The 71853-nt window shown below is 33.6% G+C and overlaps 5 protein-coding genes across 10 annotated transcripts; 1 reads left to right on the top strand and 4 right to left on the bottom strand.

Annotated features, from left to right (window-relative positions):
• Positions 1 to 12963: 12963 nt before the first annotated feature.
• Positions 12964 to 18144, bottom strand: LOC112027620 (calcium-dependent protein kinase 8). Of its 3 annotated transcripts, none has more exons than XM_024060277.2 (9): positions 17820 to 18144; positions 16915 to 17530; positions 15921 to 16044; positions 15639 to 15782; positions 15247 to 15399; positions 15039 to 15154; positions 14729 to 14896; positions 14150 to 14380; positions 12964 to 13454 (listed from the first exon to the last, which is right to left on the bottom strand). In XM_024060277.2, exons 2-9 carry the CDS (start codon positions 17422 to 17424, stop codon positions 13299 to 13301), a joined length of 1602 nt encoding a protein of 533 aa, XP_023916045.1. In that variant the 5' UTR covers positions 17425 to 17530; positions 17820 to 18144; the 3' UTR covers positions 12964 to 13298. The 3 variants fall into 3 exon arrangements, with proteins under 3 accessions (XP_023916045.1, XP_023916044.1, XP_065618116.1); XM_024060276.2 differs by having other exon boundaries at positions 16915 to 17554; XM_065762044.1 differs by having other exon boundaries at positions 16915 to 17615.
• A 5541-nt stretch (positions 18145 to 23685) lies between these two features.
• Positions 23686 to 29451, bottom strand: LOC112027640 (uncharacterized). Its single transcript, XM_065762033.1, has 3 exons — positions 29030 to 29451; positions 26235 to 26569; positions 23686 to 24092 (listed from the first exon to the last, which is right to left on the bottom strand). The coding sequence occupies exons 1-3, from the start codon at positions 29368 to 29370 to the stop codon at positions 23875 to 23877; spliced, it is 894 nt and encodes a 297-aa protein (XP_065618105.1). The 5' UTR covers positions 29371 to 29451; the 3' UTR covers positions 23686 to 23874.
• Positions 29452 to 40228: 10777 nt separating this feature from the next.
• On the top strand, positions 40229 to 46892 carry LOC112033814 (uncharacterized). Its single transcript, XM_024066587.2, has 5 exons — positions 40229 to 40429; positions 42256 to 42570; positions 44235 to 44436; positions 46100 to 46328; positions 46429 to 46892. The coding sequence occupies exons 1-5, from the start codon at positions 40331 to 40333 to the stop codon at positions 46691 to 46693; spliced, it is 1110 nt and encodes a 369-aa protein (XP_023922355.1). The 5' UTR covers positions 40229 to 40330; the 3' UTR covers positions 46694 to 46892.
• Positions 46893 to 47923: 1031 nt separating this feature from the next.
• Positions 47924 to 53730, bottom strand: LOC112033832 (nuclear transcription factor Y subunit A-1). 2 transcript variants are annotated; one of them, XM_024066598.2, is made up of 6 exons: positions 53490 to 53730; positions 51502 to 51805; positions 51228 to 51343; positions 50957 to 51028; positions 49254 to 49418; positions 47924 to 48666 (listed from the first exon to the last, which is right to left on the bottom strand). In XM_024066598.2, exons 2-6 carry the CDS (start codon positions 51746 to 51748, stop codon positions 48253 to 48255), a joined length of 1014 nt encoding a protein of 337 aa, XP_023922366.1. In that variant the 5' UTR covers positions 51749 to 51805; positions 53490 to 53730; the 3' UTR covers positions 47924 to 48252. The 2 variants fall into 2 exon arrangements, with proteins under 2 accessions (XP_023922366.1, XP_065618099.1); XM_065762027.1 differs by lacking the exon at positions 53490 to 53730 and adding an exon at positions 52781 to 52902.
• A 1908-nt stretch (positions 53731 to 55638) lies between these two features.
• Positions 55639 to 59472, bottom strand: LOC136061383 (nuclear transcription factor Y subunit A-1-like). 3 transcript variants are annotated; one of them, XM_065762029.1, is made up of 4 exons: positions 58518 to 58645; positions 57239 to 57542; positions 56965 to 57080; positions 55639 to 56766 (listed from the first exon to the last, which is right to left on the bottom strand). In XM_065762029.1, the coding sequence occupies exons 2-4, from the start codon at positions 57483 to 57485 to the stop codon at positions 56665 to 56667; spliced, it is 465 nt and encodes a 154-aa protein (XP_065618101.1). In that variant the 5' UTR covers positions 57486 to 57542; positions 58518 to 58645; the 3' UTR covers positions 55639 to 56664. The 3 variants fall into 3 exon arrangements, with proteins under 3 accessions (XP_065618101.1, XP_065618100.1, XP_065618102.1); XM_065762028.1 differs by lacking the exon at positions 58518 to 58645 and adding an exon at positions 59226 to 59470 and having other exon boundaries at positions 55640 to 56766; XM_065762030.1 differs by lacking the exon at positions 58518 to 58645 and adding an exon at positions 59226 to 59472 and having other exon boundaries at positions 56708 to 56830.
• Positions 59473 to 71853: the final 12381 nt, after the last annotated feature.

A 71853-nucleotide genomic window follows, 5' to 3' on the forward strand; every position in this document is an offset into this window, starting at 1 on the left:
ACTTTTGACTACACATACTAAAATTATATCCTTAAAACATTTGTTAACTGTTTCTGTTATTTAAAGGTGACTCTAAAATGCAAGTTAACATTTTCAAATTAAACACCTAATGGTGAATATCTTGAGACTTGAAGAATCCTACAATGGTGTTTGGATGGCAGAATTTAAACTTAGGTAATTAAAATCCAAATACCTTATTTTGATCATTTACAAATGATCAATAATTTGAATTTAACAAAACGGTCAAGAATTTTAAATCTTAAAATTGGTGAATTTGAAATAACTTCTAAATTTATAAAAATTTAAAAATTCATCTAACATTTAAATATTTATGAATTTTGAATTAAAGTATTTTAAATTAATCACTTTAAAATTTAAAAATCCAAATTCAAAGTGCAATATTGGGGTTTCATATTTTGCGTATGAGAACTAAAATCGAACAACAAAAAAGTAAAAACACACATTTTGTGTACCACGTATAATAAAGGTCGTGATAGCAACACGAAGAGACACTACTTTTTGCATTGGTGAGTGGTCCTGGTGGCTCTTTGTTTTGGGCGTTTCAAGACTAAAAGTCCCTCTGTTTCCCTGCAAACAAGTCACATCATTGGGTTCTGAATCTCTGATCCATTAACTACCACAACCTCTTGCTAAAAAAACTACCACAACCAACGTCAATATTCATTGAAAATATATAATATAATATATCAGATTATTATTAAACGTGACCAAGTTAAATTTAGAAGCACATGCACTAGCCCCATAGTTTAATTTTAAAATATTATTTGGATAGACATTCTAAGAGCGTCCGAGAATCGCAGCAGTAGAACTAAAAAGCTATAATGCTATTTAGTTCCACCAATATATCTAAAAACCTTGCAGCAATGGAGACAAAGTTATAATTTTTGGCTGATTTGCTACAGTGCACATCTATCTATAGATGTGCACGTGTAGGCTAGCAACATCTAAAAAAAAAAGTTTTTATTCAATCCCCGATTAAAATAATGCAACTTACTTTTTTTTTTTTTCATTTCTTGTATTCTATCTTACCGTGCTCTCTCTCATCATCACTCTCAGGTTCTCAGTCCATCTCTCATCTCCCAGCCCACACCATCCAGCCCACGCTGTGGATCTCCCCTCCCATTCCACCAACAAACCCATCTCGTCGATTAGACCCAAGCTCTGAGATTTATGGGTTTCATTGTCGATCAAGCTCTGGGTTTCATCATTGAACCGACCGCTTTCTTCCTTGCCCATTGCCTTGGTTTTCCGTCAATCCAAGCTTTGGGTTTTTTTTTTTTTTTTTTTTTTTTTTTTTTGCATGAATTTGATTGCCGTGGTGTGGTGTTGCCTGGTGGGTCGGGTGGGTGTGGGCTTGATTGATTGTTTGTGGTGCTGTGTTGGCGTGGTTGTGCCGTGTTTTGTGGTGCTTGGGTTTTTTATTTTTATTTTTTTTTTATTTTCCTGCTGTGGATTGGTGGTGGTGTTGTGGTTGTGGCTGTGGCTGATGGTAGAGTGTTGTGGGTTGATTGTTTTGTGGTACTGTGGTGGCTTGTGTTGTGCCGTGTTTTGTGGTGCTGTGGGTTTTTTTTTTTTTTTTTTCCTGCTGTGGACTGGTGGTGGCGGCGGCGGCGGCGGCAACGACGGTGACAGTGGCTGTGGCTGATGGTAAAGTGGTTATGGTTGGTGCTTTTTTTGATAGTAGGATATATTATTTTATTGTAATTGTTATATTATTTTATTGTGATGTAAATATTATTTTATTGCGTTGAAAGCTAAAATAGATCCACTGCTGCAGCATATGTGTAGGTAAAATAGATAAAGTGACTTTTTGTGTAGCTAAATAGCTAAAATTTTGCCACCACTGCTGCGAATGCTCTAAAATTGACTACATTAAAGTATGAACAGTAGTCCCTCACTATATTATTTTATTGTAATTGTTATATTATTTTATTGTGATGTGTATATTATTTTATTGCGTTGAAAACTAAAATAGATCCACTACTGCAGCATATGTGTAGGTAAAATAGATAAAGTGACTTTTTGTGTAGCTAAATAGCTAAAATTTTGCCACCACTACTGCGAATGTTCTAAAATTGACTACATTAAAGTATGAACAGTAGTCCCTCACTACTTTTTCATGCAAAGATTTGGTTTTTAGTTTACAGGAAAGTGAAAAAATAATACAATTATCCCATCCAAAAAAAAAAATATACAATTAGGGTGTCTTTGATACCACTTATTTTGCTGAAAATTGAAAACACCGTAATAATTTTTTTTTTTAAATATATGAATAGTGTTGTAGAATCTATTTTTAATGAAAATTTTGGTGAAAAAATAGGTTTGTGGGTTTCGTGAACAGTGCACAGGACCCATTGAAAAAGACAGAAACACACTTCTAAAAGAAAACACTCCAAAACGCAACACAGTACTCTCCAAATAATCACTTAATTCGTTTCAGATTTGCTTATTTTGTTGAAATCGAAAACTTTTTACTAAAAGTACCGTAATTAAATGTAAAAGTTAACAAAAATAATATAGTGAAATTCATAAATAATACAAAAAAATACAATGAGACCTATCAATAATAACAAAAATAAACTAGATAATAAAATAAGTTAATTTACGAAACAAACCATAACATCCTTTAAAAGATTGATTTTCACACTGGGAACATTTCCCCATTATGCATAATACAATACAATAAAATCATTTTTTATAAGAAAGAGAGAAAGGTTAATTGTACATACCATACCCAAAGAGCCACGTTTCACATCTTCAAGGAACTTCTTTTTCTTCTTTCTTTTCCTTCTCATCAAGTTTGGATTGAATGCTATGAGCTGTAAAATCCTCTGTTCTTGTTCCTCACGTTTCTTCATATCCAAGTAGCTCCAATTGAGGGTTTTTTAAATTTATATATATATATATATATATACCCTAATACGATGTGCAACTCTAATTCTTGTCCCATTTTTTTTCTAGGTAGACAGTGGGAGGTAAAAATGAGGTTCAAATCACTGAAAATGATATCATATTATTACTCAACTATTCAAATCACCGAATTTTTTTCTCTCTATATGAAAATACACAACTCATAATAATACTGTCTTCTTTTAAAAAAAAAATTATATAATTACCGAACTCACCTCAGGGAGTGCATAGAACTACTAATTCCCATCTAGGCCTTTGAGACATTGATTTCTCAATGATTAGAGAAGCTTGTATGGTTATGTTCAAGTAGGGTACACACAGCTTAATGTCCCCTTCACTCTTTTTTATTGGACAAAAAAAAAAAAAGGTACACAACTTATGCCTTAATGGATTATATGATATTGGGATTTCTAAATCACCAAATTGTAAAACATGTGTGTGATCAATTATGTTAATTTAAATATTACACTACCTCAAAAAAAAATGTGTGCTCGATTCTTTTAAGCTAATTGCTACACCACTTTGAATAATTTTTTTTGTGATTTCAAAATCAAATCCTTCATTATGAGGAGCTTATTCTTTAGATATAAAATTGGGCAAAAGTATATGCAAAAATCAAAAGAAGGCGTTTTGGGAAAAAAAAAATCAAGAGTGGGGATTTTCAATTGTCATAAATCAAAACAATGGATCAACTTGATTTCCAATAAAACTATAGAATTTTAAATTAAAAGAGACAAAATTATTGATATATTACCATTAGAATTTTTTTTTTTTTTTTTTTNAAAGTACCGTAATTAAATGTAAAAGTTAACAAAAATAATATAGTGAAATTCATAAATAATACAAAAAAATACAATGAGACCTATCAATAATAACAAAAATAAACTAGATAATAAAATAAGTTAATTTACGAAACAAACCATAACATCCTTTAAAAGATTGATTTTCACACTGGGAACATTTCCCCATTATGCATAATACAATACAATAAAATCATTTTTTATAAGAAAGAGAGAAAGGTTAATTGTACATACCATACCCAAAGAGCCACGTTTCACATCTTCAAGGAACTTCTTTTTCTTCTTTCTTTTCCTTCTCATCAAGTTTGGATTGAATGCTATGAGCTGTAAAATCCTCTGTTCTTGTTCCTCACGTTTCTTCATATCCAAGTAGCTCCAATTGAGGGTTTTTTAAATTTATATATATATATATATATATACCCTAATACGATGTGCAACTCTAATTCTTGTCCCATTTTTTTTCTAGGTAGACAGTGGGAGGTAAAAATGAGGTTCAAATCACTGAAAATGATATCATATTATTACTCAACTATTCAAATCACCGAATTTTTTTCTCTCTATATGAAAATACACAACTCATAATAATACTGTCTTCTTTTAAAAAAAAAATTATATAATTACCGAACTCACCTCAGGGAGTGCATAGAACTACTAATTCCCATCTAGGCCTTTGAGGCATTGATTTCTCAATGATTAGAGAAGCTTGTATGGTTATGTTCAAGTAGGGTACACACAGCTTAATGTCCCCTTCACTCTTTTTTATTGGACAAAAAAAAAAAAGGTACACAACTTATGCCTTAATGGATTATATGATATTGGGATTTCTAAATCACCAAATTGTAAAACATGTGTGTGATCAATTATGTTAATTTAAATATTACACTACTTCAAAAAAAAAAGTGTGCTCGATTCTTTTAAGCTAATTGCTACACCACTTTGAATAATTTTTTTTGTGATTTCAAAATCAAATCCTTCATTATGAGGAGCTTATTCTTTAGATATAAAATTGGGCAAAAGTATATGCAAAAATCAAAAGAAGGCGTTTTGGGAAAAAAAAAATCAAGAGTGGGGATTTTCAATTGTCATAAATCAAAACAATGGATCAACTTGATTTCCAATAAAACTAGAGAATTTTAAATTAAAAGAGACAAAATTATTGATATATTACCATTAGAAATTTTTTTTTTTTTGCCTAATTAGATCTAATCGATAGATCAAAATAATTATGTTTAACATGTACAAAAGAAAAAATATTTTATTGTGACCATGATAATTTGATCAATCATTCACTGAAATCAATGTCTTGCAAAAGGAAAGGAAAATTGAAAAATTATTATTAAAAAAAAAAAAAAACACTACGACAATTATAATGAAGATATTAAATATTGATCTTTAAAATTTCACCATGATTAATTCATACTCAAGATGAAAAAAAAAAAAAAAAAAAAAAAAAAAAAAAAAAAAAAAAAAAAAAAAAAAAAAAAGAGCATAATAATGGAGAATAATAATGATGAACATATCATATCGGAGGAGAGAGAGAGAGAGAGAGAGAGAGAGACTGCTAAATTACTAAATATAAAGGATAACAAATTAAATGAGAGGAGAGAAATTATTCAACAAGAGGACTACATCTACAATGTCTAATGGCTTTTCCATCCAATAATATTAAGCCATTTGTCTTTACCAATTAAGTTGGATTTTTTTTTTTTAAATGTGTCCACACCATTATGTATAACTTTTGTATGCAACATCTCTCATATGAGGGTGTATCCCACACTTGTAAGGGTCTAAACCCATATGAAATGATGTTACATGAGTACATGTAATATGTTACACAAAATGATAAATCTCACCACCACCATCGTTGCCACTACTATTACTACCAATCTACCATCACCCGTTGTCATCAATATTACTACCTCCATTCATATTTGTCAGTATCGTACAATACGCGATACGTATCGTATCGTGTGTAAAAAGTTCTGTATCATATTAGTGTATCATAAGTGCTCATGAATCGTATGATACAATGTACATATCATATGAATCAAATCGTATCGTATCGTACGATACATAGACAAATGCTTTAAAATGAGATTTTTTGTTAAAATTTGTACGTTTATTTGAATCTAACAAGTTGTTAGATATGTTTTTAACACAAAATTATTAGGTTACTTAATTTGGCCTAATAAAATAACATATTCATAAGTTTTTTTTCCTCTTTCTTTCTCCTATAAAATTTGGACTACACAATACACACTTACACTTCACTTTAATATTTGCAAATTTATTTTCTATACTATGAATAAGATATTAATGACAATATAATTATTTTTTATTTTTGTCATTATTGTTATAAGTCCAAGAAACTAGAATGCCAAGAAGAAATATATATATATATATATATTTAATTATTAATATAAGGACCAGATTTGAGTCCTTAGCTCAAAAGATAAATGGACTCAAGCCCAAGAAGCCCAAAACAATGAATTTGTAAAGAGTGAGTTGGAAAAACTAGGCTTTTGTGAATCAAACAACAGATAAGGTAGATTTTAATGATAAAAGAATGAAGATAAACAAGTTTAAACTAAAGAAAATCGTCCTTGGCAATGTCCAAGGAGATTGGTTCTTATATATTTCTTTCAAGTTTGATTACAAAGTCAATTCTTGTTGCTACAGTATTTTTCTCTTAGTTTTCCAATCTCATATTCCTCAGGGATTTCTTACATCATATATCCCCCATTGATCGATCTTGGCCCTCCATTTGTTGATCATTCAGACTATTACTTGAGTGCTTGTCCCATTGGACACCTTCTCTAGCCCTCTATGAGTTGGGATAACTAAGGCATGTTGACACCTCATTTTGCAACCCGCAATTAACCTCACATGGAGGGTAAAAGGATAATTTTTCTTTGGAAATATGCATCTTGATTTTGGCCATTAAATCCCTAGACTCATTTCACCAAAATAATCTTGATGTTGTAACGATTAAATCGACTAATCATAAGCCCTAATCGGACAACTAGATTGAAAGTTATTATCAAATCAAGTTTTAATAGCTAAGATGTACTATTGCAAATTGAGTCCGACTATATGTGATTATGAACAATTGATTTCAATTGGTTATAAGTATAATTAATTTGAGATCAATAATGTGTCATAATTTGATTGGTTAGGACTACATTTTATGGTGATGTTGCATACACCTAATTAATTAGATAGTTAAACATTAATTATTCAATGAGTAATTTGTACAATTATATTTTAATTAGAGTAAATTTGGAACTAATTAAGTCTGAAATGAGAGTGATTGGAGCCATTTAATGTTAATTGGGTGCTAATTTGGGACCTATTAATGTTAATTATGCTAAAACCATTTTCTAACAAATGACCTCTACTCACCATTTCATCGATATCTCTCATAATATTTTGAATCTGTAAATGAGGTTAATTTTCCCAGAAACTAGATATCTAAGGCTTCAATTTAAGCACAAGAATGAGGCGATTCCAATCAGAATTGAGTCAGATATGATTTTTCGAAATTAGCTCTACAGGCTGTTATAGCAGCTATGAGAAAACCGAATTTCAGCTTGCTCTTCACTCCCATCAATCTCTCAATTTAATGCACCAGATTTTCTCCAAGACTAAAATGAGGTCTAGGTTCATGATTCTTTGTCAACCCTCATTAAATGGCATTCCATTCATATTTCCTCCACTACTACTATATAAACCATCCATCTCCTTCATTCCAAAGTACACAAAAAAACCCCTCTCTCTTCTCCTTTCTTGAGTTCTCGTAAAGTTGAGTAGTCTTGTCATATCTTAGTCTTCTTGAGACTTAAGGTATTGAGTGAGACTCACTCTCTCTCTCCTAGCTATTCTTTTCCTCCTCCCTTAGGATCTCCCTCAAAAGTCTCCTCCTCCACCATATGGATCTTGCATGAAGGTATAATCTCTTTCTCTAACTTGTTTTTTGTGTTGTCGTGATGAGAGTTTAAGATTAAAGTATGATAGTAACTATTTAAATTCCCTCGAATATGTTTGAATGTTCTTAATTGTTCTTATATGTTCTTCACATATTCTTGGTTGTTCATCACATGTTCATATATATCACTAGTTTTAATCTTAAATTCACATCAAAAATATGAAAAACAAGTTTGTTTAATAATTCTTTCAAATCCTTGAATCAAAGTTATCACCATCCACACACATTCACTAAAATTTATTTTTCAATCCAAATGCAATGCTTAATAAATTGAATTAGGGTTTATCACATGCACACACATTAAATTCAACATGCAAATTGATTGACATATAAGATGATATGATATGAATGTTGGCCACTATAGTTTAGAAGACCGGTTTCTCTGGGCAAGGTGGGTGCCTAACATCTTCCCACCTTGTAATATAGCCTCTAAACTTAGATCAAGGATTAGTAAATCAAATGTTTATTCTTGTAATTTTCAATTTTTAGATTGTAACTAGGAAATAAACTCATGTACTTTATCTTAGATTGTATTTATGACCAAAGCCATGTAACTTTCCTATGATTAATGTAAATTTAATTTCAAATTAATAAAATGAGGAATTTTTCAATCTTGGTTTTCTTATTTATCCCAATAATTAAATAAGTAGCGACTCCATTATAAAACCCTTAATCTAAAGGGGAAAATATAACTAATCGAACCTCTATTTTGAGAGGCAATAACACAACTCCACCCATTTACGTGGGTTTGGCCTAACATCCTACAAAGGGGGCTGAGGGGGCGCTCTCTCATAAGGCAGTACTGTTCAGGAGTCTTTTTCACATAAATGTGGCCAAAAAAGTTAACTACAGAGTATTCAATGTGGTGGTAGCAGCTTTTCCTTAGATATCTCTGAGCTTTCATCCCTCTTGTACGTTCATAATGCACGTCCCTGTCAGTGGAACTTCCCGGAAGGTCACTTTGAACAATAGAATATACATTTGGTCTGTGCTTCATTTATTCGAGGAGATACTCCTCCTTGGACCACTTCCCCTAACCCTTCCATTTTGCAACATACTCACAGGACTCTAAGATTAACACCCTCACTACAGTTTATTCGTTCTTGGACCAACCAATGTCCTCGGCCAAGGCTCAAGGCCCAATATATAATTTTGGGCCCTTATCCTTACAATTAAAATAATAAGAACAAGAAGGAATAGTAAATGTTAATGAAAATGAAGAAAATTTTAATGAAGAAATAAGTTTGCAAAATAATAAATATGATGATAGCATTGACTTAGATGGGGTTTATTAGGCAATATGATGAATATAAATTATTATTTTTTGGTCATTTGTAATAGATTATCACTTTTGAATTTAAGCAATTTGAATGTGTTGTTATAAACACATACTAGTTTGATTTATTTAGTTAGCTTGTTAAATATTATTACATAAGTGATGAATAAATTAGTGATTAGTTGAATATATTTAAAATTTATAATGAATATACCATTTATATATGTATATCTATAATTTTTTTTATAAATTTTATTAAGTGTTTGTGTATCTTACGAAATACGGTACGATACGATTCATGATACGAAAAAATAAAAAATTGATTCACGTTTTGACAACTATACCTCCATCAACCACCATTGATACTAGTGTAGGGTATAATGCATGATAGTTTACTTTTAATGAATCTGTGAACAAGAACAACAAACAAAATAAAGCCTATTAAATGCATAATAATGACTAATATTAATATACTCACAGACCAAATGAATGCAAAGTCAATACAAAATTTATCAAGGCTAGTGTTTGACACTATCTTCTTAAAACATATTTCACCCCTTACTCTATCTCCTTAGTGACGTTTGCATCCTAGAATACAATGATCAACCACACACAAAAGAAGCACAAACAATCTCTCTACACATCAACCAAAATTGTGTGTCTCTCTTTGAATGACTTCATGAATTAATGCAAAAATATGACAAAATAAAATGAGTGACTCAATTTATAAACACACTTGCACTAATTCATAAATCATAAATAATTCATAAAAGGTGCAGCAATGAACAACCATAATATTCTATTGCGTTATTCTCGCAGTAAACTTTTAATAAAGCTTAATAGTTGTGGTTAGATTTGAACATTGAAAACATCAAAAGATACCATTAGAGCTGCAAGGATCTCAGATGCTTCTTGAAACTTAAAATTACTAATTTTCTTCTTACACTAATTATACGTAATCGGGTTGGGCCACAAGTTTTGATTTGCTATTAACAATACAAGGCCTAGAGGCCATTTTAAAGGGAGTCTGCTGATCTGGACTTTTATAAAAAAGTTGATAAGGTGAACAAAAGAATGCTTATTTCCCAACAAAACTAAAGTTTTTTGGACACAGACCAAGTAATGGTTTAACTTGAATTTAATAAACCCAAACCTAATAAATTTTATAGGAGAGGTCCAATTCCTTATAAAAATATAGTTCAATACATTTACAACAACAACTAAAAAAATAAAAAACTTTTACAACAAAAAACTCTTCTAAGGAAAAATAAATTTATTTTTTGTGGTCCAAATAACAATCAACACAAATTAACTTCATGCTTCACATAATAAAATTCTTGCCCGCATTTGTTGTAAATATTATTATCATGTCATTTTTATTGATTCATAAATCATTATATATGGCCTACTTTTTAGGCCACAATGCCACAAAAATAAAGATTTCTACTTGTTTGAGTTGTTGTAGTAAATTTATATAATAATTTTATGTTCATTAAATATTCAATCACACATCAATTTTTTCTTACCAATAATTACTCTCAACACTTGTAGGTGTTTCATGCCTTCCAGCAACGCAACTTAACTTTCGAACTTGTCCATAGTGAAACTTGAACCATTTCACCCTATTCATAGAGCTAAATAATATCCACACAAAAAAAAAAAAAAAACCCTAAAAAATATATTAAATTAAGTGACGGCTTCTTAGTTTTCCAAAACAACTAATTTCCAAATAAAATCCAAATCCTCTCTTTCACTAAACCTCGAAGGTGTCATGTGACGATGCCAGGTTTTTTATTTTAAGTGGTGGAAACATGTTTTAAAAACACTATTAAAAAAACGCCACAATTTCCTCTCTCTCTCTCTCTCTCTCTCTCTCTCTCTCTCTCTCTGTATATATATAAATAATTTTTAGAAAAGTGCTTCAACATGTTAAAGTTAAGTTTTATGATTTAAAATGTTTATATTTTAGGACAAAACTTAGGTACAGCATTTAGGTGTTGTTTCTTAGATTCTCTCTTAAAACTCAGTCATGTGACCGTACTTAATTAAAAGTTCACTTTCATTTTTATGAGAAAAAAAACTATATTGCTGAATTTTAAAATGAAGAGGGAAACACAAAGAACAACACCTAAGTATTGTACCTAAGTTTTGTCCTATATTTTATATATATATATATATAAAACTACAAGGCGTGCCAAATGGCTTAAAAATTTAAGAAAAACTAGAGAGTGAAATATTGAGTTTTGATTTCATCTCTCCAACTCATACATTTTTACATATTAGATACAATTGAGTTAAAGTAAAAATATAAAATCTTCACTTGAGAAGATTGACATGTCAAAATCATTATGGAGTGGACAGCCAAATACTATAGAATGAAATTTTATTGTATATCTATATCATAATAATAAAAAATTAATAGACCAATACAAGGAAGGCCAGTTTATATCCTCCAACTGATTATTAATACTATATAAGTTATTTATTTTTATTTATTATTTTTTTTACTAAGGGTCAGGGCCATGAGGTGCACTTTTTTTTTTTTTTTTTTTGAGGGGCAATGGGGTGCACTTAATTAACAAAGATTGTTCCCTGTCACGGTTAGCTAAGCTAAGCTTTTGCGTTAGAAAAATTTCATTCCAGTACTTTACTGAAAGTTATAGCTGCGCAACAAAATGAAACCCCCATTGAATTAAGACTGTGCTATAGCTTATTTTTTGTTGCATAAAAAATAGGGGAGAGATAAGTGGAGATAAAATTGATTTTATAGGCTTTTTTTTTTTTTTTTTTGAAGAGATAAAATTGATTTTATAGGTGTTTAGTTGGAGAGAATGGAGGATGAAAAATTGGTGGAGCCAAGTGTTTTTTCCTAGCTCACCAAAATTCTCACTCCCTAATTTGGGAAGAAAATAAAGGGGAGATGAATAATCCTCCTCTTACATGAACTTGTTTTTTTACCTTTTTTTTTTTTGGCTTTCCTAGGCGTGGACTCTTCACTGTATTTTTGGGGTGAGGTTTTGTTCTTCTCTATTTATTTATTTATTATTTTTTTTGGGTTTAAAAAAAATTAGTGGGAATGATTTTTTTTATAATAAATTTGGCTCATTGTCTTTTTTTTTTTTTAATCGGGTATCATTTTTTAACAAGGACATATGAGTAAATTTATACACTCATTTTTTTATCTCTTCACTTTTCCATCCTAACCAAACATAAACGAGAGAAATTGAAATTTCTTCTATTTTTCTACTTTTTTATTTCTCTAACCAAATAGACTTAGAGCTAAACAATTTCACCATACATTTCCTAAATCTTTGACCATCTTTTTTAAATAAACATTCTTTATCACCATTTTTACATTTATATAAGGAAAAATCTTGTTACGCACTTGTTATTGTACACTTCATACACACTTATTTTGAAATTGTGTTTTCAAAATACGATCTCATGTGACTGCGTATATATGATAAGTGTATCATTTATCATTACACTTCATATAAATTATTAATGATGCAATGAATATCGATTCACTTATTTCAAAATAAATAGATAAGACCTATATAAATTACAAATTATTAATGATGATGTGATATAAATCATTTTCGAAATAGAAATAAATGGATGGATAAGAGCTGTTAGAAACTATGTGGTGAAATAATAAAACCCAGGATATATTAAGCGTATGGTGCAACAAATCACAGGTTTATTTAGGACAAGATGATACCATTTATAGTAACATAAAAAATGATGATTTAGAGCATGTTTAGTTTGCGTACCACCAAACAAAAAAGTCCACAGCTAAATTAACGGGGTGGTGCAATTGGTGTAAATATCTAAGTAATAATTAAAGCAACTCTAGCTAAAAACCAAACCTTTCTAAATCACCATGAGGAAAAAGCAAAATCCAGAGATTCCTCCAATGTAAGAATTAGGGGATAATAAATTGTGTCATCGACAACAATACATGGGAAGCATTTAAACAACAAATTGGAAATTATATCTCTAATGAAAAGGGCCTACAGGCCTCGTCAACATATTTACAACCACAGATTTCACAAGAACAACTTAACCAAATTTTGCCTAACACTAGAACTTTCTTCTTTCTCCTGCATCTACCTCCAACCAAACAAATCCTAAAGATGGCTATTTCAAAAGCCATTTAAGACCCCTCTTCTTGCTGATCTACCTATCCCAAGGTCTCATGAGGAAATAAAATGAAAAAATGACAATGATTGCATAAACCCAAGAAAAAAAATACTTTTTTTTTCCCTGTTTCATGAGCATCGGTTGTTCTCTAATGATTGTTGGTTCATCTACCCTCATTGGGTTGCTGTAATGACCCATCCCTCATCAACTTCAAGCTGAGGTTGTTGAATCTTTCCCTTGAATACTGCCTAGATGCTTTTCTCCAATCTGTACCAGCCTTCATCATTGCAGCAAACTCCTCATAGCTTATGCGCCCATCCTGCCAGATTAAACGAGAAATTCACAAGGTTTAAATATACGGCTAAATAAGATTTTTATCTAAGAAGTGTTAAGTTATAATGAAAAGTAATGGCCTGGTGGTACACAAAATCTTCGGCCAATAACTGCACAAGAGGAATCATATCTGTAACACTGCCCAATTTTCTATTGCACAGGAGGACAGGGAATAAAAGTGAAGTAAAATATGATACTATCAAAATAGCTCAAGGGGATGGGCAATTCTAGAGTGTTAAGAAATTGGTGATTTTTATGCACAGCTAAATGGAGATTTCTTGAGAAATTATACATGAAAAGGTCATGCTTCACATAAAGGAACGTGCAGGGAATAAAAAATATAAAAATAAAAAGCAAATGAGCAGTTCAAGTAAAACTCAAACATAACAATTCCAGAAAATCAATATGTAGCATCAACAGGTGGTAAGGCATGGAATGTCCTAACATGATATGGTCATTCACAAAAGTAACATGACTGATACCAGCAAATAGCAATACATTTGTAATTTTGAAGCCTTAGAATAGCCACAAGAAAGAAAAGGCGATTTAAGCTAGTGGAAGCATATGATGATTTTTAGTAAATCATACAGTAAGTTTATTCCTGTGAAGTTTTTCTCAAGTAAAAATGCCATATTTACTGAACACGATTTTTTAAGTCTACATTTAGACTTCAATACTAACCTTGTCTGTGTCCACATCATGCATAATGGCATTTATAACTTCCTCACTGTTGGTGTCTGATTCATCACTTAAAGCATCCCGCAGCTCTTCAATCTCTATGTAATTACTTTGGTTTTTATCAAAGAATGCAAAAGCTCTATGTATATGCTCATCATTGCCCATCTTTTTAAGGTGAACTGAAACCGCAACAAACTCCCCATAATTTAGAGCTCCATCACCGTCAACATCAGCCTGTAGGAAACAAGTTTCAATTATTCACTTAAAACATACTTTTTATTTATTTTATTTATAAATAATTCACTTAAACATACTTTCATCATATTTAGGAGACAGATCATGTTAATCTCTTTTTTTTTGTTTCCCTTTTGGGAAGGGGTTGCAGGAGTAGAGAAGAAAGTAGATAACCCTACACAGCTTCTAAAAAAATATCCCTACAAACTAGGTGCTCAATATTTCCAGATTCTCACATTATTATTTGGAGCTAAATTGTCAGTGAATATACACCTCAAATGTGGGAAAGGACGGGTGCAGGGATTATGGAGGATTAGTACTTGATAAGAAACAAAATATGATGCTTACAGCGTCCATTAGGATTTGCAGATCTGCTTCAGGAATATGTTGGCCAACCTTTTGCAACCCAGCCCGAAGCTCCTCAATGTTTATTTTGCCTCTTTTGCCAGTGTCCATCATATCAAAGGCATCCTTTATGCCAGCCACTTCCTCCACTGACAAATGCTCAGCAATCACCTATTGATAAAAAATCAAAGTTCAAACATCAAATAATGAAGTCATAAATATTACACAGACAATGTTCTAGAAAGAACACAAGTGAACCTTAGACTCTTGCATAAGAAGTGTACAATATATATCAAGAAATCCAGATAATTACCCTTAGAGCTCTTTTTTTGAGCTTGTTCATCACCGAAAATTGTTTGAGCCTTGCTCTCACAGTCTCACCCAGGTTAACATTTGGAGCCTTCTTGGCATTTTGTAGCCAAGGATGATCTGCAAGTGACCGCATTCGGATAATTGTTTAATATTTATGAATAAATCTCAGCACATATGAAACACATTAAGCTTATGAAGCAGAACATTACCAAGCACTTCCTGAGCTGTAAGCCGCCGTCTAGGATCAGGGTCAAGCATTTTCTTCACAAGGTCCTTTGCATTATCAGAGACTTTAGGCCAAGGGTCCCTCTTAAAATCAATGACAGAGCGAATAATTGCCTGTGCTACCCCTTGTTCAGTTTCTGATTGAAAAAACAAAATGTACTTCATGAGGATACAACCCAAGAAACAAAGTAAGAAGCTAACCTCTTGAGCACACGTGATGTGATATCAACCAATAGTAGAAAATTTGAAACAATTTAATAGGGTCATTTTACACTCACCCTTAACTTTACACATAGGCACTCAAACCTAACATGTACATACATACATATATACATACAAACATAAAAAAATAGAACAGTCAATAATAGAAACAAACCTGCCCAGAATGGTGGAACACCACAGAGTAAAATATACAAAATAACTCCAGCACTCCAGACATCAACCTCAGGGCCATAATTGCGTTTCAGAACCTCCGGAGCCATGTAATAGGGACTTCCTACAATCTCATTAAATCGCTCACCTGAAGAAAATAAAATCCTTCACGTTCAGTAGTATATAACATAAAAAGATACAGAGATGATAATAATACTTAAATATGGAAGTCATAAAGGAGGGGAGGGGGAATTCACAAGCTGATTGACTATATAAAGTGCAATACCAGGTTTGAAGAATACTGACAACCCAAAATCAATTGCCTTCAAGGGAGAAGTTTCCTTCTTGTTTGCAAATAGAAAGTTCTCTGGTTTGAGATCACGATGCATCACTCCATGCTTGTGACACATCTACAAAGAAAATGCATATAAAGATACCAGATTACTAAACATGAAGTAGAACTAAAACAGGAGAATACTTATCCAACAACAGCAAGTACATAGAAATCTTTAAAAGCAGTACAGCCTGAGCCAGAAAATAATTTGGTCCACAATAGGCATATAGAGGGAAACACAAACACACACACACAGTCACACACAAACACAAAGGCGGGGAGAGGGACAGTAGATGGCAAGGAAAATATATGCAAAATCAGAAAATCTAAGATTCATAAAGTAAAAGCCAATTCATTGCATATTCAACCAATCAGCCTGCAGCACTAAAATGCACCAGTTCATAAAGAAGTTAGAAACCACATACACTTTAGAAGACAATGAAACAGTTAAGAAATGTTTTCTGGCAAGAGGAATAATGTTTTAAGGACAAATGTGAGAGGAATTATGGACAAAATGACGGAATGGTAATTAAACTTGTAACCTGGTTTTAGCCATATAATCATATAACTCTCGAGAAAATTACTCAAAATGATCAATTAAGAAAGACAGACATGTGGCACTGCCTAGACTTGAAAATAGAAAGGGGGGATTTCTAGAAAACAGGGAAAACAATCAATTAGACAAACTATTTCTTTCAAAACTTTGAAATCAAAAGACTAAATGAACAAGAATATGCAGACATATCAAGTTCAAAATCAACAGCAGGATGAAAACCATATATGTTATAACACTAGCACATTGTAAAACTGATTCAGGTCAGGTGGTACCCTACAAGCAAAGCCCAAAATTTAACATGCTACTAAAAGTCAGTGCAATATCATAAGCATCAAAATCCATGACAATTTCTAACCAAACAAACACAACAAAAAATTATTTAAATTCAACCTGAACAACTTCAACAATGGTCTTCATAACAGCTGCAGCTGCACGTTCAGTGTAATGCCCCCTCGCCACAATCCGGTCGAAAAGTTCGCCACCTTCACACAATTCCATCACAATGTGAACAGCCTGGTCATCCTCATAGCTATCCTTCAAGGTCACAATATTGGGGTGCTTAGGCAAATGCCTCATAATCTGCACCTCCCTCCTCACATCCTCAATATCCACAGCAGTCCTAAGCTTCTTCTTGGATATGGATTTGCAGGCATACTTTTCACCATTGGACTCATCAGTACACAAGTAAGTGACCCCAAATTCGCCTCGGCCTAGCTCACGGCCAAGTTCGTAATCAGCTGAGATATCACGGCCTGTTGGATCTTTCAGGACCCAGAGCTTGTTCCCACCTCCAGTTCCATTGATCGCAGCATAGTCAGCAGAAAATGGATTGGGTTTGTTTTTTTGCTTCCCATTTTGCTTCTGGGAAGTAGTACTAGGGGTTGCACAGCAATTTCCCATGGATCAAAAGCTTCTCAAACTTTCAAATACTCCTCAAGTTTAATTTTTGTTCTTTTATGAGATTTCAAGGAGACCCAATAGAGCATAAAGGCATAGCAACCAGAATCTGAGCAGGAAAGTAAAAGAGAATCTGAAAATCATACAAATCATATGGTAAATTTACAAATCACAATCTCAGCACCATCTTCTGCCTAAAAAAAAAAAAAAAAGTAAACTCTCCAAATATTTAGGAAACTATTTTCAAATTTACTAGAAAACCCATGAATCTTTGATTCTCAGAACATCCACATAATTAAAAAAAAAAATTTACAAGAGATTCCCCAAATCTATTGAAGATACTAGAATTTCTAAAAAAAGATTTTTTTTTTTTCTTATTCAAAAAGAAAGAGAGTTACCTGTAACAAAGTGCAAGAAACAATTTTTGCTTCCAATAATCTACAAGGCCCAGATGAAGATTAGGCCAGGATATTAGAGAAGCAAAATCCAGCAAGAAACCATGTGAGATTTTTAAGGTCAAGAGAAGAACAAGATAGATGTTTTCTGAAGCTTTTAAGGCCAAGGAGACTGACTTTGAATAAAAAAAAACAAGAAGAGGAAGAAAAATGAAAAGGGTTTGGTAAAGAGCAGAATGGGAAAGGATCAATTTCAAGGGGTGTATGAATATGAGAGAGAAGAGAGAGTCAAAGGCTCAAAGCTCTGTTTTTTTTTTTTTTTGGCTCAGACTTTCTCTCTCTAAAACCCCTTTTTTTTTCTTTTTCTCTCTCTCTCTAAAACCCCTTTTTTTTTTCTTTTTTTTTTTCTCTCTCTCTCTCTCTCTCTTCCTGATCTAAATTATAAATTTTCTTTCTTTTCTTTTGGATTCAACAATTAAATGAGACAGACAGAAGAACCCTTTTCTCTCTTATTAGTCTCTTTCCTTTTCCTTTTCTTTTTCTACTTCCCAAAAAATATGCAAGAGCAATCCAGGGCTTTCTTTATTTTGCTTTGCTTTTTTATATGTGTTCACTTTTTTTTCTCATTTTCCTATTTATTTTTATTTAAAAAAATATTTTTTTAGGTGTGTTTTTGTTTTTCTTTGACAGCAAGAAAGAAAGTTCATGTAAATTTTGTTTTCTGAAATTAGAAAAAAAGAAACTATATTTTGGTTATTTGCTAGATCATTTCTAAGGTGATTTTTCGGTTAGTAGTTAAAATTTACAATCATTGCAATCTCAAAATTAGAATTAAAAAAAAAAAAAACTAATTCTAGAATGCTTAAATATCATGTGCCTGTTTTTTTATAATGAATTTTTTATAATTATTTTTAGTATCTAGTCTTGTAGTGCTTAAATTCAAACTCTATTCCTTGACTTTTAAACATAAATAATATATTGTGGGTGAAAATAATAATAAAAAAAGAGGTTGCTTACGCATCCCATCCCATCCCATCCCATCACCAACCCACATAAATTGGGTGGTTCGTAGCTAAAGATAATTAAGTTCATGCATATATAGATCTACCACAATTTCAACCTTTTTTTTACCTATAAGTAGTTGGAGATTAATCCGAACCAAAAAGTGTATAGGCTCATTTTTTCCTTTATTGCTAGTTTGTCAAATTTGCTTTTCAGTTTATTCAATTTAATTGTTGTTCATAGTTGAATTCTATATTGATTTTATTCATGAAAAAATATACATAATGTTTTTATTTATTATTTGTTCTTTTACTTTTAAAAAAATTGTGGGGTTTAGTTTGTTCACCTTTATTATGTGATTTTTAACCATTTAAATTCATGCATTTGTTTATTGTAATTTGTAACTGACTTTTCTATTGAAGGCACAAAATCAATTTTTCTTTCATTTATTGTACACTATATTGTCCTCATAATCAATCATCTGTTATGGTTCAAGAAAAAACCAATACCATGAATCTAGGTTTGAAACAAGATCTATAATATTTAAATCGAAATCCAGGTCTAAGATTCTCATGGATTTTTATAATTTTAAATATACTAAAAATACAAATTTCATGCTAATCTTGGGTTGGATGGCACATAATTTGTCATTGCTTCCATGCTTTGCTGGTCTTTCTTATAAGATTCATGATATTGTGAAAGTAAGACCTGGAGAAAATGTTAATCAAATAATTCCCTGTGCAGTTTCTAGTGGTAAATCTCATGGATATTATAAATAGCCATCTTTCTATATAAAAACAAATAAAAATGCCAAGTCTTTTATAAATTTTTTTTAAAAAAAAACACTTTTCCTTTTATATATATATATATATAAATAAGGAGCTTAAGTAAAAACTAAGTGTAATATCACTTTCACATCACAAATTGTTGATCTTGTATTCTATTTTGGGATGTTCTAAAATCTTATCATGTTTCTAAAATTAAAAATCATTAATTTACTATGTTCTCTATTATGCCCCTACAAAACCCAAGTACTTTAAACGAAAAAATTTATTGAAAACTTTGTTCAAGTGTAATTTTCAAATTTTCTATCTTTTTAATTGAGAGACAAGACAATAAATGATAATTCGCTTAAAAAGTTTGGTTTTCTAAACATGATCAACAATTTGGAAAATAATTCACTGTGTTAATATTTTTTATACATCAATACTTGGGGTCGAAAAATTTCAATGTTTCATCTGAAAAAACAAATTCAGAAGTGCCAACTAATTACAAGAATCTTTCATATTAATTATCACTAATACCAAGTATATGACAAAATAATCATGATATACCACCTAAAACAGTTTGGTCAAATTTTGTGTGTACATTGTTTAAACTAAGGACAAGTGGAATAAAGTACACCTAAGAGCCGTCAAAGAGAGTAGTATAGTTATAACTTATAAGTACATCATCGGAGGGATATATCATCAAAAATAACATACCAACTCCTTGGAAAAGTGCTTGTTGAAAAGTGTATGTTGAGCCAGAGCATCAATGCACTTGTTGGCTTTCAGGTAGGAATGGCATAATTGGCTTTTTGGGTAAAAAAGCTCATCAGAAGGAACATGCTTGCATTCATAATTACACCAAGAAATAAGTTATCATTATTATGGGCATGAAGATTGTTGAAACTTTGTCCAAGGACAAAAGAATTTCAATACTTTTCCAATTATTCATGCATGTGGCTTGCAAAACAAAGAAACATATGGTCAAGAACTAATGGAGTTTCATAAAATTTTTCATACATGATCTGACAGCTTCAAATAGTTACCTAGAGTGGCTCCTTTGTTTGAAGCTAAAGCAACAAAAAACATTATCCAACTTTGAACCTTGTCAGTTTATCGCTGATATCCTTAAATATCTTCTTCATCTTCATAATTTATTGTCATAATTATCTAATGCTCTTTAGATGAAAGGATTAGAAACCAATAGATTGGTAAACATGTGATGAGTAGCCCCATCAATTTGTCAAAAAATAAAAATTCAATACGATACATATAAAAGGGGAAGCAAGGTTTAGGCAACAAAAATTAAAAAAAGTGGTTTATTTTCTTCCATCTAAAAGACCAATTGCTAATAATGTTAAAAAATAAAAAAAAAATGAAGAAACAAAAATGTTGCTTGAATTACAAGGGTAGTTGTCACGAGTACGCATTGACATGTGAAACCTATATCAAGTTTTTTGTATTGTCATTTTTAAAACTTTAAAATTGGTCCACCAATAATTTAGTATATATTTCAAAATTTGTTCATTTCCCAAATTTTGTTCACAATATTTCTAATAATGTTGCTTGCATTTTTGCAATATATGCATCAATATATTTTGGAAAGATATGTTGGAATATTTTTGCCAAATTCACGCATATGTGCAAGGTCGGCAGGGCAGAGCAACAACACATGACACGCGTTGCAACTTCTAAGCAACACAATTTGCCTCATAAGAAAACAAATTGGATGTGGTCAGTACCTACATTTTGACCTTGGAATTGTTTCAGATTAGTATTTCATTGACCAAGCAAGATTGCTCCTAAAGATGTTAACAGCTTCTCCATCTTTGGTGAGAAACAATAAACTCACTCGAAGGCATGATTCATGCACTATAATCTTAGTTTTTTAAAAAACATAGCACCAAACACCAAATCAACATGGGCTAGATGACGAACTGGCTTATTGTTAAGATTATATCTCCAACTCCTTGCACATGGGTAACCGTTCAAATGTAGAATATATTTGAATACTACTTAATCCAAAAGTTTTAATGCTTAAAGTTACACGTATTGAATCTATTGACCAAAAACTATTATGTTAATTTTTCAAATTATTATTATTATTATTTTTTGTTGATGTACTTTTGCTCATATTTGTCTACCTACTAAAGTAAGAGATCACAACTTTTTGTTGGATGGACCATCTAGCCCATAAGCCCAATTTTGGGATTGACTAAAGCAGACCTATGAACATAGGAATAGGCATAAATGCTGAACTTGAAACATTCCCCCCCCCCCGGCGCCCGCCCGCGTGAAGTTTAGTGCAACTAGGAGAGTCCAAATCTTCTGTTCTACTTTTTTTGCTCCACTTTATACTCTACTAATAAATACTTGCCACGTGTTTATCTAATTAATTAAATATTACTATTAATTAATAACTGTAATATTAGTAAGTCAATAATTATAGTATTTAATTAATTAGGTAAACACGTGGCAAGTATTTATTGGTGGAGTATAGAGTGAAATAGGAAAAGTGAGACAGAAGATTTAGACTCCAACTAGTAACCTAATCATATTGAGTGGTTAGGTATGACAAAGGAAGCCTCGCCAATCACGAGAGCCTCAGTTCACTTATGAGATATCGTCGAGCATCTATTGGAAGGCCTATCCAACATTGACAAGTTGGAATTTACCTTGAAATCGTTAGGCAAAAATTATAAGGGAGCATCACATTATTGAGATTGCGGGGATTGGTACTTCAACCACTCCTCTCAATGTTGTATTTAATGTGTTTCAACTATCATCAAGTCGCATTAAATACTACTTGACATCTATTTTAACTTAGTTCTCCACCTGATTTTAAGAGATGTGAGGTCACACCATATTCTATCTTTCTTGAAAATACCAAAAAGAAATGAGAGTGGTATGACATTTAAGCACGATTAACAAAGTTAAGAATAGGAAAAATGACCAACGTGCTCTCGGAGTAATCACTTTAAACATGGAAGATTTTATACAACAAAAGTACAAAAAATCATAAAAACTTGCATTTTCTCTTTTCAAATTGTTACTTCTTTGATCTAACTTTGCCATCAGAGTATCCTCTATTAACCCCACTTGTGGATCCAAGGATACAGTAAATAGGCTTCTTCTTTGCTTTGTTTCAGAAGCTTTACTTATTTCCCAAGGTTAGCAAAATCACTTGAGACCGGGGTCCCATTGTGACCCCAATATAGAAAATCTGCCGGTTGCCAAGTTGAACATCATATGATATAGAAGTGTGTTTCAATTTTCAATCATTGCCAATATGGCAATATTCCACTCTGTGTGTGTGTATATATATATATATATATATTTTGAGTAAACAAAAAATAAATAGAATACAGCTAGTGGTAGTGTGGTTCATATATAGTATTCTGAAGTCAATATCAATATAAAAAGTTGCAGGCGAAGATCCCCAATATTATACATATATAGTTTATTTAAGGTAAGCTTCCAAAGAGCGATGGCCCAAGCTTCGCTGGCTGAGGATAATAATTGGCAGATTAAGCTTGGCCCATTTCATTTTTTTTCCCCAAAATAAACTTATTTTTGAATTATTTTTTATATTTTTAACCCCCAAAAGCCTAAAGGAAATGATACAATTAATTAAATGACTTTTGTAGAAACCTAAGTTCAATTTCTGTGTTATAATTGAAGGATTTTGCTAATGTGTGCCCTTAGGGCACACAATAATTTTTTTTTTTTTTTGAAATTTTTTTTTGAAAATTGAAAAATTATTGACAATTTTTTCAATTTCCGAGAAAATATTTCAAAAAATAGATAGCTTAATATGTGCCCTTAGGACACACATTAACCGGACCCATAATTGAATACTATTTTTTTTTTTATGAGTTCAAACTCAAATGAAGCATTCTCTTTTTTAAAAATAATTAGAAAGTAAGATTATGTATTCAAGACTCACTGGACACATATTTAACTTATAAATTAGTCAAAAAAGAAGAAAAAGAAGATAAGTATTTTGTTGCTCAAATAAACTCATGTACTATGAGAGAATCAAGTAATTCATTTGACATGACATGATATGAAATTTATATAACCATATCACTACTATGCTATTATCAAAGTCTCATAACTATTCATGCGTAGTTTAGGCATTGCTCACACTTAAAATCAACTAGTGACAAATCAACAAAGCTTTGTATTTGAGTACTACTTTCAGGAAATCAAAACTGCATGGTTGAATAGAAACCTCTGGTACTGAATTGCAGTGGCAGTATTTCCAAAATTACTACTGATGAAGCTTTTTAGTTACTTATTTGGTCTTTGGAAGCTTCTACTACAGTAGTAGTAGCTGGAACAACTCTGTCTGGACCATCTATGGCTGGTTTTATTACAGTAATAAACAGTACATTGTAGAAAATGGTGAAAAGAAAGAGAGCAACAGCTGAATTTACTAGAAAAGACTCTGAAATTTCTGGCATTTCTTCAGTCATTTGAGCCTTCTTAAGATTCACATCTGAAGCTGCAAGATGTTAAAAACAAAAATAAAAGATATGTTACCATAAAATCCTAATTCCAATTCCCAGACCCTATGAAATTGAAAAGCACTTCATTTTTGCCTCTTTAGTCCAATTTAACTCCATAGACTTAGCAGCTGCAATTGAATTTCTATCCAAATTGACAAGAACATACTTTCCTTGGTAATTGAAAATAGTGCTACTGTGGTGGCCTTCTACAAATAATTCACCCTGCTCCTATTCACTATCTTTCACTTTAAGGAAGCCTTTAACTTCACTCCAATTTAAAACTCAACTATGTAACTTCTATCATGTAAAAGCTACTTTTGTTCCAATTTTAAGCACTCTTTAGCTAGAGAGAGAGGATCAGAGGACAGCCATGTGGTCCTCCCAAGTCCCAACCAATAAAAATAGCCTATTTTTCATCAACTGTTGATTTCAAGGAGGGCACATAATCATTGAGATCCAAAATGGTTTAATTGTATTGGCTGGGAGGACCATGTGGCTGCCCTCACATTGTATTGCATAATTTCTCAGGAGACTATTCTGGCTGCATTATGAGGACCTGAAAGAAACAGTGATTCTTCAACTTCAACAAACTATGCAGTGTAAACAAAATAAACTCTGCAGTAGTAGTCTTCTTAGCTAAATAAATTTCTGCACTAGTCACTCCTAAAATTGTGTATTACCCTATACAGGGAAAATTCTGTTAGTCATGCTAAAGAACAGTAGATATCTGTTGTTAGTAAAAGTCAAGACCAACAGGAGCAAATTTTGACTGGCAATGTGATTTGAGTGCTTAAGCATGTAACTGTTAGAATCGTGTGGTTAAGTGATTAAATTTACCATCCCTGTCTTGTTGATTCTACCTCTCATTTAAAATTACACGTGTTGGGTCTCATCTTTTAAAAGATAGTTTATAGAAATGTGTAATCTATTAAAATATAGTTTCTAGAAATGTGTAATTTCTTGATGCACATGTACCACATAATTACCAGGATAAATATCTTAAAGTGATCACGGAAGTCGTTAATGTTGAAATTCGAGCTTGCAACATTGCCTTTTGAGGTGACAAGGTATGTTTATACTTTTCAGTCACCCTGAACTGCAACTAGTGGTGGAGCTAGGGGACCAGTGTGTGTTATGAATTTTAGAAATTCCTCTAACCCTCCTTAAGAGGATTTTTTTATTTTATTTTATTGGGCATAAAACCCAGATAACACTTAAAATATGAGGAATCATGGTTCAGAAAATTTCCATATTCTAGTAGTCTTGAGGATTACTTAGCCAGAAATGGGTGGTTGTGTGGAAAAAAAGGCATACCTTTAGTCTGGCTTAATTATCTTATTGTTTTTCGTGAAATTTCAACGAATGACTTGAGTGGTTTTGAAGAAATTTGGCAAATGGTGGATGGAATTCCAAGCCGCCAAATTTAGTAAAAAAACTCATAAATTATTGAAACATGGCAGCTAATAGGAATTTTAGTTTATAACTTACAAACTTACATGTTACTAAAAAGTAAAAAAAAAAGAATTAACATTATTTATCATGTTATTGAAGGGACACTAATCACATTTATTATCATATCCATTTATAAGCATTTTGTAGTAATATTAATAGTTATTTTAGTATTTTCACTAAATTAATTATCCATAAGTTACTTGTCCAAGAAATCACTATTTTTTTTTTCTTGTTGAGTACAAGCAATCTCTATTTAAAGCACTGATAATTACCTCTCATATATGTTAGTCCATGACTCTACAGTCCAAAAGGGCTAACAACTAAGTCCACATATTCCTTAACAAACGCAAAAGTTTCTATGGAATCAAAGTCCAAAAGAACGAAAAAAGCAATTTCAACAATACTCATGCATCATCAAAGTCACATCATTTGCATCAAACCAAGAAAGTAGGGATAAGGCGAACAATAAATCTAAAAATGCAACATTTTTCATGACTATTGACATGATTTATTGTGATTTGTGTATAACAAAAGTAATGTTATTGGTGAGTACAATTGAAAGTTACGTTACTCTTATTACAACAAATCATATCAACATTTCACGAAAAAATTGTGAAAAGTGACGTATTTCTAACATTACTCACTCAAAGAACAATAACAGTAAGAGAGAGATAAATAGATAGTACCCCTTATCTTTGGAGGCTTGATTTGTTTCTGGGACAGGGATTGGAGCTGCTGGTCAAGCTTTTGGAGGGCTTCTCTGGCCTTATCTGGGTCTACCTCAAATTGTTGTGAATCTTTTTCCACTGCATGTACAATACAAGAAGAAAAAGAAGATGGGTGTGACCTCCTTTTCTTGAAAGCATCATCACTATGTACTAGCAAGTGAGAAATAAGTGTATTAGGCTTGTTATAGAGAGGTATTGGTGGAAGTGATGCTGGTGGATTGTTATGAAATGAGAGAATTTGCAGAGAAAGCATTTGATTGTGGGAAATGCAACCACAGCCACTTACTACAACACTTTAACGATAAAAACTGCAGGGACAAACAATCGGGGTCTTTGTCAATGTTGCACATATCTTTGAGAGATGCCAATATAAGGGCTTTTTGGTATTTTAGTTTATCATACATGATATTACATTTCTTATTTTCTATAGTGTATGAATACAATTATTAGGTGATTTTATTCATAGTAAAAGTAAGCATTACTTTTTTTTTAATGATTTTTTGAGTTTAAATTATATTGATTATATTAAAATTTTGTATTAGGTGACATGCTTTTATTGGTGTGAAAATTGGATGTAATGTCATGGTTAACCCTTTTTGTCCCTTGTCATATTTTATATCTATCTCGTATAAAATGGATCATTAGGATTCATAGTTCTCCCAAACATATTACCATAAAATAAATAAATAAAGAAGTTCTTCCAAATTTCTTGTGCAAATGAGTAACATAAAAACATATATTTAATAGCCATTGACATTCAAACTAATTCCAAAATAAAAATATTAGCGTATGAGGCTTCAAGCTCGAAAAAAAAAAAAAAAACATTGCAAAAGTGTGATCAAATGCATAATAAAGAATGAAGACTTTTGAATAGTAATGATTGAGCTTAGAGAGATTTCATGTTCTGTATTCCGAATTGATAAAAATATAAGTTTGGAATAGTTTATTTTGAACAACTTATTTTTTAAAAATAAAGTAGTTTTAAGAGTAATACTAAAAGACATTGATTTTTCATAACAATTAATGTGACAAGTTGTGATTGAAATAATATCAGTTTTATATGAGTCTTTATTGATATCATTTTTATTAGTAACAACCATAACATGTCACTTTCACAATTGTGGGAAAAAAAGTTATGAAAAATTTTGTATCTTTAAACTTATTATTATTTTAGGGTAAATTACAAATTACACCCCTAAAATTTGGAGATATTTGAATTTTATACCCTAAAGATTATTATTTTAGGGTAAATTGCAAATTACACCCCTAAAATTTGGAGATATTTAAATTTTATACCTTAAAGATTCAGAATTTGGATTTTACCCCCTGAAGTTTGGGGTGTTTAGATTTTATATCCTAATGTTTTAGAATTTAAATTTTATCCCCTAAATTTTAAGGGTATTTGTATTTTACTCTGTAAAGTTTGGGCGTGTTTGGAATTTATACCCTAAAGTTTTAGAATTTTGAGATTTAGAATCCAAACATCCCTAAACTTTAGTGGATAAAATCCAAATTCTAAAATGTCAAGGTGTAAAATCTAAACACCTCCAACTTCATGAGGTAAATTCAAAATTCTGAAATTTCACGGTGTAAAATCTAAACACCCCCAAATTTTAGGAATATAATTTGCAATTTACCTATTATTTTAATAGCAAACAAGTTAATAAAAAGAATTTGCAAAAGATAAGACTTAAAAAAAGTATACCTAAGCTGGCCACAAAATCATAACTAACACAAGTGAAATAACAAAGAGCTACCAACTCAAGTGAAAAAAGAGGTCATTTTGTTTAAACCTTTTTTTGTCCTTTGGCTGTGATGGAGCATTGATAAAAAAATCAGTTTATAAAATAAAAAAAAAATAAATTGATAAATTTGGATCAACGAATAATTTCGTTCACATCAATAATAAACGTACTATTTTAGTCAAAGTTGATAGCACCGGAAAAACTTCAGAAATGGCATTCTGAGAATGAAGCAGAAAGCAGAAAGCAGAAATTGTACTAATGACCCATCAAGATAAAGAGTAAAACGACAAGAAGAGAAATTTTTACCCTTGCTCTTAATCATGGACTATAAAGCCATAACATTTTAATTGGCATTTCCTTGGTGTTCATTCTTGACTCAACTCAACTGTTCCTTTCAACATCTTTATGTTTTAGATTGTTAAAAATTAGAATGCCAACGACATGATAAGGTACATTTTGCAACTTTAGTGGTTGGCAATTGGCATTGATGTATTCAGTACTCAGCAAAGAAAAAAAACAGACACAATTTTGAATAATTGAACCACCAAACCAATGAAATAGTTTAGCTTTATCATATCATAAATGGAATACAATTGGCTCCTTTTCACTATTAATTGCTTGAAGCTACAATGTCCTTGTCCCCAAGTCTAAATATGTCGACTTAACATATTTAAGAAAAAAAAAATTGTAAAATAATATCATTTTATGATAACTGTTTAAATTATCACTATTTTGATATTATTTAGGATTTTTTTTAATCGAATTTCCAAAGCACAATTTAAATGTTAAAATCATGTTTACAAATGAAGACACAATTTCACTTAAAAACCCAGCATCTTAAGTAAAATTGTAATTTTTCATGACTATTGACATGATTTATTGTGATTTGTGTATAACAAAAGTAATGTTATTGGTGAGTACAATTGAAAGTTACGTTACTCTTATTACAACAAATCATATCAACATTTCACGAAAAAATTGTGAAAAGTGACGTATTTCTAACATTACTCACTCAAAGAACAATAACAGTAAGAGAGAGATAAATAGATAGTACCCCTTATCTTTGGAGGCTTGATTTGTTTCTGGGACAGGGATTGGAGCTGCTGGTCAAGCTTTTGGAGGGCTTCTCTGGCCTTATCTGGGTCTACCTCAAATTGTTGTGAATCTTTTTCCACTGCATGTACAATACAAGAAGAAAAAGAAGATGGGTGTGACCTCCTTTTCTTGAAAGCATCATCACTATGTACTAGCAAGTGAGAAATAAGTGTATTAGGCTTGTTATAGAGAGGTATTGGTGGAAGTGATGCTGGTGGATTGTTATGAAATGAGAGAATTTGCAGAGAAAGCATTTGATTGTGGGAAATGCAACCACAGCCACTTACTACAACACTTTAACGATAAAAACTGCAGGGACAAACAATCGGGGTCTTTGTCAATGTTGCACATATCTTTGAGAGATGCCAATATAAGGGCTTTTTGGTATTTTAGTTTATCATACATGATATTACATTTCTTATTTTCTATAGTGTATGAATACAATTATTAGGTGATTTTATTCATAGTAAAAGTAAGCATTAATTTTTTTTTTTTAATGATTTTTTGAGTTTAAATTATATTGATTATATTAAAATTTTGTATTAGGTGACATGCTTTTATTGGTGTGAAAATTGGATGTAATGTCATGGTTAACCCTTTTTGTCCCTTGTCATATTTTATATCTATCTCGTATAAAATGGATCATTAGGATTCATAGTTCTCCCAAACATATTACCATAAAATAAATAAATAAAGAAGTTCTTCCAAATTTCTTGTGCAAATGAGTAACATAAAAACATATATTTAATAGCCATTGACATTCAAACTAATTCCAAAATAAAAATATTAGCGTATGAGGCTTCAAGCTTGAAAAAAAAAAAAAACATTGCAAAAGTGTGATCAAATGCATAATAAAGAATGAAGACTTTTGAATAGTAATGATTGAGCTTAGAGAGATTTCATGTTCTGTATTCCGAATTGATAAAAATATAAGTTTGGAATAGTTTATTTTGAACAACTTATTTTTAAAAAATAAAGTAGTTTTAAGAGTAATACTAAAAGACATTGATTTTTCATAACAATTAATGTGACAAGTTTGTGATTGAAATAATATCAGTTTTATATGAGTCTTTATTGATATTATTTTTATTAGTAACAACCATAACATGTCACTTTCACAATTGTGGGAAAAAAAGTTATGAAAAATTTTGTATCTTTAAACTTATTATTATTTTAGGGTAAATTACAAATTACACCCCTAAAATTTGGAGATATTTGAATTTTATACCCTAAAGATTATTATTTTAGGGTAAATTGCAAATTACACCCCTAAAATTTGGAGATATTTGAATTTTATACCCTAAAGATTCAGAATTTGGATTTTACCCCCTGAAGTTTAGGGTGTTTAGATTTTATATCCTAATGTTTTAGAATTTAAATTTTATCCCCTAAATTTTAAGGGTATTTGTATTTTACTCCGTAAAGTTTGGGTATGTTTGAAATTTATACCCTAAAGTTTTAGAATTTTGAGATTTAGAATCCAAACATCCCTAAACTTTAGTGGATAAAATCCAAATTCTAAAATGTCAAGGTGTAAAATCTAAACACCTCCAACTTCATGAGGTAAATTCAAAATTCTGAAATTTCACGGTGTAAATCCTAAACACCCCCAAATTTTAGGAATATAATTTGCAATTTACCTATTATTTTAATAGCAAACAAGTTAATAAAATGAATTTGCAAAAGATAGGACTTAAAAAAAGTATACCTAAGCTGGCCACAAAATCATAACTAACTCAAGTGAAATAACAAAGAGCTACCAACTCAAGTGAAAAAAGAGGTCATTTTGTTTAAACCTTCTTTGTCCTTTGGCTGTGATGGAGCATTGTTAAAAAAATCAGTTTATAAAATTAAAAAAAAAAAAAATTGATAAATTTGGATCAACGAATAATTTCGTTCACATCAATAATAAACGTCCTATTTTGAGCCAATTGCTCGAAAACCCAGCCACTAGCGTTCTCAGTCTAGGGGTCTAGGGTTTTTGCAAAAACCTAAACCCTAGTCTGTAGTATTGGTGTTCCTCTTCTCTTCGGAGTAGGAGGACAGGTCCCTATAGTTTCATACTAGTAGGGTTTCAGTGAGGGCTGAGGGAGGTTTTCACAGTGGGATGGATGACCTTACGAGCCGATGCGAGAAGCTCTCTCTATCGGTGAGAGAGGGTAGGAGGGTGAAGTTGTCTAACCACCAACGGGCGTCTGAGCATGTTCTGGCGGCGAAATTCTTGACAAGGAGAGCTCTGAATATGGAAGCAGTGGCACGGACTTTCCGGCCACTTTGGCGGACTAAGGAGAGTTTCCAGATCACCAATGCTGGGAATAATATTTTACTATTTGCGTTTGACTTGGAAGTGGATGTGGAAAAAGTGTTAATAGGGGAACCGTGGTCCTTTGACCGCCATCTGGTGGTGTTTCAGCGTTTTGATGGGAGCAAACCCTTAAAAGAATTAGATTTCAAGTCGAGCTCTTTCTGGGTTCAACTCTATGATCTTCCTTATCAATTTTTAACCCCTGAAGCTGCAGTCGAAATCGGGGAGACTATTGGACCAGTTACTGTTTCAAGAGACACTAATGAAATGAAGGGGGGGACTTTCATGCGTGTTAGGGTGTCTGTTGATATCTCTAGGCCGCTGTGCAGAGGGAGGAAAGTTTCATTCGATGAAGAGACGGAGAGCTGGGTTTCGTTCAAATATGAACGTTTACCCAACATTTGTTTCTGGTGTGGTATGCTTTCGCATGACGACAAGGATTGTGACTTATGGTTGGGCAGCAAGGGTACGCTTCCAACGGAGAGCCAGCAGTTTGGGCATTGGATCCGTGCATCGCAGTTCAGCCCAGGAAGAAGACAGACGATAGAAGTGAAGGGTTTTGGAGAGGGCATGTACCAGCCGTCGTCATACAAGGGGACTGCACTGCCTACACAGAGACAGAGGAAGGAGGTAGTGCCGTCGCGACCATTACTCCAGGAAGGTGGACAGGACGTGGATGGGGGTTCGTCTCAATCTCCGGTGATGTTGCCGGAAAGTGATGGACAAGCAAGACTGGAGGAAAACACGGGGAGTCCTAGATTTGCGGCGATTTCTGTTCCAAAGATTTCGGGGGCGGATTTTGAGGAGATTCTAAAAGATATAGACAGCGAAATTCTGGAGGATCACCATGATCATCTCCCGGTTGTGACGGAGATAATTCAGCAATTAAATAAGAGTGCTGGGCATTCTAATAGTGTTAAACAAAACACGGAGTCTCAGGTGGTGCTGGGAGAGGGAATTTCAAAAATAATAGATAAGGGGGAGATGGGGACAGGTCAAACACGGGAAAGGTTTCAAATGGGGTGGGTTGAGGAAAAAGATAATAACAAAGGAAAGAAGACAGCTGGAAAGAAGATGTTTCAAGAGACACTAATGAAATGAAGGGGGGGACTTTCATGCGTGTTAGGGTGTCTGTTGATATCTCTAGGCCGCTGTGCAGAGGGAGGAAAGTTTCATTCGATGAAGAGACGGAGAGCTGGGTTTCATTCAAATATGAACGTTTACCCAACATTTGTTTCTGGTGTGGTATGCTTTCGCATGACGACAAGGATTGTGACTTATGGTTGGGCAGCAAGGGTACGCTTCCAACGGAGAGCCAGCAGTTTGGGCATTGGATCCGTGCATCGCAGTTCAGCCCAGGAAGAAGACAGACGATAGAAGTGAAGGGTTTTGGAGAGGGCATGTACCAGCCGTCGTCATACAAGGGGACTGCACTGCCTACACAGAGCCAGAGGAAGGAGGTAGTGCCGTCGCGACCATTACTCCAGGAAGGTGGACAGGACGTGGATGGGGGTTCGTCTCAATCTCCGGTGATGATGCCGGAAAGTGATGGACAAGCAAGACTGGAGGAAAACACGGGGAGTCCTAGATTTGCAGCGATTTCTGTTCCAAAGATTTCGGGGGCGGATTTTGAGGAGATTCTAAAAGATATAGACAGCGAAATTCTGGAGGATCACCATGATCATCTCCCGGTTGTGACGGAGATAATTCAGCAATTAAATAAGAGTGCTGGGCATTCTAATAGTGTTAAACAAAACACGGAGTCTCAGGTGGTGCTGGGAGAGGGAATTTCAAAAATAATAGATAAGGGGGAGATGGGGACAGGTCAAACACGGGAAAGGTTTCAAATGGGGTGGGTTGAGGAAAAAGATAATAACAAAGGAAAGAAGACAGCTGGAAAGAAGGTGGGTCTGAAAAATGCTCAGGCCCAGAACAAAGCATCAGGTGGGCCGAATAGAAAGCCCAATGACTCTCCAGGGCCAAAGAAGGGCAGCTGGACTAGGATATTACATAAACCTAAGGAGTGTATGGAGATAGAGGCCCATGGGATTGAAGTTGGGATAAAACGCAAAACAGAGGGACCTGAAGGTTTACAGGAGGAAAGGGGTGACGTTGAGAAGAAACAGAAGGTGGACGAGGAGACCAAACAACTTAGTATGCTATTTGCTACACACCTAGGAGCGGCGGAGGTTGCTAAGCAACCCCGCCGGGCTCAATGAGTATCCTAAGTTGGAACTATCGGGGGCTTGGGAACCCCCAGACAGTGAATGCCTTGAAGAAGGTTATTAGGTTAGAAGATCCCAGTTTTGTTTTCTTAATGGAAACAAAATCGAATGTTGATTGGATGCGCAATGTAAGAGACAGATGTGGTTTTAAGAATAGTTTTGTGGTTCCTAGTAATGGGCTGAGTGGTGGATTAGCTTTATTTTGGAAATCAGAGGCTACTGTGCAGGTGCAAAATGCTACATTAACATATATTGATGCTAGAGTTGAAGGGGGCGGTCATGAGGGGCAATGGCATTTAACTGGGTTTTATGGGAACCCAAATACTTCTTTGAGACCTGAATCTTGGCGCACCCTTCAGTCCTTAAGCATTGGCAGCCAACTTCCATGGGTTGTCATAGGGGACTTCAATGAGATCACATGTGAGGATGAGAAAGAAGGAGGCATGCAGAGGCCCAGTAGACAAATGGAGAGATTTAAAGATGCTATTTTTTTATGTGGGCTTCATGAGGTAAAGTTTATTGGGCCTATGTTTACGTGGTGGTATCAGACTAGGGAAGGAGTTCAAATTAAAGAACGGCTTGACAGGGTGTTGGTTTCAAGGGAGTGGAGTGAATTGTTCCCTGAAGCCGTGGTCATTCATAAATCTTCGTCCACTTCGGATCACAGCCAGATTTTATTATGTTTTCGTCCAAAGCCGAAAAGAAAGAAGCCAAGGAAATTATTTAGATTTGAGTCCATGTGGCTCAAGGATCTAAAATGTGAGCAGATCGTGTCTGAGGCGTGGATGGAAGGTACTATTTCAGCTCATAGCTTCCCAATTCTTTCTTGCATGGATTCATGTCGGACTAAACTGACCGCATGGAACCAAACCGAGTTTGGACACGTTGGTAAGACGATATCACAGCTGCAAAAACATCTGGAGTGGCTTGAATTACAACCAACTTCAAGGGAGATTATAAAGGACTTAAAAGAAACAAGAGTGCAACTCAACTGTTGGCTGGACAAGGAAGAAACGATGTGGAAACAAAGGTCCAGACTCAACTGGTTCAAGGAGGGAGATCGCAACACCCGGTTCTTTCATGCTAAGGCTTCAGCCCGATACCAAAAGAACTTGATTGAAGGCATCTATGATGGGGAAGGTTGTTGGCAGGAAGATGAAAGAGTAGTGGAGAGAATATTCAAAGAGTATTATTCAGAGCTATTCACTTCAAGTAATCCCACTGAGTTTACTGAGCTACTGGAGGCAGTGCAACCGAAGGTCACAGAGAGCATGAACTCAAGCTTGCTACGGGAGTTTCAACCACATGAGGTAACACGTGCCTTAAAACAAATGTACCCACTAAAGGCACCGGGCCCAGATGGGATGCCACCCCTTTTCTTTCAACAATTCTGGCCTACAGTTAGTGAGGTTGTTATCAAGACAGTCTTAGATTTCTTAAATCTTGGGGCGATGCCTCCAAATTTCAATGAGACCCATATTGTGCTTATTCCAAAGATTAAAAATCCGAAACGGGTGTCAGAATATAGACCAATTAGTTTGTGTAATGTGGTCTATAAACTAGCATCCAAAACACTGGCCAATAGACTGAAGAGAGTTCTCCCTTCAATTATCAGTGAAACACAGAGTGCCTTTGTGAATGGCAGGCTAATAACTGACAATGTTTTAGTCGCCTTTGAGACTATGCACCACATAAGTCAAAGAAGGGTGGGTAGTGTAGGGGAGATGGCATTGAAACTTGATATGAGTAAGGCATATGACAGAGTCGAGTGGGGTTGCCTGGAGAAAATCATGGAGAGACTGGGTTTTGCACCAAGATGGAGGGGGCTCATGATGCAGTGCATTAATTCTGTCACCTATTCTGTTAAGATTAATGGCAAACTGAGTGATAAAATCACACCATCGAGAGGCATAAGACAAGGTGATCCTCTTTCTCCTTATCTTTTCTTAATTTGTGCTGAAGGTCTTTCTGCTTTAATTAAGAAAGCTGTATCTGATGGGGTTTTGGAGGGGGTCTCTATCTGTAGGGGGGGTCCTAGGTTGTCTCACTTATTTTTTGCAGATGATAGCATCATTTTCTGTAAAGCAACAATTGAAGAATGTGAGACCCTTCAAGGGATTTTAGGGGTTTATGAGCAAGCATCAGGGCAACAGCTTAACAGGACTAAAACTTCATTATTTTTTAGTAGAAACACTATAAAGGAAGTTCAGGATGAGATCAAGGCTAAGTTTGGGGCCCAAATTATTAAACAACATGAGAAGTACCTGGGATTACCTGCATTGGTGGGAAGAAATAAGAAGAATACCTTCAAGGAGGTTAAAGATAAGCTGCGCAAGAAACTTGCTGGCTGGAAGGAGAAACTATTGTCTAAGGCGGGTAAGGAAATCCTTATAAAAGCAGTAGCACAGGCTATTCCAACTTATACCATGAGTTGTTTTAAAATCCCTGATTCACTGTGTGATGAAATGACAAGCTTGATAAGGAATTTTTGGTGGGGTCAATGCAAGGATGAAAGGAAGATGGCCTGGATGAGTTGGGAAAAGCTTTGTGCTCCAAAAGCGAAAGGTGGCATGGGGTTTAAGCAATTGAAGCAGTTTAATCTTGCTCTTCTTGCTAAACAAGGGTGGAGACTACAAAGGGGTGGAGATTCTCTTATGGTCAAGGTTTTCAAGGCAAAATATTTTCCTAATTGTGAATTTGTAGAGGCAAGCAACGGAAATAATCCTTCTTTTGCTTGGAGAAGCATATTGGCTGCCCAAGGTGTTGTTCGGAAGGGTCTTCGGTGGCAAGTGGGGAATGGGAGAAGTATAAAAATCTGGAAGGACAAATGGCTGCCTACTCCTTCCTCTTTTAAAGTCACCTCTCCTCTGTCTACTCTCCAGGAGGATGCACGGGTGGATGAGCTGATTGACGCTAATAGAGGGATGTGGAAACAGGAGGTTGTAAACCATGTTTTCTTGCCCCATGAGGCAGAGATAATAAATGGGATTGCCTTGAGTACTGATTTGCGGGAGGATAGGCAAGTATGGGCCCCAACGACAACAGGGACATTTACTGTAAGGAGTGCTTATTGGGTTGCGATGGAGGAAGCATCCAAGGGTGGAATAGCATGCGGTTCAGATGAAAGCAACCAAAGGAAATTCTGGAAATATTTGTGGAGCATGAGCATTCCTCACAAAGTCCGGCATTTTGCGTGGCGGGCTTGCCAGGACACTTTGCCCACTAAATATAACCTCAAAAGACGGAAGGTCCTAATGGAGAGTAGTTGCGAGGTGTGCCAAGCAGAAGAGGAAACCTCAGGGCACATGTTCTGGTGCTGCTCCAATGCAAAGGAAGTATGGAGGTTGTCCGACCTGTTTGATGGACAGCGTAATCTTCAGCTCTCTTCATTTATGGATCTCATGTGGTACGTGGTAATGGTGGTAAAATGGGAGAGTGACGATGTAGATAAAATGGTGATGGTTGCATGGGCAATGTGGACTGACCGGAACAAGGCCAGAAACGGAGGGGAAAAGAAGAGCAGTAGGGCTGTAGTTGATCACGCTTTGGAGTACCTGAGGGAGTATCGGGCCTGTTGTGAGCAACCATCTGTAGTACAGAGCAGGGAGCAACCGAAATGGCATCCACCGAAGCAGGGGAAGTACAAGGTCAACGTGGACGGTGCAGTTTTTGCTGCACAAAAATCTGCCGGGGTGGGAGTGGTAATCAGAGATGATGCAGGCAGAGTGGTTGGAGCATGCAGCAAGAAGATTATGGCACCTCTGGGACCGGTGGAGACAGAGGCGAAGGCTCTTGAGTTTGGCCTTCTGTTTGCAAAGGACCTGCTCATCCATGATATAGAACTTGAAGGTGACTCGTTGGTGTTAGTAAATGCTCTGAAGGATGTCTCCTCTCCACCAGCCTCGGTAGCAGCAGTGGTTTATAACGTCCTGTCATTATCCCATGAGTTTCGTACTGTGGAGTTTTCTCATATTGGTCGGCAAGGCAATAGGCCAGCCCATTTATTAGCAAAGCATGCTTATAGCATTGCTGATTTTTCTGTTTGGGTCGAAGAGAATCCTTGTTTTTTAGAACAAGCTCTTTACCATGATGTTACTGTTGCTTTCCAAGTTCAATAAAAGTATTTACAGTCTTCCTATCAAAAAAAATAAAAAAATAAACGTCCTATTTTAGTCAAAGTTGATAGCACCGGAAAAACTTCAGAAAAGGCATTCTGAGAATGAAGCAGAAAGCAGAAAGCAGAAATTGTACTAATGACCCATCAAGATAAAGAGTAAAACGACAAGAAGAGAAATTTTTACCCTTGCTCTTAATCATGGACTATAAAGCCATAACATTTTAATTGGCATTTCCTTGGTGTTCATTCTTGACTCAACTCAACTGTTCCTTTCAACATCTTTATGTTTTAGACTGTTAAAAATTAGAATGCCAACGACATGATAAGGTACATTTTGCAACTTTAGTGTTTGGCAATTGGCATTGATGTATTCAGTACTCAGCAAAGAAAAAAAACAGACACAATTTTGAATAATTGAACCACCAAACCAATGAAATAGTTTATCTTTATCATATCATAAATGGAATACAATTGGCTCCTTTTCACTATTAATTGCTTGAAGCTACAATGTCCTTGTCCCCAAGTCTAAATATGTCGACTTAACATATTTAAGAAAAAAAAAATTGTAAAATAATATCATTTTATGATAACTGTTTAAATTATCACTATTTTGATATTATTTAGGATTTTTTTTAATCGAATTTCCAAAGCACAATTTAAATGTTAAAATCATGTTTACAAATGAAGACACAATTTCACTTAAAAACCCAGCATCTTAAGTAAAATTGTTTTTTGAGAGTATTATTCANTCAGGTCCCGGGGGAGGGGGGGGGGGTGTGTGGATGTCCTACAAACAACATCAAAACAGTACTAATGTAAATAATTATTATTAGGAGAATATTACTTTCCAACTTACCCAACATAATTAAGTAATGGTGAGTAATGGGTTCCAATTAGCTCAACTGGTAAAGTCTATGATGATTGTATTAGAGATCTGGGGTTCAATTCCCGCCTACATCAAAAACTGATTGGTGTATTGATTTGATGATAAAGAGCTATTATCAGGAGCGGACGCTATAAGTTGAAACTCTCTAAAAAAAAAGTAACGATGAGTATAATTGGACTAATCAAAAGTCACATTTATACTAGTTGTTAACTTATGCAATACATGATAGAGTTTAATGAAATATATATATATACCCACACACTTGATACATGTTTAATTAATGAATATTAGTAAATAAAAAGTAAAACAAGAAATTTTGTTATGAAAGAATTTCATAATTTAATTATAATTTATTTAGAAAAATCGAACTTAAGTTAATCAACATTTGTTTAGTCTTTGATTTATTTATTAGAAAAGATGGTTAATTGTATTTAGCTTATACTAATATCGTTAAGAATAATTGTACCCCCAAAATTCACAAAAAAAGAAAAAAAGAAAAGAAAGAATGAAGAAGAGGATAAATATGGACTTTTAAAAAGTTAATGGTAACTCTTAAACCAAATTAAAAAAATGATTCTTCCTCAAAAAAAAAAAAAAATTAGAATGGTGATGTTACAAAATATGGGCTTTTAAAGACTTATTGGACAATATTAAAATAAATTAACAAAAATTCAAAGGTATCCAATATATATATATATATTTGCAAGAGATATTATTATTCAATGTTTTTAAAAAGGATCAAAATAGAGAATAAAGGACGAAATCTATAAACAAACTCTCATGCTCACTTAAAAATAAAAAAATAAAAATACTAATACTCAAAATATCTTAGACACTTTGAATTATCATTGATCTTGAGGTTAAATCTTTCTTGTTCCATTTATAAATTCATTGTATTGACCTTCTAAGAAGCCAAACGAAATGTTATAAGTTCGTAAGTTATCATTTGACTTGAGTTGAAACCTCATTTATCATTACATTTCATCCAAATTCATTATTTTGACTCTTTAAAAAGCCTAAAGAAAGAAATTTTTTTAATTTAGTGAATGTTGTACGTGGCTAAATAAAAAATAAAAAATAATAAAGAAAATTATATTTCAAATTCTATAATTTAGGAAAGATTTCAAATCAAATCATGTAATATTATAAGTTTCAAATTAAATTAAATCTAAAACTAACCCTTTCAATGGGTATCAAAGAAAGTGAGAGAATAGATGGTTTGAATTGATTTTTTTTAAAATTTTAATGTTACCATAATGTTTAATTTGTAATTTACTAAACTATTAAAATTTTATTTGAAATCCAATAACTATAAGTTATAAATTTTATAATACACCAAATATTTTTATTTTTTGATATTATATAATACAGCAAAAAAAATTTTAATATATTTTTTGATAGATAATACTAACAATATTACCCAAAAACAAGAAACATGTCGGTCTGAAATGGTAGGGCCCAACAACGTTATAAACCGACGTGTCAAGTGTTGATTGGTCCAAAAAGAAACTGTATTTAGTAAGTAAGAGTTTTACCAGCATTAATAGACTTAATAAATATTCTGCTCTCTATAATCTAATTTTCAATATAGTACCTAAATTGTCCATAACACAAACACAGAGGGAAAAAAAAAAAACAGAGACACACAGAGACAGAGACAGAGACAGAGAGAGAGTGAGATATGAAGAAATCTGGAGGTGCAGAGAAGAAAAGGGTCCGAAGATCTTCAGCTGCCATCCAAAACGGTTCCAGAGATCCCAACTCCGATACCCCCCCTAGGGTTTTCCTTCTTTCTCTCTGTCTCTGATCTAGGGTTTCATTCATGGATAATTTGTATGTGTTTATACTGTGTGTATATGAAACAAGCAAAATGTGTAAATGGGTGTTTTTTGTTTTTGTCTTTTGATAACTGTAAATGGGTGTTTTTTGTTTTTGCTTTTTGGTAAGTGTAAATGTGTGTGTGTTTTTATTTATTTATTTTTTATTGTGGCATATATTGTGAATGCAAGTGTTTTTGACACTTGAATTTTGTTTGTGCATACATTTATGTATGAACAGACATTCGTGGAGTTAAGGTTCGCGTGTGTGTGTGTGTAAATACGGTTTGGAGTTGTCAATTGGTGTACTTTACATGTAAAGGTGTTAAATTGTGTCTAAGGTTTGGTTTGGTAGCCGAGAAAGTAGGAATGGGATAGGAATTTAGTTGAATAGTCTTAAATATGATAACTTGAGAATGAAAAACCCCTGCCTCAATTGATGAAATAATGGAGTATGAGTAGGAAGTAATGGGGACCGAAATTTTAGTTTTTGTTGTTGTTAGTTTCATTAGCAGCCAAACCGAGTGTAAAAGCCAACCCATGTTTCCACTCTATTTTCATTCTGAAGATGTATCGCGTTAGGATCACTGAATCACACCAACGATATGGAAGTTCTTGGATGGAGTGAAATAAGAGTAGTAGTAGTACCAAAGGCACCATGTGATTTGATAATAAAAAAAATGGAAAATCAGTATGGAGGTTCTGTGAAGTTAGAAATTCATATGGACATGAAGGGCTTCATTAGGAAACTTGTTTAGATCCAATTTATTCTTGGTATAGAGAACTGAGTGTACATAACTGATTTTTGAATTGAAGTGAATTGTAATGCGCATTATATTGTGCTGGATTAAGAGCGAGAATGCTTAGGGTGCTGGGAAGCCTTATATTAATTGGTTTTCATATGTGGTTGTGTTTCGTTTATCCTGTCCTAGGGTTCTCTCTCTCTCTCTCTCTCTCTCTCTCTCTCTCTCTCTCTCACTGAACTGGGATTTCATTATATATATATATGATGTGAATGAAAATGTTTGAGAGGATTTTGGCACTTGAATGTTATTGTGCAATGATACATATGTGAATAGACATTCATGGATGTTTACGTTTATGTGTATGTGCATGAGTAGAAATTAGGGGTTGGAATTGTCAATTGGTGTGTACTTTAAGTGTAAAGGTGTTAATTTGTCTCTAATGTTTGGTTTGGTGGCTGAGAAGGTAGGAATAGAATAGGAATTGAATTGACAGGTTAAAAGATGATAACTTGAGAATGAAAAACCCATTGAACTGCCTAATACAATTGTCGTTTTGAAACAATGTAATAATGGCGAATGAGTATGATGTAATGTGGCCAGAAATTTTAGTGTTGTTGTTGTTGTTGTTAGGTTCGTTAGCAGCCAAACAGCATAAATGAGTACCCTATAGGAGAGAACTGTGAGTATGTAATTGATTTCCAAATTTGTGAGAATGACTCAATGACCACATGTATAATAGTGTGATGGACTAAGAGTGAGGTTGCTTAGGGTGCAGGGACGCCTTGTGTTAATGGCTTTCATATTTGTTTATGTTCGTTTATCTGGTTTGTGAGGTGCTTTTGACAGTGCATTCTCTGTTTATTGTTCTATTATGTTGTTGCAGTGTTTTATATCTTGTAGGCTTGATGCTAGTTTTGATCTGGTGTATTTTGGTACCTATTTTGTCAGGAAGGATGTGCATTGCTGAGTATATTTGATTTCTGATAATAATATATAGGTTTGCATGTCATTTTATTTTTTCTGAGAGTATATTTTCTTTTCAGAAACAAGCTGCTCAGAAGGATGTATATCAGCTGTTTGCTGAGAAGGTTAGAGACCATAAGGATTTGGTGTCTAGATGGGCTGTTTTACAGGAGACGCGTGTTGAGTACTTTAGAGGGAAGGATTTTGTTAGCTTTTTGAGAAATCATCCAGAGCTCAAAGATATTCTAGAATCAGATAAGAATCTAGAAGCTGATGATATTGCTAATGCTTTGTTAAGAAAGAATCTTTTAGCCCGTTGTGATCGTGTGGTGAAAACTGTTCGTCCTGGGAAGAAAAAATTGTCTACATGGCCAGCACATTTAGAGATTTTCCAGGTATGTAATTTTGATTTACATGTAAGATTTATATATTTTGATATGTATCTCTTTTTTTTATAGCGGGGGGAGGGGGGTGGGGGGGAGGTGTTAATAAAATAACTTCAATAAAATGTGAATAGGAGCTACTTCTGAATAATTACAATCTCAAATTCAAATGATATAAAATATAAAAAGACAAAATAGTCATCCATTCATAGATCTCGAAAAGACATAATTGCCCAAAGATTCTCAAGTCTCAACACCATCAAAAGTCCTAATCTTGAAATTGTCCACACTGTACATGGTAATGGCATTCCAAATCTTTATACAATGCATAGATCATTGCTTTACAATTAGCCTATTGACTTAAGACAAATGAGGGAATTTGTCTGTGTGCTTGTGGTGTAGGTTTAAGAGGATTTGTGGATTTAGGGTTTAGAGTTGTAGAAGAAAGGGTTAGGGCTTACAATTGTCCAGGATTTAATGAGTTTTGATGGCAATTTGATAGAGAAAGTATTTGAAGTTTTTAGGTCTTTGGTGGGTATGAGGAAGGGCTTGACTTGGCATTGTAAGGAAGAAGGAAAAGAGAGAAATATATGGTGTTAAGGTGCTGTATGAATAGTAGCACAAGAAAGAGAAGAGAAAGAGAACAATAAGACCAATGCCTAGAGCCTTGTAGGTAAAGGAAGGGCTTGATTTGGGATTATTGTAAGGAAGAAGAAAAGAGAACAATAAGGCCAACTCCAAGAGCCTTTAGCTCAACTAATAGTTCTTGGTGTTTCCAACAGAGAAGTCCAGATTCCAAATCCCCCCACCCTTGACCATTGAACATCGAAAAAGAAGAGAAAAATAATACCAACATGCCTTAATACTGAAAAACATTCAATATTTTATTAATCAGCTCAATCTCTTCTTTGAGTAAATTGAGCATGTGTGTGTGTGTGTGTGTATATATATATATATATGGACTCTTTTTTGTACTTTATTAGGACTTCTAGTTTAAATAGTAAACTAAAAACCTAATAATAGACTAACTTGGACTCAAAGAAAATAAAACCTAAGATACTTAGGAATTAGGATCTCCTAGAAAATTCTAGATTCAACTAAACTACCAAAAATATCAAGTAGCAAGAATGGTAGTACAGTTTTTCTCTTGAGTACAACTTGGCCATAACTTGTAAATAAAACGCAAATTAAAAAAAATGTTTTAACCCTACTATGAATACACTACTACCATCAACATGGTTGATTCCTTAGAGCTCAGGCCTATTTTGTGCATCAAGGCTTAGTGGTTCTAATAGTCTTTCTTCGAGACCATGTAAGGTGACTAGTTGAGTGTTCAGAATACAAGGCCTCTAGAATGTTGGTTTTGTCTATATTTTTATGTAAGGACTCTTCTGCTGTAATTTCTTATCTATTTAATCATCTTGCTTCGCATAGAGATGAAATGTTGCAATTATTGAAGAAAAAGATTGGAAATGTGGTGATAAGTTTGGGGGAGAAAATGGGAAGATTACTTGAGCAGACCATCCAGAGTCTTGAATGCATACCTTTTGATGATATCACTATCATTTTGGAGAGCACCTCATTATGGACTTTACTTTATCTAGGAAGTTAGAACTTAGAACATTTTCTGATTTTTTCTGTATGTGAAGTTATCAACATTGGACTCTATTTTGCAGGATCAAATATTTTCTGAAGTTGATGCCTTTTTTGCATGGACATTTGTAAAAAGGAGGCCTCTTTGGCAGACACTTCTCTCATTTTTCTGGCCTGTGTTGACACTAGCAATTTGCTTGTTTCCTGTGTATCCCCATCGGTGCAAGATACTAATACTCTACTCTTGCGCAGGCGTTTTAGCGCTTATCCTGTCACTACTTTTGGGTAAGTTCTTTTGCATTTATTTATATTATATTGTTCTCCATGCAGGTCATTCTTAGAAAATTGTTAGTGTTGGATACTAGTTTGAAGTAAACCATTATCCTTTTTTATTTTTTTGGTGATAAGTAGCCATTACCAGTTTACTTTGCACCAATTTGTCATTATAACTGCTACAAATTGATGATTATGCATGTCTGTCATATTAGGCCACCAACATACATTTGTAATTTAATTTGTTTTAGGAGGATGTGTATTATACATAATAATTATGTTAAATGTGGCCCTACATCAGTGCCATTGTTATGTTGGTAGAGTGTAACCGGTTTTTCTCCCTGCAAAATACGGAATTTTGAATACCTTGTGGTGGTTTTGGTTTTTATTTTCTTGGTAAATTTTGTTTGGTCATTGGCCCCACTTTTACTGGTGATTCAATTGCAAGAAGTATTTATTACACTTCTTTTATGATTAAAAATGAAAAAGCAAAGGTGCAAGTATGTAATATTTTGTAGCATTAAGGCTTTAGTGGGCAACTATTGTTACTTGAATTTCTTGTTTGGCTGTCAAACCTTAAAGGTCAACCATTTAGCCAAGTCCAGTGAGATGCATCGATTTTAATTATTACACTAACTTAGGCATACCTCCTTAGTGCTTGCTCTGTGAATAATCTTCCTTCTTGACCAATATTTGTGTTTTCTGTACAAATAAAAGTACCACTTTTTGATGGTTTAGTATGAGTTACTGTTTCAAATGAAATAGTTACTTATAATGTTTGGCTGTGTTCAACAGGATCCACTCTTTTGCAAGCTCTATTATTTGATAGAGGTCACTTTTAGTGCAACGAGCTGCTCTAAAAGAATGTTTTGACAGCACTATTTTGGATTTTTTTTTTTTTTTTGGTTCTCTGATTTTGTAATTTGAGACCAATAGATTAAGAGAGGCTTTTCTGAAGAAACGATGATACATATTGTAGGGATGCATTTAGCATCAATAGGTTTGTGGGTCAGTTGGTGGTGCTTCTCTTTGAAATGCTTTGAATTGTGTTTGGGAATTGCTGTACGGTGAAGATTTTGGGTTCCAATTTGTATAATTATCCTTTTCGGTGGTATTGATGCCATCCATTATTCCTATCTGGATTTGTGGATATCTTTGACTTTGGCCCTCACCTTTTGGTTTTTCAATGGTTTCTTTAAGAGGTTAATATGCTCTTTCTTATCATCGATGGATTTTATTGTTGCCACACAGTGCAGTCACCTAAGTAACAGATTTTATGACTTTGACTTATATATATATATATATATATATGCATCCCCTCTTGCAGCATGTTCTTTTTCCGGGAGTCATCAAATTTTTATCAAATATGTTTGATGTCTTAGGAAACCATTTCTTTATAAAGTGTCTTGAAATCTAAGAAAGCATTTTTGAAGTATTTATCATGTTAGTATGCTGCATATAAGAGGAAGATTGCAACTATTTGTATCATAATACTCTAAAGCTTCATGTTTTGTGGTTTATGCTTATGTTGTTCACTTGACTCTAAGGTCGGATAAAACCATTTATACACTCTCTGTTTTCTTTACTTGATGTAAAATTATCATTCTGACAGTTTTTATCCATTTATTTATATTTTTCTACTGGGATTTTATTGTGATTTCTTTTTAACTTGCAGTGAGAGCTACTGTCTTTGGTGCTCTTTACATCGTTCTCGGAAAACGTGTTTGGTTTTTCCCTAACATTCTTGCTGAGGAAGCAACATTGCGAGAATTATTCCGTTTCTGGCCCAAGAAAGATGAGGAGGAGCGACCCAAGTGGACGACAAGGCTTTTCTATGCAGTAGTAGCTGTTCTGGTCATATTACTGCTGAGGCACCATGCTCCTGATGAGGCTGCTAGAGCAAGGTTAGTTCTTCATATATGAAAATTTCTCTTAAAGGAACACTACTTTTCTGCCTTTCTTCTGTGAATGGACCTGAAGTGTCAATTTTAATCAAATTTGCAGGTATCAAAAGCGGGTATCAAACATAATTGATGATGTTCTCGAGTGGTCTCCTAGATTGGCCCTGTCTGGGATGATGGAGAAGCAGCCAACCGTGATAAACGCCACAGAGCAAAATGACAGTTTTTCAGATGCCGGCAAAACAAGTCCAGAGGAAGGGGTTCCACCCAGCAGCAAAGTTGAAGAAACCGACACAGAACAGTATGAGGCAGAAGTTATTGAAAATGTAGAAGATGCTGATCAACATAGACATGATGATCTCATATGATATATAGACTATATGCCTTTTTTTTTTCCTTCCCTTTTGGATTTTTGTTTTATGATTTTGAGTGTAAAACCTTGTATCAAACAGTTACAATAATGTAGTTGGTTTCAAATATGAGCCTTTTAATAGTGTTTATAGATACTGATTATACTTTTAATTTAGGGTGGTTTATATATCAATACGCTATGATGTTCTTGCTTTATGCTGGACGGACTAAAATTTCCTGTTATTACTTTTTTGATGTGTGAAACTAGAAGCCCTCCCATTTGCATTGGGAAACTCATTTTGCAGATTTATCCTAACAGAAGGAAATTCTAATACATTTGACAACTTTCGTTAGAGGAGGAGAGAACAGGTTTAACAGTTTCCGGACTGCATCAGGATTATGGATTTTTGTTCCGAACTTGTTAGTTGAGAGTGGAATCTCCAATTCTATGAATTCAGTGATTTAAATATACTCTGCTTAGGGAGATGAATTAAACCATTCTATTGACTGTGATGGCTGCTTTAAGACAGGATACGTATGTTTCCAGAGACCAATATGATTAAGATGGCTGCTTTGAGACAGGATACATATATTTCCAGAGACCAATATGATTAAGACAAAACTTAAGTACAATTCTTTAGGTTTAATTCCTTCAATTCATTTGATTAGATTCAACAATGTAGATTTGATCGATGATAAATCACATGGTTGAACTTTATTATCCTTGGAGAAGGTAACTCCTTATCTGATGTATTACTAATGCAACAGAGCATTATTGAATTCAATTAGAGAACCTAATACTGAATTGTGTACCAAGTTTAGCCCATATAATTAATATTTACCAAATTTGAGCTTTCACAACTTTCAGCTTTCATGCTATCAGTTCATCGGGTCTCTTATTACTGTAAATCTGACTTAAGGATTCACTACCATAACACAAATTATTACTAGAATGCCAAGAACCAAAGTTGTGGATCATTGAAGAATTTCACACAACAGACGTCAGACCCAGATCACCTTCCAATATGATTATATCACTTTTGTGACACAAGCAAAGCTTTTCCCAGACACATTGCATGCATGCATACGTGTGTATGCCAGAATGGTTAGCAATTTGGCCCATGAGGCTCTTGAACCACCTTCGAGCCAAATGAAAAATCAAGGTTCCAACTCTTCATGTTGAACGATAAACCACAAATCAAATCCTATAAGCAACATAAAAACACAGACAACACAAAGGTCAAGGCTACTATCAAACAAGTTGGTTTCTACATTAACCGAGAGTTAAAGGCAAACTTTGAGTTATCTAATCTTTATCTGTACAAAGAGCAAAAATGGGAAGAAGGATGGATTGAAGCATCCGGAGATTTCTCTTAGGAAAGCCATATTGGCCCATTAACAATCTCCTCCACTATTCATCCATGCCACATGCATAATATAAAAGCCAAGAATGATTTGCCGCCTGACATACAAATTGCCAAGAATTTTTGTCATCAGATAAAAATGGAATACATCCTATTCAAACTGGGTTGGGTCCAATCCACCATCTTGGCACCCAAATCCCCAGAGCACAGGTTTACTGGATGGCAAGACGCCTCTGTGAAGCCTGGTTAGAGGAGATACTTCCCCACTGCTGGCCTGGACGGTCTCCTTCCTCACCTCTTTCGCTAGCATGTAGATATGATGAGGCCTGCAAGCTGTTATGATTCTGGTAGTGAACACTACCATTTACATAATTGTGAGCTTCGGGTGCGTTGTGCCTCCCTTCTGGTTGCCCATGGGAGGAATTCCATGTTTCAGCAGAGTCAGTGAGCAAGGGTTCAGAACCAGATGAACTTGCAGACTGTGATGAAAGGGTTGGACCAGAACCTGTGCCCTTTTCTTTGGCTTCATAATTTGCATCTTCAGCAGCAGTTTTCTTTGCAAAACGTCCTCCAGTACCCCTTTCCCTTCTCATAGCATGCTGATGCCTAGATTCGTGGAGATATGGCTGGAGAAGATGGGAAATAAACAAGATAAAATAGAGATGAAGCTCAAATTGCGCACACACCTATACACTTAGTGCCTAACCATGGAAGCTCAAATTGCATATATACCAAATAAGTAATTCACAAGTCAATCACAACAGTACTTCTAAAAACCTTCACAACAATCATAGCAGTTTAAGCTGAAAAGATCTCAATAAAGGATTTATCACATCACACTGAAAATACCAATTTACATCATTAGACACAACCAAAATATGCCATCTTACATAAGAAAGGCAAAAGTTTAACATCTTCACTTCCCCATTATCCCTCACAGCAAAATCGGTGTCCCATGTGGAAAGTTAAAAGCTCCAATTATACGAGGATAATTTTGTGAGCACATTTGAAAAACTTGAGTTGCCAAAGAAAATGTTTCTCCTTGCAATGCATTTTCCCTTCTTAATAAAGATTAGTTATTGGAGGCAAAGTAATACCAAGTTATCAACGATGGAAGCAATAATAACCTCAACAAACCATATCAAGCTGCTTTTATTAAGACAAATTCAGCACCAAAATTGAAAAACTAAGATGAGGCAATTATTCATTGTACCTTTCTAACTTTTATCAACTTCTTTTCAAGCTCGGCTTTAGCACGTGCCTGTCTCCGCCTCAGAATACCTTGGTACTGTTTAGCATTCACATAAACAGGCTCTTGTGCCATCTCGAGGGGCAAAGGCATTCTGGCATGAGGCATTCCAAGAAAAGGAGGATAACCCTGACCGTTACAAAGATATGTTAGACCACTTCATATTTAAGCAAATTGGTCAAGAGAAAAGAAGCATATCATAGATAACAAGTCATGTTATCTGCAGCGTACAAATTAATGTTACTATCATTATCAAGCTTATCATTGTTGTTGTTGTTTTCGTTTGGTTGTAGCATAAGGGTAATGGCTAAACTGTCCTTGAATAACAGAAAGATTAAATCTACAAACATACTGAAACTTCAGAAAACAAAAAAAATTTAAGCAGATATATTTTCTTTGCTGCCAAGTCAAGTAAGATGACAGAATTACAAGTAAAAAAAGCAAAAAGCCATCCATGAAGGGCGTTCTTGAGCTTAATTCTTTTTTTGGCTTAACTTCATGCATTTTAAGTACTTCATAACTGAGTAACAAGACCATATTGCTTCATAACTGAGTAACAAGGTCAATATTCTTATCTCTGAGTAACACCTATAACAATATTCCATAAAAACATTCAACCATGCCGTATGGTTCCTTTCTGCATATAATAAAACATGGTTTATATTGATTATAATCCAAGATGTAATCAATCCCTCTAAAGTTCCACAAACCCATTAACTAAGAAAGATCCTACCCAGGCCCCAGTTCATGTCCCCCAAACAGCCAAAACACCATCTTACCACTTCAAAACAATATATGTAATTGAATAATTGACCCAGAGCTTAAAACTGAAAATTAGCCAACAGAAAACGTATAAGAAAACAAAAAACCAAGGAACATGCTCCTCAAATGTTGCCCAAATAGAATAGATATATATATGACAGGGTTTATCTCTAAACCAATTTGGAAGAATCTCCTCCAACCCACTACACGGCGATTTATAAGACTATTCATGTGTATTATTTGAACAAGTCACATGATTAATTAAAAAGGTCATGTGACAAAAACTACACACAACACACAGATGGTCTTTTCAACTGCCACATAGTGGGTTGGAGGAAGATTACCTCCAAACCAGTTTGTAGGTAATAATATTTGATTGGGTGTGTATTTTGGCAAATCCACTGTTGGATTACATTTTCTCCTTATACACTTTATGCTTGCAAAATTTTAAGAAGATCAGAAATCAATAACTATCTCCTATAAAATGTTTAAATTTCAAGTGTTTTGTATTTTAAAATCATACACAAAACATGATGGATCAACTAGCAAGTAGCCTTTGATTAATATGAAAATTAGTGTGCATGTTAAGAAGAACGACAATGTGTAATCCTAGTCTAGTAAAAAGTTATTGATTGGTGTAACATTAACAAACAGTTACACTGTGTGTAACTTGATATTGTCTCTCATATATCCTTAGTAAGAAAACTAAAGTACAAAATTTCAAATGTTGATACATTGGATGCAACCTGTCATAATTGGAATCAACTTCCTAAGAATATTGTAACCAGGTCGCACAACATATAAACCTCAGGAGCATTGTTTAATTATTTAGAGTAAGAAAAAGGTAAGACAATCAAGAAGACACTATTAGCCAATCATGAATGACAACAATAAATGGATCTTACATAAGGCTGATGCCCATAAGCTGCTATCATTCCCCCATAAAATTGATCCTGATATGGATTTGACGCGCATGCCTGCAAAAGAATTGCAACAAAGCTAGGAATCCCTTCTGCTCCAAAAGCATGTAAGTACGAGCTTCTAATTTTATACATTAAACAGAATCTTCAGTCCAACAGTCTTGATCAATTATCATGATTGGACTTTGATGGGGCAAGATTCCTTTTTCGTTTTGGGGGGAGGGGGGAGGATGGTTCTAAAAGAAAACACACTTACAATTGAGTGTCCAACAAGTTCAAGCTGGGGAGGTTGTGTGAGGCATTCATCACGCCTAGAAGGAGCATTGGATGCTACATGCTGCACATTCTGTTGTTCTTGTCCATTATTTCCAGCTGAAATTAGAAATAAAATCCTTTTTAGTACCTTGATAAAGAACATAAATTGCTAAATCTCATAAAAAGCAAGCTCACAGATCAATCAGAACCTCATGGTAAACAGTCTATTTGTAACACTCTTTTGTTAAAATTCTTAGCATAACCATTTTAAGCACCTGATCGTGAAGAAGCAGTATTCTGTGATTCTTTGGTGCCATCGTCATCTTCCCCATTCAGTCTACCATTTGAATATGATTGACCATCGTTTGACTCTGAACCACCATTTGGGCATTCAAATGAAGATGAATTGGATATGTTTCCCCTTGTCATAGCATGATACCAAGGTTCAGGATAGACACTTGTTGGTGGAATGGCATGTGAATCAGGTTCTAGTCGGTTTCCATTTTCAGACTTTGACTGCATACCTTCCTAATTCCTTATTCCTTCAAAAAAGTACAGGTCTCTGTATTCCTTCTATAACTGTAGAAAGAAAACAATCTGAAGTCAGCAAAAAACAGCTCAAGAGTTTTCACATAAACAAGCATAAAGCAGATATACTGGTAACAGGACCTCAATTACTCTAAAATCATGGCCACCCAACTAACTGAAGAAATTAATCCTAGATGAAAGTGACATAGATTGCACCCAAAATGTAACGGATAAATGAGATGAGCTGGGGGGAGCTCATTGAGCTTGCAAGCAGTCGCAAGCTCACCAAACTCCCCAGCCTTTCAGATTTTTTTTATTGGCACAAGGTGGAGGACCCACACGCTATTTATGCACAGTGCACTCACTAAACATCCAATTCAAACCTCACAAGACTAAATTGGGTAATCCTCAGTATCCTTCCTGGTTTCAACCTTTAAGAAGAAGACTAACTCCTGCAACTCTCAAGACTTGAAACCCAAGTTATATCTTCACACAACCATTGAGAAGAGGAGCTCCTCTTTCTCAAGGCTTCAATGCCAATCAGAAACTTGCACAATCATTGTGCAGGTGGAAAACATTTGACTCAATAAGAAAACCAAATCCTAACCTTTTACTAAGCTGAGACCTAATAAATCACAAGTAGATCAGCTTAGTTACAGTTGTAATTTGGATGGAAAGAGGAATGGATGTTGGATAATGTGTGAGAAAACTTAACCAAATTAAGGTTAAAGGTATGCAAGCTGATAACTTACCCAAATTGACAAAATAGCAAAAAGACTCATAATCAAAAGAATACATGGGAAACCATGATATATACTACACATAAAGCAAACACATCTAACATCATACCATCAAGGCCCATCATTCACCAGAATTATCAGTATCTAGTTGTATCAAGCTCAATTAAGTAGATTTTTTTTTTCTGGACACCAAACGAATAAATTAAAACAAAAAACTCATGATCTCAATTTCCAATCCATGAATTTAAAAAAACCAAGCCAAGCAGAACAAATAAACTTCACATACAAAGCTCATCTTGAAATCTATTTTCATGCTATCAAATTCAGATTCTTCAAGTCCAACCAAGTAATCCAGAAACCTGATGCATTGATCCCAGCTATTTCCCAAGTAATTATTATTATTATTTTCCTTACCTTCTTACACAATTTAATTAATTTAACCACTCAAGCAATTCAAAATGTTACTTACACATTAGTTTACCATATTCTCAACAACCAAACAGAACATAACCCAAAACTCCAAACTCCCAATGAAATCAATTTCCACACTATCAAAGTCCAGATTCGTCAACTCCCCATGACAAAAAACTCAAATTTCACCCCCAACTAAAACAAATTTATCAAATTCATCATTTCAAGTCCACAAATCACCCTTCTACACCTAGAATTCCACCAATTCAACACTCTTTCACAGCAACCAAACAGAACCCACAACACACCCCCCAACACCCCCCCCCCCAATTCCCACATGCAAACAATCCAATCACCTAATCCATTCCCAAATCCCCCAAAACCCAAACCAAATCCAACAAAACAACACAGAATTCCCACCAACACCCAATTTTTCAAAAAACCCAGAACAAAAAACCAAAAAAAAAAAAAAAAAAATCAAACAAACAGACATACCCATAATCTAAAAACACAACCCCACATCAAAAAAATTCACAAAGTCACAATCTTTAACCAATTTAAGTGAAGAGAATCTGAGAACTTACTTTACTCTGTGCAAAAACCAACAGAGAGAGAGACAGAAGCAAAGCAAAAAAAAAAAAAAAAAAAAAAAACCCTAAATTTTTGGTCCTCCTTTGAGAATCTGAGAGAATCCAAAAGGGTCAATCTAATTTCTATGCACTTCTTTTTCTCTCTCTCTCTCTCTCACACACACACACACTGTGTGAGAAAAAATTAGAACAGTGCTATACTAGATTAAGGAGCTTCTTTTATCGTTTTTTAGAAAGAGAAAGAGAAACAAAGAGAGAGAGACAGAGTTAAGGTATTTGTTTGCGTCACAACCCTGCGTCACCAAAATTGTGGGACCTACTTCGCTTAAACCTGTTTATACGTTCGACACGTGGAGGTTAGGTGACCGGGATCTCGGCTTGTCCGGTTGTTAGGGTTTTTTTTTTTTTTTCCTGTTTGTGATTGGGAATTCGGGAGGTGTGTGTTGGAAATTAGGGGGAAACGGTGATAGCAGGTTTCCGGTTGAAAAGTTAGGAATTGAGAAACGTTCGCCTCGGTGAAGTTATCAAAAATATATATATATAAATATTTTAAAAATTAAAAAAAGTGTGCCCCACGTGACACGCACTTGACTAGCAAAGTCCGGGAAACGCGTGTCGATACTGTGGGGCCCACACTAGTACAGAAATGACAGCAGCGTAGGACACGTGTCTTTTTGTTTATAATATATATATTTTTTTTTGTTTAATGAAGTGAGAATGTTTGTGCTTACATGCCGGTGAGGAATGGGTGACGGATGCTGATTTATATTAGTGGTCATTATCTTATTCTATATAGTATTATTAGTGATTATTTGTTTTAGTTTTTCTGCCAATATTCTTGGTGGTCATTATGACTTATTAGGAGAAATGTCAATTCCAAAAGTAATGTCACAAGTCATAAGAAGCATGTAATTGTTTTGTGTAGTAATGCATCTTTTATGTATGTATATATGTATGTTACTAAGATTTGTGATTAGTTACAAAGTAGATGTATCTCATTTTGCGAGTGAAAGTTATTCTAAAATCTGAATGGATGCTATCTCAACTTGTGGGGGATCATGTTCCATGGAGGTTAAGTAATTTTCTTGAGATTGTTCAAGCTATATGTGTAGATTATGGTTTAGTGTATTTTAGATGGGTATCTAGGGAGACTAATAAGGCAGCTCATGAATTAGTTATACGGTCTAAAAGTCATGGATATTTGTTAGTTTTGGTATGGGGTCACTGTCCTCCTAGAGTTGTTAGCGTAGTTGAGAAGGAGGCTATACTTGATCATGCTTTGTAATCTTTTTTTTTTTTCTTCTTTCCTTTGATATAAGTTTTCACTTTATCAAAAAACAAAAAAAAAAAGTTGTCCTTAGACGAATATTTGTCACTTTATAGCGCTCGGTTTGTTTTCAGCGATAATGTATTCTAGAAAATGAGTAATTTTTCAAAAAATATTGTTTATAAAACTATCTTATTTTTCTATGTTTGGTAGTAACCTTAAATGAGTTAAAACACAATCTCCTAACTTCCCTTATTTAGCTTCCTATGAGATAGAGTTGTTTTCCAAAAAAAAAAAAGAGTAGAAAACGATCTCTAAAAATAAGCCATACTTTTTATATTTCTTTGACTCATTTTAAGTGATAATATACTCTTATCTTAAAAAAAAGAAAAATAAAAAAGGAAGTGATAAATACAGTATATACTCCATAGCTTTTATCACAAGTTTGTTCTAACTTCTAATCTTTCACTCTAAAATCAAAAAATTCTTTTTTCTCAACCAAAAAAAAAAAATCAAAAAAGTCTTTGTGATAATAGTCGTTATTATATATATATATATATATATTTGAAAATCAGTACTTGTTATATCTAATTAGCTTAATTGATCATGTGGGGTTTATAAAAATATAAATGTAGGATATAATTATGATTATTAAAGATAGAAAATATGATGTGATGGTATCGTATGAAATCTAATGGGGTTACATCTCTCTCTCTCTCTCTCTTCCCTTCTTTGGGGTATCTTGGTGATATCTTGTTGTAATTTAAACTATTCCATATATTAAAGTTTTCGTATATGAAATGTGGGCGGATTTCTTGTCTCAGTCCCCAATTAGCAGGTATTGTCCTCTTTGGCTNTACAATATTCCATAAAAACATTCAACCATGCCGTATGGTTCCTTTCTGCATATAATAAAACATGGTTTATATTGATTATAATCCAAGATGTAATCAATCCCTCTAAAGTTCCACAAACCCATTAACTAAGAAAGATCCTACCCAGGCCCCAGTTCATGTCCCCCAAACAGCCAAAACACCATCTTACCACTTCAAAACAATATATGTAATTGAATAATTGACCCAGAGCTTAAAACTGAAAATTAGCCAACAGAAAACGTATAAGAAAACAAAAAACCAAGGAACATGCTCCTCAAATGTTGCCCAAATAGAATAGATATATATATGACAGGGTTTATCTCTAAACCAATTTGGAAGAATCTCCTCCAACCCACTACACGGCGATTTATAAGACTATTCATGTGTATTATTTGAACAAGTCACATGATTAATTAAAAAGGTCATGTGACAAAAACTACACACAACACACAGATGGTCTTTTCAACTGCCACATAGTGGGTTGGAGGAAGATTACCTCCAAACCAGTTTGTAGGTAATAATATTTGATTGGGTGTGTATTTTGGCAAATCCACTGTTGGATTACATTTTCTCCTTATACACTTTATGCTTGCAAAATTTTAAGAAGATCAGAAACCAATAACTATCTCCTATAAAATGTTTAAATTTCAAGTGTTTTGTATTTTAAAATCATACACAAAACATGATGGATCAACTAGCAAGTAGCCTTTGATTAATATGAAAATTAGTGTGCATGTTAAGAAGAACGACAATGTGTAATCCTAGTCTAGTAAAAAGTTATTGATTGGTGTAACATTAACAAACAGTTACACTGTGTGTAACTTGATATTGTCTCTCATATATCCTTAGTAAGAAAACTAAAGTACAAAATTTCAAATGTTGATACATTGGATGCAACCTGTCATAATTGGAATCAACTTCCTAAGAATATTGTAACCAGGTCGCACAACATATAAACCTCAGGAGCATTGTTTAATTATTTAGAGTAAGAAAAAGGTAAGACAATCAAGAAGACACTATTAGCCAATCATGAATGACAACAATAAATGGATCTTACATAAGGCTGATGCCCATAAGCTGCTATCATTCCCCCATAAAATTGATCCTGATATGGATTTGACGCGCATGCCTGCAAAAGAATTGCAACAAAGCTAGGAATCCCTTCTGCTCCAAAAGCATGTAAGTACGAGCTTCTAATTTTATACATTAAACAGAATCTTCAGTCCAACAGTCTTGATCAATTATCATGATTGGACTTTGATGGGGCAAGATTCCTTTTTCGTTTTGGGGGGAGGGGGAGGATGGTTCTAAAAGAAAACACACTTACAATTGAGTGTCCAACAAGTTCAAGCTGGGGAGGTTGTGTGAGGCATTCATCACGCCTAGAAGGAGCATTGGATGCTACATGCTGCACATTCTGTTGTTCTTGTCCATTATTTCCAGCTGAAATTAGAAATAAAATCCTTTTTAGTACCTTGATAAAGAACATAAATTGCTAAATCTCATAAAAAGCAAGCTCACAGATCAATCAGAACCTCATGGTAAACAGTCTATTTGTAACACTCTTTTGTTAAAATTCTTAGCATAACCATTTTAAGCACCTGATCGTGAAGAAGCAGTATTCTGTGATTCTTTGGTGCCATCGTCATCTTCCCCATTCAGTCTACCATTTGAATATGATTGACCATCGTTTGACTCTGAACCACCATTTGGGCATTCAAATGAAGATGAATTGGATATGTTTCCCCTTGTCATAGCATGATACCAAGGTTCAGGATAGACACTTGTTGGTGGAATGGCATGTGAATCAGGTTCTAGTCGATTTCCATTTTCAGACTTTGACTGCATACCTTCCTAATTCCTTATTCCTTCAAAAAAGTACAGGTCTCTGTATTCCTTCTATAACTGTAGAAAGAAAACAATCTGAAGTCAGCAAAAAACAGCTCAAGAGTTTTCACATAAACAAGCATAAAGCAGATATACTGGTAACAGGACCTCAATTACTCTAAAATCATGGCCACCCAACTAACTGAAGAAATTAATCCTAGATGAAAGTGACATAGATTGCACCCAAAATGTAACGGATAAATGAGACGAGCTGGGGGGAGCTCATTGAGCTTGCAAGCAGTCGCAAGCTCACCAAACTCCCCAGCCTTTCAGATTTTTTTTATTGGCACAAGGTGGAGGACCCACACGCTATTTATGCACAGTGCACTCACTAAACATCCAATTCAAACCTCACAAGACTAAATTGGGTAATCCTCAGTATCCTTCCTGGTTTCAACCTTTAAGAAGAAGACTAACTCCTGCAACTCTCAAGACTTGAAACCCAAGTTATATCTTCACACAACCATTGAGAAGAGGAGCTCCTCTTTCTCAAGGCTTCAATGCCAATCAGAAACTTGCACAATCATTGTGCAGGTGGAAAACATTTGACTCAATAAGAAAACCAAATCCTAACCTTTTACTAAGCTGAGACCTAATAAATCACAAGTAGATCAGCTTAGTTACAGTTGTAATTTGGATGGAAAGAGGAATGGATGTTGGATAATGTGTGAGAAAACTTAACCAAATTAAGGTTAAAGGTATGCAAGCTGATAACTTACCCAAATTGACAAAATAGCAAAAAGACTCATAATCAAAAGAATACATGGGAAACCATGATATATACTACACATAAAGCAAACACATCTAACATCATACCATCAAGGCCCATCATTCACCAGAATTATCAGTATCTAGTTGTATCAAGCTCAATTAAGTAGATTTTTTTTTTCTGGACACCAAACGAATAAATTAAAACAAAAAACTCATGATCTCAATTTCCAATCCATGAATTTAAAAAAACCAAGCCAAGCAGAACAAATAAACTTCACATACAAAGCTCATCTTGAAATCTATTTTCATGCTATCAAATTCAGATTCTTCAAGTCCAACCAAGTAATCCAGAAACCTGATGCATTGATCCCAGCTATTTCCCAAGTAATTATTATTATTATTTTCCTTACCTTCTTACACAATTTAATTAATTTAACCACTCAAGCAATTCAAAATGTTACTTACACATTAGTTTACCATATTCTCAACAACCAAACAGAACATAACCCAAAACTCCAAACTCCCAATGAAATCAATTTCCACACTATCAAAGTCCAGATTCGTCAACTCCCCATGACAAAAAACTCAAATTTCACCCCCAACTAAAACAAATTTATCAAATTCATCATTTCAAGTCCACAAATCACCCTTCTACACCTAGAATTCCACCAATTCAACACTCTTTCACAGCAACCAAACAGAACCCACAACACACCCCCCAACACCCCCCCCCCAATTCCCACATGCAAACAATCCAATCACCTAATCCATTCCCAAATCCCCCAAAACCCAAACCAAATCCAACAAAACAACACAGAATTCCCACCAACACCCAATTTTTCAAAAAAACCAGAACAAAAAACCAAAAAAAAAAAAAAAAAAATCAAACAAACAGACATACCCATAATCTAAAAACACAACCCCACATCAAAAAAATTCACAAAGTCACAATCTTTAACCAATTTAAGTGAAGAGAATCTGAGAACTTACTTTACTCTGTGCAAAAACCAACAGAGAGAGAGACAGAAGCAAAGCAAAAAAAAAAAAAAAAAAAAAAAACCCTAAATTTTTGGTCCTCCTTTGAGAATCTGAGAGAATCCAAAAGGGTCAATCTAATTTCTATGCACTTCTTTTTCTCTCTCTCTCTCTCTCACACACACACACACTGTGTGAGAAAAAATTAGAACAGTGCTATACTAGATTAAGGAGCTTCTTTTATCGTTTTTTAGAAAGAGAAAGAGAAACAAAGAGAGAGAGACAGAGTTAAGGTATTTGTTTGCGTCACAACCCTGCGTCACCAAAATTGTGGGACCTACTTCGCTTAAACCTGTTTATACGTTCGACACGTGGAGGTTAGGTGACCGGGATCTCGGCTTGTCCGGTTGTTAGGGTTTTTTTTTTTTTTCCTGTTTGTGATTGGGAATTCGGGAGGTGTGTGTTGGAAATTAGGGGGAAACGGTGATAGCAGGTTTCCGGTTGAAAAGTTAGGAATTGAGAAACGTTCGCCTCGGTGAAGTTATCAAAAATATATATATATAAATATTTTAAAAATTAAAAAAAGTGTGCCCCACGTGACACGCACTTGACTAGCAAAGTCCGGGAAACGCGTGTCGATACTGTGGGGCCCACACTAGTACAGAAATGACAGCAGCGTAGGACACGTGTCTTTTTGTTTATAATATATATATATTTTTTTTGTTTAATGAAGTGAGAATGTTTGTGCTTACATGCCGGTGAGGAATGGGTGATGGATGCTGATTTATATTAGTGGTCATTATCTTACTCTATATAGTATTATTAGTGATTATTTGTTTTAGTTTTTCTGCCAATATTCTTGGTGGTCATTATGACTTATTAGGAGAAATGTCAATTCCAAAAGTAATGTCACAAGTCATAAGAAGCATGTAATTGTTTTGTGTAGTAATGCATCTTTTATGTATGTATATATGTATGTTACTAAGATTTGTGATTAGTTACAAAGTAGATGTATCTCATTTTGCGAGTGAAAGTTATTCTAAAATCTGAATGGATGCTATCTCAACTTGTGGGGGATCATGTTCCATGGAGGTTAAGTAATTTTCTTGAGATTGTTCAAGCTATATGTGTAGATTATGGTTTAGTGTATTTTAGATGGGTATCTAGGGAGACTAATAAGGCAGCTCATGAATTAGTTATACGGTCTAAAAGTCATGGATATTTGTTAGTTTTGGTATGGGGTCACTGTCCTCCTAGAGTTGTTAGCGTAGTTGAGAAGGAGGCTATACTTGATCATGCTTTGTAATCTTTTTTTTTTTCTTCTTTCCTTTGATATAAGTTTTCACTTTATCAAAAAACAAAAAAAAAAAGTTGTCCTTAGACGAATATTTGTCACTTTATAGCGCTCGGTTTGTTTTCAGCGATAATGTATTCTAGAAAATGAGTAATTTTTCAAAAATATTGTTTATAAAACTATCTTATTTTTCTATGTTTGGTAGTAACCTTAAATGAGTTAAAACACAATCTCCTAACTTCCCTTATTTAGCTTCCTATGAGATAGAGTTGTTTTCCAAAAAAAAAAAGAGTAGAAAACGATCTCTAAAAATAAGCCATACTTTTTATATTTCTTTGACTCATTTTAAGTGATAATATACTCTTATCTTAAAAAAAAGAAAAATAAAAAAGGAAGTGATAAATACAGTATATACTCCATAGCTTTTATCACAAGTTTGTTCTAACTTCTAATCTTTCACTCTAAAATCAAAAAATTCTTTTTTCTCAACCAAAAAAAAAAAATCAAAAAAGTCTTTGTGATAATAGTCGTTATATATATAATATATATATATATTTGAAAATCAGTACTTGTTATATCTAATTAGCTTAATTGATCATGTGGGGTTTATAAAAATATAAATGTAGGATATAATTATGATTATTAAAGATAGAAAATATGATGTGATGGTATCGTATGAAATCTAATGGGGTTACATCTCTCTCTCTCTCTCTCTCTCTCTCTCTCTCTCTCTCTCTCTCTCTCTTCTCTTCCCTTCTTTGGGGTATCTTGGTGATATCTTGTTGTAATTTAAACTATTCCATATATTAAAGTTTTCGTATATGAAATGTGGGCGGATTTCTTGTCTCAGTCCCCAATTAGCAGGTATTGTCCTCTTTGGCTCCTGGCCTTAAGGTTTTGCGTGTAGTAGTGGTACATGTGTCTTGGGCTCAAGCTTATAAGGCACATCTGGGAGGCGTCTCTCTCCAACGTGAGATTGAGCAAAACCTTGAGGCCAAGAGCCAAAGAGGACAATACCTGCTAATTGGAGGCTAAGACAAAACCTTCTCACATGAAAAATAATAAATAAACAATGGGTGATGCATAATGATTTTTATATGCTCCCGTGTTTTATAGAATTTTATTTAGTTTAGACCCATAAATAATATGATTATTTATATGTAAGGAAAATTATTAGGTACTCCCAGAGTACCATAAATGTATAGCCCCCCTTTCACATGAATGGTGGGTTCCACCATGAATTTAATTAGTGGGACTCATCATTTATGTGAGAGGAGGGAGTACGTATTTTTGATACCCTGAGAGTACACAATAACTTCTCTATATGTAATATAAAAACTGATTTGGTTCTGTACTTCCATCAATTTTCATGAGGTTCCCTGATTTGTTTCTTTGTTATTAAAATAAGTCTACACATCACTCCTATTACCAAGGGTGGAACTAGGAATTTTTGTTTAGGGGTTAAGTTGCAACATTAATATATCTATCTAGACCAAGGTTTTCAGATTCGGACCATTCATTGAACCGTAAAAGGGAGAGGTTCAAGGTTTTTGAGGTAAACCGGAGTCAAACCGTGATGACGTCATAACTAATTAAAACCTAAATATAGATATTAAATTTATAAAACTAGCAAAATTGACTAATATATCTATATATGTGAGGGAAATTTAATGATTTTCGAGCATATATTTAATAATTAAATATGAAATTTAATAAAATAAAATAATAACTATGAAAACATTAAAATTTATAATTAATTTTTGAAGTAAAGTTGAATATCTTTGAAGGATTTTAATTATAATTTTTTTATTCCTTATAAGAGATGGAGAATTTAATTAAGTAGAATAAAAGTGTGTTAAGTTGTTTTTATAAAAAAATAAAATAAAATAAAAATTGCTAAAGGGTTGGACCGCACGGTTCTTGCCACTGGTTCGTGTGGTCCAACCCCAGTTTTAGGGGTTCACGAATTGACACATATGCCCGGTTCTTTATACTTAAAAAATTGGTTTTCATCCCAGTTCCGGTTTTTACGGTCCAACCTCCCGGTCCGGTCCGGTTTTGAGAACTATGATCTAGACAACCCCCCCAACACACACACACACACACACACACACACACGCACGCACGCACGCACACACACACATGTTTTTTTTATTATATATACACACATTTTTTATTTGATAAGTTATATATACACACACACATACACACACAAAAGTTTAGTATTTTCAATAAAAATTATGTTTTATGGCGATCTTTCATAAAAAAAATTCAAATTTTCCATTTTCATTGTGAAATTCTTAAAAATTTTCATCTTAAATACAAATTATCAAATTTTATACTAAAGTAAGTAAAAAATATTTCAATTCAACTAATGAAATTCTCAAAAACATAAATGATCCAAAACTTGAAAGAATATGTTAAGTTCCAAATATATTTGAAACTATCTTGCTCTAATTCATTATGTGGCAACTAAAGACACATTTCATGTATAGTTTTAGTGACAATATTTTTTTAATGAGTCAATGACTTATTGATAGTCACATAACGGGTTGAAAATGATAGATTCAAACATGTTTGATGTCAAACTTTATCAAATATTTGAAGGATATAAGAGCACATTTTACAATAAAAAATAGAATTGCGAAAAATAAAGTTATATCTCTATAACTATTAAACCAATTATTTTTTTAAGAACATCATTGGATTAATTCATATATATGGGGGGAACTCTTATTTTTGTAGAATAAATTTTGAAAACATTAAAATAATTATATATATATATATATAAATTCAAAATTTTGGGGGACCATGGCCCACCCTTGTACATACCTCCGCCCCTAACTATCACAATTTATTGAACAACTAATAACTAGCTAGGTTATGTTCATACTTGATAGAATATTGGAGTGGGCTTCACGAAGTACCAATCACCTTTCATTTTTACATAAACTATTCTTGTATTATATGTTTTATGTTTATATAAGTTATTGTTCAAATTTCTCTCCCAAAAAAAAAAATATATATATATATATATATACATTCTTCAAATATTAGAAGAATATGTTGCTAAAGTCTTTACTGCCTAAAAGAATTACATACTTTGCATTGACATCATTATCGATTTTGAATGATATGTTTTGTGTTTACATAAGTTATTGTTCAAATTTTTCAAAAAAAAAAAATGTATATTCTTCAAATGTTAGAAGAATTTATTGCTAAAATTATGACTGCCTAAGATAATTACATACATTGCATTGGCATCATTGTCGATCTTGATCAAGATCTTGTATGATATGTTTTGTGTTTATATAAGTTTTTGTTCAAATTTCTCCTTAAAAAAAGAGAGACTTCAAATGCTAGAAGAATATATTGCTAAAGCCTTGACTGTCTAAAAGAATTACATACATTGCATTGGCATCATTATCGATAGGCTATAACTATTAGGTAAAAAAAAGCCTTGAATTTTCCACTAAAACAGCTAAAGATGCACCATTTTTTTTAGATAGATATGATACAGTTTTAAACATATGGCGTTCATTTCATGATAATTACTCTTTATTATTAGATCAAGATACCTCTTTCTTTTTCTTTTTTCTTTTTTTTTTTTGCGTAAACGGGTTTGAACCCCAAATCTCAAGCATTTTTTGCTCATTATTTTGTTTTTACAAATATTTGTTTTATGGCCTCATTTGGAACTCAAGATTTTAATATGAAGAACTTGAGTTTTTGAAACAAGTTCCAATGGAACTTAAAAAAAAAAATATCAATGCAGATTTTTTTTTTTTCCATGGAGCTTCCAAGTGAGGCTAAATAACTAATATTTTTCGATTAAGTTTTTTGTTTACACTAACACGCCACAACCAAAACTGTATACGAATATGTTTGTAAAAACAAAATGATGGGAAAAAAAATGCTTAAATCTCTTATCCAACGAGAATAAACTTTATTAGTTGAGTTAACTGAAACCCCATAAAAATGTAGCAATTTAATTGCACAAGTTTCAAATTTTAACACAGAATATAACCTTGTGGGTTCTAGTTAACTCAATTGGTAAAGTCTCTAATGGTTAAATAAAAGATTTGAGGTCAATCCCCCTGCTTACACCAAAAACCGATTAGTATCTTGGTTTGATGAAAAAGAACTATCATTAGTAGGGGTGGCAATTCGTGTTCGCGTTTCGGGTTCGTGTTATGTCAAGTCATGAGTATTTAATTACATAGGTCAACACTAACCCGACATGTTTATTAAACGGATCAAGATTCCTCAACCCTAACACGACCCATTTATTAAACGAGTCAGTCGTGTTAACCTGTTTATCAGATTTATTAAAATGAAAAGAAAAAAAAATTATGAAAAAACAAACAAATAAATTTTTTTAATATAAAATTCAGAATTAACGAGTAATTGTATCACAAATAATCATTAAAAATTAAAACATATCCCAATATCACAAATATTCAATCACAGTATGTCAAAGAAAATAAATCACAACAACTAATATATTTATATACCTAGAGTTTGAAGGGTATATTGGTAAAATGTCATTTAATTAAACATGTCAAACAAGTTCTATGTGTTCAACTTTAACCCAACTCATTTATTAAATGAGTCAGTTGTGTCAATTCGAATATGACATAAATCCGTTAAGCCTCAACCCATAACCTATTAATTTCGTGTCGTGTAGTGTTGGGTTCGCGGGTCATGTCAAATTTTGCCACCTCTAATCATTAGGAGCCGACGCTATAAATTGAAACTCTATTAAAAAAAATAAAAATAAAATAAAAACCTATCTTTAGATAAATCTCATTTTGTGGATAATAAATATGTGTAAAAGTCAAAAGAGGTAAGTAATTATACTTATACTCACTCAAACCATTTAATTAATAAAGTCTTTTTTTATTAATCGAGTCAATTAGTTGTTAAATAGGAATCCTAGAACACTAAAAACGGGACAGCTCAATTTTCAGCATAAAGCCATAAAGATGTGTAGGGCCTGTAGGCCCAACTGAGATTTGCTTGTACGTTTTAATAAAAATATGCTATCGCCATAGTAGCAACTAATTGATGACAAGAAAACTATGTGGCAATTTAGTAAAGCAAAGGAAAAAAGTAATTTTATAATTAAAAAAAAAAAAAAAACAATTTGATTCTTATCGGATTTTTACATAAACTATTCTTGTATTATATGTTTTATGTTTATATAAGTTATTGTTCAAATTTCTCTCCCAAAAAAAAAAATATATATATATATATATATACATTCTTCAAATATTAGAAGAATATGTTGCTAAAGTCTTTACTGCCTAAAAGAATTACATACTTTGCATTGACATCATTATCGATTTTGAATGATATGTTTTGTGTTTACATAAGTTATTGTTCAAATTTTTCAAAAAAAAAAAATGTATATTCTTCAAATGTTAGAAGAATTTATTGCTAAAATTATGACTGCCTAAGATAATTACATACATTGCATTGGCATCATTGTCGATCTTGATCAAGATCTTGTATGATATGTTTTGTGTTTATATAAGTTTTTGTTCAAATTTCTCCTTAAAAAAAGAGAGACTTCAAATGCTAGAAGAATATATTGCTAAAGCCTTGACTGTCTAAAAGAATTACATACATTGCATTGGCATCATTATCGATAGGCTATAACTATTAGGTAAAAAAAAAGCCTTGAATTTTCCACTAAAACAGCTAAAGATGCACCATTTTTTTTAGATAGATATGATACAGTTTTAAACATATGGCGTTCATTTCATGATAATTACTCTTTATTATTAGATCAAGATACCTCTTTCTTTTTCTTTTTTCTTTTTTTTTTTTGCGTAAACGGGTTTGAACCCCAAATCTCAAGCATTTTTTGCTCATTATTTTGTTTTTACAAATATTTGTTTTATGGCCTCATTTGGAACTCAAGATTTTAATATGAAGAACTTGAGTTTTTGAAACAAGTTCCAATGGGAACTTAAAAAAAAAAAATATCAATGCAGATTTTTTTTTTTTCCATGGAGCTTCCAAGTGAGGCTAAATAACTAATATTTTTCGATTAAGTTTTTTGTTTACACTAACACGCCACAACCAAAACTGTATACGAATATGTTTGTAAAAACAAAATGATGGGAAAAAAAATGCTTAAATCTCTTATCCAACGAGAATAAACTTTATTAGTTGAATTAACTGAAACCCCATAAAAATGTAGCAATTTAATTGCACAAGTTTCAAATTTTAACACAGAATATAACCTTGTGGGTTCTAGTTAACTCAATTGGTAAAGTCTCTAATGGTTAAATAAAAGATTTGAGGTCAATCCCCCTGCTTACACCAAAAACCGATTAGTGTCTTGGTTTGATGAAAAAGAACTATCATTAGTAGGGGTGGCAATTCGTGTTCGCGTGTCGGGTTCGTGTTATGTCAAGTCATGAGTATTTAATTACATAGGTCAACATTAACCCGACATGTTTATTAAACGGGTCAAGATTCCTCAACCCTAACACGACCCATTTATTAAACGGGTCAGTCGTGTTAACCTGTTTATCATATTTTATTAAAATGAAAAGAAAAAAAATTATGAAAAAACAAATAAATAAATTTTTTTAATATAAAATTCAGAATTAACGAGTAATTGTATCACAAATAATCATTAAAAATTAAAACATATCCCAATATCACAAATAATCAATCACAGTATGTCAAAGAAAATAAATCACAACAACTAATATATTTATATACCTAGAGTTTGAAGGGTATATTGGTAAAATGTCATTTAATTAAACAGGTCAAACGAGTTCTATGTGTTCAACTTTAACCCAACTCATTTATTAAATTAGTCAGCTGTGTCAATTCAAATATGACATAAACCCGTTAAGCCTCAACCCATAACCTACTAATTTCGTGTCGTGTAGTGTTGGGTTCGCGGGTCATGTCAAATTTTGCCACCTCTAATCATTAGGAGCCGACGCCATAAATTGAAACTCTATTAAAAAAAATAAAAATAAAATAAAAACCTATCTTTAGATAAATCTCATTTTGTGGATAATAAATATGTGTAAAAGTCAAAAGATGTAAGTAATTATACTTATACTCACTCAAACCATTTAATTAATAAAGTCTTTTTTTATTAATCGAGCCAATTAGTTGTTAAATAGGAATCTCAGAACACTAAAAACGGGACAGCTCAATTTTCAGCATAAGACATAAAGATGTGTAGGGCCTGTAGGCCCAACTGAGATTTGCTTGTACGTTTTAATAAAAATATGCTATCGCCATAGTAGCAACTAATTGATGACAAGAAAACTATGTGGCAATTTAGTAAAGCAAAGGAAAAAAGTAATTTTATAATTAAAAAAAAAAAAAAAAAAACAATTTGATTCTTATCGGAGAAAACCATATATGGTTGTTTCTTAACCAAAGAACCAACAAAAGAAAAAAAAAATGTCGATTCCGTTAGTTTCATCAGAATTTTTTTTTTTTTGGGTAACAAGAGCTTCAACTTAAATTAAAAATTAGAGTTGAGGCAGAGCCTCTCAAAATACATGCCAATAGAGTCATAATGCGAAAGCATAGACATGTCCACTGGGGATCATCATAAATCCTAAGTTCTTGTTCTTAAGCAGCTCCCTTCTTTACCAAAAGGTTTGCACACTGGTTTGCCTTCCTAAATAGTGTCTGATCTTAATTCTAGGCATCTTCTCCATAAGGTACCTACAGTCCAAATGAGCACAAAGTGAGCAGTGTTAAAACTAGTACTTCCCACCACCCAATCAGCCACAACTTTAGCATCAATCTCAATCTCCACCCCTGAATCCCCATTGAGTAACAGATCTGCAGTCTATCTCTTAAGGCCATAACTCCCGTCCACACTCGAGATATACCAATAGCTCGGGAAAAACCTTTAACCCAACCACCCTCATGGTTTCGGATTAGTCTCCTCCCCTCGCCTTTCCTGGGTTCCCAACAGAAGAACAATCCGTATTCAACTTATAACAATTCAACTCAGGTTTATTCCATCTCACACTAATTGGTCCCTTTGTTGCACATTGCCCAGTCCGCCCAGCTCAAAAGAAAAATTTTGTGGCTAGATTATGGGTCTCTCTGGCCAATCTAGAGTTTGGTTCATCATGCTTAAAATTATTTTGTTTCTATGGGTTCATAAGCTCTATATACCAAAAGCAAACTGGACTTCCCATGGAATTTGCCCAACTACCGGTCCTTAGAGTCCTTTAGATTACACTTCAACTAGCCACATAACCCGCAGCTAAAGAAATCCTCTTCATAAAGGGTGTTGTTCAAGTTGGCCCAAATTTTTTTGCAAAAGGGCAATCTCTCAAGACATGGAGTATTGATTCACTACCTAGTCCACAGTATTCACATACCCTGTAAGGTTGAAATTTATCAACCATCTTGTTGGCTTTATTCCGTGTCAATTTACTTGTAATTTAGCACTTAGTAACTCTGTATTTAGGTGGGATTATTGTAAGGGTAGTGTGTGAGAAGATGTGAAGAAAAGCTCAAGTATGTGCAAAGAAGCAGAGCTTCACAGCTGAGACTCGTGGGTGGCTCACAGCTACAAGCCACCAAATGCAAGCGCGTGAGATGCACACAGGGAAGCTGAAGGGTCGCGCCAGCTATCACACTACAGGACAAAAGTCCCAGGCTGGCCAGGCTGTTACGTCGTATTCCTTTCTCACCCTACTATATATAGACCCTTATACCCACGATTTTAAGAGAGTTTCTAGAGAGAATTTTGTGAGAGAAACCTTAGAGAAAAATAAGATTGCCTCATCCCCAATCTTTACCTTAGAGACTCTACAAATTCCTCTACTCTCTTCCTCTCCATTGTCACATCCTTGAGAGGCCGTTGACCAAATCCTTATCTCACCACACTCACGTCTGTGAGAAGGTTCATTTGCTGCTAAGGGAAGCAGTTTGGAAGGAACTAATATACATTGGTTGATGCTATGGTCTAGTAGTGGAATCCGGGAAGCAAAAGAAGAAATAGGTTTGGCGTAACCTCGTTGGAGCAAGAAGCTTGAAGGGCTTAGGTACTTTGGTAGATTAGGCTTGGAGGGTCTTCTACTGTTCATGTATCTCAACTACATTCTTTAGTGGATTATTTGACCGCTTGGAGGGCGGCGGAGAGGTTTTACGTCAAGGACTTCTGTTTCCTCTTCGATAACACATCGTGTGTTGTCCATGTGTTTGCATTTTCCTTCCTTTTATCTTTGCCTTATATTTACTGCTATGGATGTGTTTATATTTGGTATAGATTAGTTATCAATTCTGTGTTTAGCTTATATTGATGTTCCGCACATTAATTGTTTGATTATAAGCTTGAATTGATATTTTATATTTTAGGGTCTAAACATTCAAGGGTGTTTTAGACACATTTTGAACTTTCATACCCCATTTTCAGTAATGCCCCTTGCAACCAGCAACTCTCTAACTGGGAGGCTGTGGAGATAACATTTCCAAATGAAGCATTGGATTTTTGGTAAGGTATCCACCTTCCATATCCATTTTCCTTCAAAAAGGCTAGCTTCTCCCCTTTCCCCTTTAGCAATTCTGTAAGCACTCTTGCCAATTAAAGTTTCCTAAGGGTGAATAAGGCTAGCCGATGCAATCAAGAGTGGATGGAGACATTGGAATTGGTATAGCTCCAATTGTCCTCCCCACGACACTTGGTAAATCAAAGGAAATTCGTTGCAAATTCCACATTCCATCTAGGATCATATCTTTCATCAAAAAAATTTCTTATATATCAAATACCGATTACATATATGTAAATTACTCATTGTGTGAATCAAGTCAATAGAATTCCCAAAATGGTTTTATTTTCCTAGACACTTATTTGTTATCAAAGTTAATTGTCAAAAGACTCAAAAATCAAAATAATATAAGGAACTATCAAAATTAATTGTAAATCAACTCTAAGGAAATTGCTCAATTTCTAAAATGAAAGTGGTTACAATAGTAATTTTGAATCATTTTTTTAATTCTCTCTCTCTCTCTCTCATATTAAAGCATGCATGAAGTAAGTACAAAATAGTATGGGGTAAGTTACAATAAATTTAAGAGGATCAAAACATAACAAAAAGTCTCCCACTAATAATCCATGCTTTAGCTAACATATCAACATCGAAATTCCATTCCCAATGGGTATGTTGGAGTTGGGCCTCCTCAAAATGCTGGAATGGGAACATTTAGTCATAAAACAAGGGCATTACAAGGTTGGCAACCATTACAAAAGTGTGAGTTAGAATATTGTCTGAGTTGAGTGCTAAGATTATACCATTTTTAGGAGTTCAAAGTTCTGTCAACGAGTTTTGTATGACCTATTATTTCTAGAGAAGCTCCTAAACTACGATCCTTTTTACAAAATAACTCATCATCACACCATACAAAAGACAATCCAACGGGTTAAGATGTAGAGGAGACACAATAGGAAAAAGACCACTGTTTTAGTTGAAGTTGGCAACTTTGCAAAGATTATAAAGGAAAATTCACACATAATCTTTCTTGGAAGTTCTTGGATTGCTCTTTTGGGGGTAGCTAAAATGAATCTTCTAATGGTCTGTTTGGAAACAATTTATTTAATTAGAACTGAAAACTTTTTGCTGAAAGTACTGTAGATAAATGTAAAAGTTAGCTGAAGTACAATGAGTCCCATGAATAGTACTAAAAAGTGCAATAAAACCCGTGAATAGTAGCAAAAATGAGCTCCAGATAGCCTCTCTCTAACCTAGCTTTTAATTATATTCTCTCTGGGGCGATTGAACCATATTAGCAGATATTATAATTTGTTTGAGCACTCTTGTTGAAACATTTCTTTTGATTTTATTTTGAATACGAGTTTTGCTCAAATTCATTATTAAATTAACTTACATATTTAAGTTTGATTAAAAAAAAAATTGTGCAAGAACCTCAAGTTTGTTTATGAACTACTTGAATTTTACTTCCGATCTATATGCTTTCATCCACCTTCCTACCTTTATTGTATAGATTTTAGCATCTTACTACCTTTTCCCTTACTCAAATTTAGCCAGCAAACTAAACACAAAATAATGTATACAATGTTGCCAAATGTCGAGACAAAGACAGGTGGATGCATGTGCAATAAATATGCATCAAACACGTAACTGGACTCACAATTTATTCAACACATATATTCTCGTATTTGTTTAAGCTCTGAAGAGAGCATAAACAATTAGTATTACACTCCTATACTTAATTAATTAATCACCCTTTAATTAAACTACAGTAATTTATTACCTTTTAAAAGTTTATTCTAAAAAAGTATTGTAAGAGGAACACTTGGATTGTAGTAGAAAATTTTGTTTTGGC

The sequence above is a fragment of the Quercus suber genome, unplaced genomic scaffold, assembly GCF_002906115.3.
Source record: "Quercus suber isolate HL8 unplaced genomic scaffold, Cork oak 2.0 scaffold_439, whole genome shotgun sequence".
Taxonomy (NCBI): domain Eukaryota; kingdom Viridiplantae; phylum Streptophyta; class Magnoliopsida; order Fagales; family Fagaceae; genus Quercus; species Quercus suber.

Coding starts and splice junctions, on each gene's coding strand:
- LOC112027620 (XM_024060277.2), bottom strand. CDS start 17,424: ATGGGAAATTGCTGTGCAACCCCTAGTACTACTTCCCAGAAGCAAAAT. Junction 15,400..15,638: donor TGTTCCACCATTCTGGGCAG/GTTTGTTTCTAT, acceptor TTTTTCAATCAG/AAACTGAACAAGGGGTAGCA. Junction 14,897..15,038: donor TCAAAAAAAGAGCTCTAAGG/GTAATTATCTGG, acceptor TTTTATCAATAG/GTGATTGCTGAGCATTTGTC.
- LOC112027640 (XM_065762033.1), bottom strand. CDS start 29,370: ATGCTTTCTCTGCAAATTCTCTCATTTCATAACAATCCACCAGCATCA. Junction 26,570..29,029: donor TGTTATTGTTCTTTGAGTGA/GTAATGTTAGAA, acceptor TTATCGTTAAAG/TGTTGTAGTAAGTGGCTGTG. Junction 24,093..26,234: donor CAAGCCTCCAAAGATAAGGG/GTACTATCTATT, acceptor AACATCTTGCAG/CTTCAGATGTGAATCTTAAG.
- LOC112033814 (XM_024066587.2), top strand. CDS start 40,331: ATGAAGAAATCTGGAGGTGCAGAGAAGAAAAGGGTCCGAAGATCTTCA. Junction 40,430..42,255: donor ACTCCGATACCCCCCCTAGG/GTTTTCCTTCTT, acceptor TTTTCTTTTCAG/AAACAAGCTGCTCAGAAGGA. Junction 44,437..46,099: donor TATCCTGTCACTACTTTTGG/GTAAGTTCTTTT, acceptor TTTAACTTGCAG/TGAGAGCTACTGTCTTTGGT.
- LOC112033832 (XM_024066598.2), bottom strand. CDS start 51,748: ATGCAGTCAAAGTCTGAAAATGGAAACCGACTAGAACCTGATTCACAT. Junction 49,419..50,956: donor CTTATGGGCATCAGCCTTAT/GTAAGATCCATT, acceptor TGTAACGGTCAG/GGTTATCCTCCTTTTCTTGG. Junction 48,667..49,253: donor AGTTGATAAAAGTTAGAAAG/GTACAATGAATA, acceptor CATCTTCTCCAG/CCATATCTCCACGAATCTAG.
- LOC136061383 (XM_065762029.1), bottom strand. CDS start 57,485: ATGCAGTCAAAGTCTGAAAATGGAAATCGACTAGAACCTGATTCACAT. Junction 57,081..57,238: donor TACTGCTTCTTCACGATCAG/GTGCTTAAAATG, acceptor TTCTAATTTCAG/CTGGAAATAATGGACAAGAA. Junction 56,767..56,964: donor AACTTGTTGGACACTCAATT/GTAAGTGTGTTT, acceptor ATTCTTTTGCAG/GCATGCGCGTCAAATCCATA.